The 70,295-nt window shown below is 34.0% G+C and overlaps 9 protein-coding genes and 1 pseudogene across 12 annotated transcripts in view; all 10 read right to left on the bottom strand.

Moving 5' to 3' along the window:
* LOC107008474 (ankyrin repeat domain-containing protein 50-like) overlaps nucleotides 1-4,844 on the bottom strand; it is a 6,902-nt gene extending 2,058 nt beyond the window's left edge. Inside the window, exons 1-6 of the mRNA XM_027916817.1 lie at nucleotides 4,549-4,844; nucleotides 4,407-4,469; nucleotides 4,155-4,328; nucleotides 3,218-3,346; nucleotides 1,574-1,713; nucleotides 649-735 (exon numbers count right to left, since the gene is read on the bottom strand). Coding sequence (XP_027772618.1) covers nucleotides 649-735; nucleotides 1,574-1,713; nucleotides 3,218-3,346; nucleotides 4,155-4,328; nucleotides 4,407-4,469; nucleotides 4,549-4,615 — 660 coding nt within the window. The 5' untranslated portion in view covers nucleotides 4,616-4,844. The remainder of the gene's footprint in view (nucleotides 1-648; nucleotides 736-1,573; nucleotides 1,714-3,217; nucleotides 3,347-4,154; nucleotides 4,329-4,406; nucleotides 4,470-4,548) is intronic.
* An 801-nt stretch (nucleotides 4,845-5,645) lies between these two features.
* Nucleotides 5,646-12,261, bottom strand: LOC114073919 (heat shock protein sti1 homolog). Its single transcript, XM_027916825.1, has 6 exons — nucleotides 9,120-12,261; nucleotides 8,828-8,954; nucleotides 6,408-6,509; nucleotides 6,121-6,285; nucleotides 5,958-6,037; nucleotides 5,646-5,863 (listed from the first exon to the last, which is right to left on the bottom strand). The coding sequence occupies exons 1-6, from the start codon at nucleotides 9,161-9,163 to the stop codon at nucleotides 5,815-5,817; spliced, it is 567 nt and encodes a 188-aa protein (XP_027772626.1). The 5' UTR covers nucleotides 9,164-12,261; the 3' UTR covers nucleotides 5,646-5,814.
* LOC107013204 lies at nucleotides 9,200-17,484 on the bottom strand (annotated as a pseudogene).
* Nucleotides 17,485-18,582: 1,098 nt separating this feature from the next.
* LOC107008320 (ankyrin-1-like) lies at nucleotides 18,583-31,378 on the bottom strand. The gene is made up of 13 exons (XM_015207305.2): nucleotides 31,255-31,378; nucleotides 31,092-31,154; nucleotides 30,851-31,021; nucleotides 30,316-30,447; nucleotides 28,088-28,227; nucleotides 26,277-26,369; nucleotides 22,871-22,996; nucleotides 20,652-20,804; nucleotides 20,424-20,495; nucleotides 19,581-19,682; nucleotides 19,207-19,377; nucleotides 19,047-19,126; nucleotides 18,583-18,949 (listed from the first exon to the last, which is right to left on the bottom strand). The coding sequence occupies exons 1-13, from the start codon at nucleotides 31,283-31,285 to the stop codon at nucleotides 18,889-18,891; spliced, it is 1,395 nt and encodes a 464-aa protein (XP_015062791.1). The 5' UTR covers nucleotides 31,286-31,378; the 3' UTR covers nucleotides 18,583-18,888.
* Nucleotides 31,379-33,435: 2,057 nt separating this feature from the next.
* On the bottom strand, nucleotides 33,436-34,736 carry LOC107008321. The gene is made up of 2 exons (XM_015207306.2): nucleotides 33,951-34,736; nucleotides 33,436-33,865 (listed from the first exon to the last, which is right to left on the bottom strand). The coding sequence occupies exons 1-2, from the start codon at nucleotides 34,486-34,488 to the stop codon at nucleotides 33,786-33,788; spliced, it is 618 nt and encodes a 205-aa protein (XP_015062792.1). The 5' UTR covers nucleotides 34,489-34,736; the 3' UTR covers nucleotides 33,436-33,785.
* Nucleotides 34,737-36,930: 2,194 nt separating this feature from the next.
* On the bottom strand, nucleotides 36,931-37,872 carry LOC107012958 (vitellogenin-like). Its single transcript, XM_015212938.2, has one exon. The coding sequence runs from the start codon at nucleotides 37,757-37,759 to the stop codon at nucleotides 37,256-37,258; it is 504 nt and encodes a 167-aa protein (XP_015068424.1). The 5' UTR covers nucleotides 37,760-37,872; the 3' UTR covers nucleotides 36,931-37,255.
* Nucleotides 37,873-43,315: 5,443 nt separating this feature from the next.
* Nucleotides 43,316-50,336, bottom strand: LOC107008209 (renalase). Its single transcript, XM_015207139.2, has 10 exons — nucleotides 49,892-50,336; nucleotides 49,149-49,418; nucleotides 48,789-48,915; nucleotides 46,941-47,002; nucleotides 46,599-46,826; nucleotides 45,771-45,892; nucleotides 44,473-44,611; nucleotides 43,963-44,148; nucleotides 43,725-43,847; nucleotides 43,316-43,639 (listed from the first exon to the last, which is right to left on the bottom strand). Exons 1-8 carry the CDS (start codon nucleotides 50,282-50,284, stop codon nucleotides 43,987-43,989), a joined length of 1,503 nt encoding a protein of 500 aa, XP_015062625.1. The 5' UTR covers nucleotides 50,285-50,336; the 3' UTR covers nucleotides 43,316-43,639; nucleotides 43,725-43,847; nucleotides 43,963-43,986.
* A 1,949-nt stretch (nucleotides 50,337-52,285) lies between these two features.
* LOC107007814 (dual specificity phosphatase Cdc25) lies at nucleotides 52,286-56,275 on the bottom strand. Its single transcript, XM_015206612.2, has 3 exons — nucleotides 56,110-56,275; nucleotides 55,871-56,009; nucleotides 52,286-52,719 (listed from the first exon to the last, which is right to left on the bottom strand). The coding sequence occupies exons 1-3, from the start codon at nucleotides 56,241-56,243 to the stop codon at nucleotides 52,543-52,545; spliced, it is 450 nt and encodes a 149-aa protein (XP_015062098.1). The 5' UTR covers nucleotides 56,244-56,275; the 3' UTR covers nucleotides 52,286-52,542.
* Nucleotides 56,276-60,160: 3,885 nt separating this feature from the next.
* Nucleotides 60,161-62,934, bottom strand: LOC107008534 (pentatricopeptide repeat-containing protein At3g62470, mitochondrial-like). Of its 4 annotated transcripts, none has more exons than XM_015207619.2 (2): nucleotides 61,302-62,934; nucleotides 60,161-61,136 (listed from the first exon to the last, which is right to left on the bottom strand). In XM_015207619.2, exons 1-2 carry the CDS (start codon nucleotides 62,792-62,794, stop codon nucleotides 60,554-60,556), a joined length of 2,076 nt encoding a protein of 691 aa, XP_015063105.1. In that variant the 5' UTR covers nucleotides 62,795-62,934; the 3' UTR covers nucleotides 60,161-60,553. The 4 variants fall into 4 exon arrangements, with proteins under 4 accessions (XP_015063105.1, XP_015063104.1, XP_015063103.1 ...); XM_015207618.2 differs by having other exon boundaries at nucleotides 60,161-61,150; nucleotides 61,316-62,934; XM_015207617.2 differs by having other exon boundaries at nucleotides 60,161-61,289; nucleotides 61,455-62,933.
* Nucleotides 62,935-64,052: 1,118 nt separating this feature from the next.
* LOC107008137 (protein WVD2-like 2) lies at nucleotides 64,053-69,303 on the bottom strand. The gene is made up of 7 exons (XM_015207060.2): nucleotides 69,074-69,303; nucleotides 66,688-67,152; nucleotides 65,935-66,005; nucleotides 65,737-65,830; nucleotides 65,534-65,605; nucleotides 65,289-65,399; nucleotides 64,053-64,800 (listed from the first exon to the last, which is right to left on the bottom strand). Exons 2-7 carry the CDS (start codon nucleotides 67,147-67,149, stop codon nucleotides 64,312-64,314), a joined length of 1,299 nt encoding a protein of 432 aa, XP_015062546.1. The 5' UTR covers nucleotides 67,150-67,152; nucleotides 69,074-69,303; the 3' UTR covers nucleotides 64,053-64,311.
* Nucleotides 69,304-70,295: the final 992 nt, after the last annotated feature.

Below are 70,295 nucleotides of genomic sequence, written 5' to 3'. Positions count from 1 at the left end.
AGAAACACAAAAAGAGAAAATTGAAAGATAATCAATGTAATATATGCAACATGGAGGATGACACTTGCAGAGAGCTCCAATCGAGTGGCCTCAGTAATTACAACGGGCTACTGCGCATGCTAGAGGAAGAAGCAGTTATACAGAAGTTTATAGTATGACACTTGCAGTTTGAAAGAAACTATAGGATCTTCCAGCAACAAAAGAAAGTAACTGGGAAGCTACTATAAGGAGCATAACGAAAGAGCAGACTAGTACAAAGATTCGAGCACCTAAACTTCTATCCACAGAGGATTTTTTTTGTTGGTATTATAGGCTAGTCAACAATAGCAAGTTTTTTGGTCTGGTAGCTGGTTGATACTATTGTTTATTACCAAAAAAATTAAATTGTGAGTTCCATTAAAGCTCTAACAGAATCAAGTTCATGTGGCTCCCGAATGATCAGAGCAGTTTCCTGTGTTTGATCTAGCACAAATTTTGCATGGTTCCAAAACATAGCAAAGGCATCAAACAACAGCACCATATGTTTTCTGCAACACAACTTCTTGGGGATGCTCAATTGGATTCAGCAATTTAAAGTACATACAGATAAAGAGTAGAACAATCTAATGCATATATACAGTTTTAAGGAGAAAATGGAATTTTATTAACCTTTACTAACAGTTCCACGCAAGGAAAAGAATCGACTGCCACAGCTGCTTGCAGAGGAGACATACCATCATCTCCTACTTGATTAAACTGCACAAAGTAACTTTTTTACACCCATATATAACAAATAAAAATAACACTTCCTAAAAGAGTATTTTCGCCCTGCCCCCACCTCCACCCCCTTCTGCAAACCCATCCTCAAAACAGTAGAGAAAAATGCATCAAAATGAGAAAAAAATACAACCCAGAAAAACTTGACTTTTTTCCACATATTATCAAAATGTGCCCTCTCTAACGAGTAAGAAATGCAAATCAGGTGCTGTAACCAATGAAAAGTTAATTTATATACTATATCTAAGCTAACTTCTTTTTCGCAAAACAAACACAAACAAACAACTATGTGAAACTGAAAAGCATTAAGAAAATGATGAAGTCAATACTTACCAAAAACAGTAAAAGTAAGAGGGAAGGGGGGTGGGGTGTGTGTGTATGAGAAAAGAAGCATGTACAGGCTGGGAGAGAGAACTCTGCACTGTTTGGCAAAGGGAAGAAATTACATAAACTAAGAGTCTGAATACATCAGCGCAACAAAAGTGTGTAAGGACTTGTTTGGTTGTGGAACCACTTCGTCTAAAAGGAAAAACCTTAAGTTGCTGAATAGGGGATACCTTTTTTTTTCTTTTTAGGGGAGGGGAGGGTAGGATGAATCTTTTTTTTAATAAGGATGATGGTGATGTTTGAAACAACGTCTCTCCCTGTTATGAAACAACGATTAACTGAGTAACCCACTAGGAAGCTTTAAGTTATTAGATAGGGAACACTTAAACCACACAACTGCTTTCCACTTTGTCTAGAGAGAATTGTTAAACGAGGACTGGTAATTTTGATTCGAGTTAAGAGGGGGTTTAATAGGTACCAAAGCACTCACATTGGCATGATGATCCAGCAAAACCTTAACAACATCTTTCTGTCTGTGACCTACAGCCCACATAAGTGGTGTGCCAACATCACTTTGCAAATCAATGTCTACACCTATCGACAGAAAGAATTCAACCAATTCAATATGTCCTGCAGACAAAGATAATGAATAATAAAATGTCATTCTATGTAAAGAAGGATGATAAATAGAAAAATGCATGTAGCCACACACATGTGTATGCAGGACACCACTATAAATAATAATATAGGAATAAAGCATGACATGTTGATTGATTTCTCTCATTGTTTTACCAATAAAGAATTAAAAGCCGACACTAAGATCTCAACTACTGATATCCATTAGAACATGATTAGATTCTCAATTCAGATTGAGTGGCAGCAAAGAAAAATAAACCTGCAAATATATTTTCATTTGTGGTGTTTCTTTCATGTGCTTATGTTCATTATACCCCATTCACATTCATATTACTTGTAAGAGTAAGGCACTGAGAATGAAGTAGCTATGGAAGTACTCTAATGAAAAAAATAATCTATGGGGCACTGCCCTGCTTTCCTTTCTTCCATATGGCCCACCAAATGCATGTTAGGTTGGTCTTCCACCATTCTTTCGTCATCGAGTTAACTTAGATGGATCTTCTTCATGTTCATGATACGATTTTATCAGTAGAGACAAACAAAAAAAGGAGACACAGAAATTTTGACTACATTCTAACTTGAATGAAAATCAGTCAGCTTTCTTACTACATTTTTATTGACATGATCATCCAATCCTGCTTAAATTACAATAGCAGAATACATATTTGCGTTACAGTTCTTTGAAGCTCTATTAATCTAGGGTCATTTCAAGTCATTGATTGAGGAAAAATAAGATGTAGCATCGTCACAAAGAAAGGAAAGAAAAGGCGAATAAAGCAAGAAAGACCAAATGTTCAGGGAATTCAAGTCTCTACAAATTTAGTTTACAATTTAGCATAACATTTCCAGCAAAACAGAAGCCAAAGTTAGGTTTTCAACAGCTGAAAGTAGAAAAGTCACCTGAAAACATGCAGCAAATAGAAAACAGACCCCATCCCACCCTATCCATCTCTGCTTCTTACTGCTAATTATAACATTATTTGGTTACCTTTTCTGCGTTTATTTGCTTAAGATAAGAACTTTGATCATTCATCATGGTTTTAGTTCTTACTCTCCAAAACTTGCTCAAATCACAAATTCCACAGATTCTAGTGGATTTCATGTTGTTTACCGACGAAAAACCATTTTGAAGTACACTTTTTGAAGAACTGTTGAAGAGAAACCAGTAAGAACCTTCTTTATAACACATTGCATAAATATAATATCCAAGTCTTGAAGCATTGCCTTTCCCGAGCTAATGTTGGTCTCTTCCTCCCTTGATTTGCTTAGGTTTTACAACTGCCCTCAGATAGTCTGCTGTAACTTTTGATCAGTTCTTCCATTTTCTCCTCACTATGGATGGCAAAAAGCCAGAGAGCTTAGCCCCAATATATATATGTTTTGTCCTAAACTGTACAAGAGCTAGGTTAAAGTAATTAAATGCATATGAACCCAGGACTCTTTCCCAGACACAATTAGAAGCTTCAATCACTTCTACTAAAGAAGAGGAAAAACCTACCATTTCTTGCAGCATTATGCAAAGCTGCCCCTGAGGTGCTGAGTATTGCAGGTTCTGCACCCTTATCTATGAGGTACTGGACAGTAGCAGTGTGTCCGTGCCTAGCAGCATTAAGAACAGGAGTCTCACCTACGAAGAAATAATATATATTAAGAGCAATATCACTTTCAGCTCATATCAATCAATCAACAAGAGCTTCAATCCCAAACAAGTTAGAATCTGTAATATGAATCCTCCATATATTCTGCTGTATTTGAGTCTACCATTCCTATATTGGCGAACAAATTGTCTTTCAAAGCAAATTAAAGGTTTTAAAGAACTTGAGGTTCCCAAAATTCATATGCTTGTCCTACCAAGACTTGATGTAAATATACAACTAAGCCTTGATCACCATGAATTAGTATCACCTATGTGTATCATTTGCATCTATTGTTTCGTATGCTAGCCAAGTCCGTGTTGATTCTTAAAGATTTAAGATCGATTTAGATAACCTCCCTCCCTTGTTATTTTAGCTTTACCTTGTCCCTTTTTTAGCACCTTCAATTATCATAATTGTCACACCTACATAGGTGCATTTGGAGGCCTGCATAGGACACAACCAAACCATAACCGAAGTCCTTCTCACATGTGTACTACTTGCATAATGTGATTATTTCTAATTTTTATAGAATCTTGTAGGATTGCACATTGATTTAACGTCGGCATTTTTAAAATATTCATTTTGTTGACAAGCCGAGCACATCATAAGTTCAACATTCATTCCCATATAATGTTGCTGGTCTCACAACTACTCCCTAGAACTTGCCTTCCAATTGTTACAATGTTGAAAAACTAAACTTAAATAAAAGTTAGTTTCCAATACAAAATATACACATTATTCAAAACTTCCAACTCACCCATCATTAGAAAACAATATACTAGAAGATAAAGTGAATACCTTCTTTATCTCTTTCATTGACATCCATCTTCAAATCATCTACCAAGTACTTGCACAAGTCAATTTTTCCTTCCCCAGCGGCAAAGTGCAATGACCCTCTTTTCTCAGCATCCTTTACACCCGCCACCGTAGCGGCCAACCCTTTCCCATCATGATCTAGTCCCTTTGCCAATTCTGTGTTTCACAATATAATCATCAAAATAATAATAAAAAAAAAACAGGAAAAATAGTGTTTTCAATTGAAAAACCTACTCTTGAAAAGCTCAACATCCCCTGCACAAGCAGACTCCAGAAACGCCAAAACCTGTTTTTGAGCTGCTCAAAACAATTTCACGATTCAATACCATTACAGTATTTGAAGAAAGGAAAAAGAAGTGGAAGAATGAATCGAAACCTTCAGTAAGAGGAGCAGGTAAGTGGAAGAATGAATCAAAACATACGATTTCGTATTCCATTTCCATAACTGAAGAATTTTTTGCAGAAACTAACCAACTCAAACACAGGGGAAAAAACGGACCGACGGTTTTGCAGTTTGTTTGTTACACTAAATGACAAAAACTCCAGCTTCGGAAAAGCATTACAATTCAAATTATAAGCGGGTCGTTTTGTGGCGTCTAAAAAAATAATGCTAAATAGAATGTATTAGTTATGATGCATTATTTGGTTTAGTGTATTAGTATGCATGGTATAAAAATATCCTTCATAATTACGGTGAAAAAGTGCTTTTTGGGGGTGCCTTTGCATTACTAATGCGTAGAAATCAATAATATTAGTAGTACACTCTTCGATAGATTTTAGAGTATAGCATAAAAAAGTTAATACATGCATTCTTTTTGCTAATCAAGGTGAAACAAATCAAAGTAGTACCGGGAAGGAAAAACAGCACTTTTAAAAATATGCAATGATTGTAACGTCACCAACAAAGTGTGATCACCTAAACATTGTACATAACATATATCAAAAGTCAAAGACTACATTAATAGCGTAATATTACAACAAACACGCTACTCTAGGCTATCACCAAACCAAACACTACATGAACAGGCTAATACTAGGACAAGACTCGATTAACTATCGATCTTCTAACCTTTTCAATGACCTTCACACCCTCTTAGATGAAGTCATATCCTCATTAAACTTGAAGATGAAACATATCTTGTCTAATTACTTCTCTTAAATACCCCTCACTGAGGCATTTGCCGTATCTCCTATTCACATGTTCCAAATCTAGAGACGGCAATTGAGCGGGCAGCTTTGAACATGTGCGTGTGCGCGGTGCGAGCAAACTAATTTTTTTGTTGTTGTTGAAAAAAACTCTGCAGGTGCGAATAAGTTCTCATTGTTGTTAATAAAACTACTTGCATGAGAAATTCATTTTGTTCTTATTTATTTTTTCTCTCATCCTTCCATTATATATCTATATATGATTTCTCCTTTTTTGCTTTTATAAATAAAATTAAGAAAATGCATAATCCCAAGCATGAAAACAAATAACAGAATGAAATAAATCATTAACGCAGAAGGAAAAAGTTGAGATTAACAAAAACAGTGAGTATAAATTGCTGAAGATGCAACAGAACAAATCACTAGAGGGCAGGCAAAACATCAAAATGATCCATCAAAATGTGTTCTTTCTACAGAATTTAATGTGCTTTCTAACTTATACTTGTTCCGTGCCACGAAATTCTCTACCAGCCTCAACAGCTTCCCTGCAATCATATTAGTACCTCACAACAATGAGAAAAACTTGGATACACAAACTCATTTGCTAAATGAAAGAGCTTCAAGTCTCAACATGCATACCTGAAAGCAGTTACGAGCTCCTTACTTTCAGGATCGATCTGTACGCCCTCATAAAAAGCATTGGCTGCCTCTTCAAACCTCTGAAAATGAAATACATTAGAATATCAGAAAATAATAGGTATACAAGTTTGCAAAATTTGTCTCCACGAGAAGAAGGGCATGCCTGCAATAGACGTAGAGCTGCACCATGCCGATAACAACCTTTTGCCCAATCTGGTCCAAGTTCTCTGCAGGCCTTGGCAACAAAGACTTCTATTGGAAAACAGAGTGCCATCAGTTGGATCAAAATTGATTGCATGCAGAGTACCAGCAAACACAAGTGAGCCCCCTAAGTGATGCATACACATTATTTATCAGTCTAATACATATGCTTGCATCAGGAAGAGGATAACTACTGGGGAAGGGGTAGAGCTGGACATTTAGGAGGAATCCAATAAGCCTAATAGGTACCTGTGTATAAGCATTTATAGCCCTAGGTAAATCATTCCTCTTAAATGCCTCGTCTCCCTTCGCCTTTGCGTCTGCAGCTTTTTTCTTTGCTTCAGGAGTCACCTACAAATCAATCAATTATGCCAATGCAAGATGTTTAGCACTAACTGGTAAACTGTTTTCTCCAACACAAGGTTCTGAGGTAATTCAAATGAAAGAGATCCATACACTAACGAAAAGCATAAAAACATATTGATACTCTGTGCAATTTGAAGGAAGCTGAAACAGGAGTCTGGAACCACATCGTTGGTATAATTTCACGACTATAAGATAAACTTTATGCATCTTGAAGCCCTATGATCACTGTGTCAGTACCGTAAGCAACAACCTTGTTCATTGGACTTCTTGAAGACATTAATTTCATGCCCCAGATGCAGTGTTTATTATGTTATTTACTACATATATTTGCACATGCAAATTCAATTGTCTTCTACATGTTTCACAAGATGTATTATCATATTCACAGGGAGAGATTTCCAATTTTTCGTCAAGAGTGCTTAACTAGAAAAAATGCAAGAACAGAAGTTAACATATACACAAGTAAAATATATACTCACTTTGTTCCATTTTCAGAAATGGTTTACTTTTGTGCCATAACTACCCTTTACTTAGAGGTGGCAAATTGGATATGGAGTTGAGCAAAAATGGACTGGATTGCAATCCATCCATATAAATATGGGTACAATATGGCTTGAATAAAGGCATAATACATAAATGTACCCTTTAATTTGGCTTTAAATCACATTTATGCCCTTCAACTTTGGATCTGCACAAATAGACACTTAAACTTGTATAAAGTTGAACAAATAGACACGCATGTCCTACATGTCGTCCTACATGTCATTTTTTGTCCTACGTGGTGTCCTACGTGTATTGCGCCATGTAGAACTCATGTGTTTATTTATTTAAAAGTTGGATAGTTAAAGTGTCTGTTTGTGCATTATGAAAGTTGGAGGTCAAAGTTAAAATTTGAAGTCAAGTTTAGGGTCTAATATATGTATTATGCCTTGAATAAAAGGGTTTCAACCCACTTTAATATCCTAAAGCCAATGTATAAATTTCATCGGTACAATGTAAAAAAAAATAAAAATTCATACCTTAAAGAATCTTGCAGATTTTTTCAACCCCAAAGAGCAAGAAATAATACAAAAGAGGTTTTAAAAAAGAAAAGAAAAATCCAAGATCCCCACCCCCACCCCACACCCCACACCCACACATACCAAAACCCAATAAGGAATTAAAAAGAGAAAAGAAAGCACACAAATGAAAAACACTATGCTCTGTCTTACAAGTTTTAACAATGGAGATAATCTTTCAGCAAACCAGACTTCACTGCCATTCTTCACAAATCTATACATATCTAAAAATAATGTTGAAATATATATATATATATATATATATATATATATATATATATACACATATTAAGTTTTGAACTTATATGTTATCGAAAAAAATAGAATCTTGAACTCATCCAATTAAAATTTTGAATCCGTCTCTGCTATGCTATTCTAAACTTCTTTCTTGTGGAGACTACAAAGATCCAAAACTATTCCATATATGTTGGTTTCCACCAAGCTTTAAAATTTAGCTGATTGTTAGCTATCAAATCATGCTGTTGTTGTTATTGGATACCTGCAGTTCAATCAAATTCCTTTTTCTTTTCTGAAAATAAAAATGCCTATCAAGTTGATATTAAAGCTTAACTATTTAGTCTTCCTACATAATAAAGGATTGATTCTGCATATTAACCAAACAAATGTTAGTAGATACATGCACGATAACCAACAACAACACAGCCTCCCCTTCCATATCATAATTTACATATCATTTTACTCAAGTATTTAAGATTTTAAAAAAAAAGGGAAGGAAAAAAAAAGACTTTTCTGCTTCTTCGTCTCATTATTTGTAATGAGACTTCTAGTATTATATTTTTTGCCTTTATTCACTCAAGCAGCAGCAACTATGCTTCTTGAGAAATGGTAACTTTTGGGAGAGGTACTGGTCTTTGGCGTGGTCTGGAGGCCGAGGGATCTGTTATTGTGTTATTGGATCTATATAGATACCCATTTTGTCCATATTTTTATGAAATTTTAAAAATAGGCCAAAACCCATATTTACCCAATTAAAGTATAAGTGATCCAACTCAATAAATCTGGGTTAAATGAATTGATCTCGTCAACATGGGCTGAAATTGCCAGCACTATCCTTACTATAGAAGCTTATTCATTTCTGTTAGATGATTACTATCACAAGGATAAAACTAGCAAAGCCTGTGATAATATTCCACTTTCTTGACATTATACAAAAAGGTAAATTAAAAAATACTACTCATGTACAATTTGATAACAAACTGAAAACAGTGATCACCAATTACAGACCTCAGGCAAATCTTTCTTTGGAATAACACGTTCTTGCTTCAAGCCCTTAAATTCATCCTCCAGCCTCGTAAGTAGACATCTTAGAATAGCGCCATAGTTTTCTTCCCCCAGCTTCTGTACTTTCCTGCTATTATCACATTTTAGACAATGAAAAGGATGCAGAAGTTTGCAGGAGAGAAGGAAAGGAAATAGTCGCTTACCTAGCCAGTACCAATATCTAAAACCAACTCTGAGTTCAGGCAGCAGACCAAAACCAGCAGCAATTTATCTTACAGAAAGACAGATTAAGTACCTGTTTTCTCCTATAATCAGATTGCATAAACTCAATGACTCCATCCACACTCCATTCAGGAACACTCTGAATCTGTAGTGTTACGGCCAATAAAGCTTCAACAGCTGCCCGATTGCCTCTTGTAGCTGCAACATGTATTGGCTTATTACCATCCTGTAGAGATAGCAGAAGTTAAATTTCAGTATGAATTACCAGTCTTCAGAAATTGCTAATTGATTTTTTATTTCCAGCGACTCTGCTCAGAAATTAACAAAGTTCATGATTGAAATTCTGAATACCAGGGAACCCATACAAATGTATGTTAAGTACAGACACTGGTCGCTTATTTAGATCAGAATGAATCAGATATTACTATATTAAAGATACAGTAGACCAGGACAAAAAGAAGACTCCCAGGTCCATCAAGTCATATCTGTAGAGGTATCACACATAATACACCAGCTCTTACATCTATAGATGTTGGTTCTCACTGGAATGCAGACGGCATGAGACAATTGAGCATAATACTTCAGCAAACAGTAATCTGTAAGATAGCTTCACAGACATATTACAGAATGCAGCAAAGCAAAGCACTATCTGCACTTTCTTCAGCTAAATTATCTGAACCCCAGATCGGACCAGCTGATCTGTCACAACCCCAAAGAAACAGGTCTCAGTTTACCTCTATACCTGTCTGAAATGTTATTTCAACCACGATAGAGAAAAGTATCACTTTAATTCAGCCCAGATATCTTAGTAAACCCTTTGGCAAAAATGAATCTGAAAGAGAAGCACTCTATTGGAAAACTCAGATCTCCCGGGAGAGGAAGTATCACTATTTTTCATGTTATTCATCTTTCCTTTTCAAATATTTCAGTCACGAAACTGAAATACATTACAAGATTACCATTGAGGAGAAAATTCTGTTGTTGTCTGTCAAAGTAATTCATAAAATGAATCTGACACAAAGAGAACACTGTTGGAAAACTCAGATCTGCCAAAAACAGTGCAACGATTGCCGGAAAGTGCTTGAAATCTGGTATAAAATATACAAATCATTTTGAAATCAAGAAAGGAGTAGACCCTTGAACAAGAAAGCCGCCAAAAAACTGGCCGGATCAGGCTTGCACACCGGTTATGGTTTGGTTGCAGGGAGACATTGTACCTCTTAGTGTTTGTTTCCGCACAACACTAATGAAAAGTATAACTACCATATGAGGAGTCACCAAAAGGACACAGAACTATGCAAGTTAGATCTGATGAGTCACCATAAGAGTCAAAGACATACGGTGCTACACCACTCAGATATGAGAAAGTAGTTAAAAGAAAGATGCACAACGCTAAGCGAAAATCAGATATGATAAATTAGTTAGCGGAAAGATGCATGGTGCTACACAAATCAGATATGAGAAAGTAGTCACCGAAAAGATGCACGATGCTATGCAATTTAGATATGAGAAAGTAGTCACTGAAAAAATGCACGGTGCTACACAAATCAAATCTAAGAAGCCACTGAGAAGAAGCACGGTGACTACTTTCTTTGTCTCGAATGCTTCTCAAGTTAGTCCTTCTCAGCATGATTTTTCTTCCTGCATATAGATTGACCCAACTTTTGCTATCATAATCATTGGCTAGACGGGCAACATGTATGGGTTATAGCTGCCCACCGGCAGCGAAAGCTTTTTTATTCTCAAAACCGTGTGAGATATATAGGAGAAAAATATTATTGAATTGCATCTCTATATCATTACACTCAGATCCTATTAATAGATACTATATTACAATTTTATCAAAGTCGGATTCTATATACTATTCATGTTCCTATTCATATTCTAACAAAAATGGTCAGGTTTACAATTTCTTATAGAAGGTAGTTAAGAAACCACAATTTGTAAAATATGTAGACCCTAATCTTGGTTTTATTTGTTTTCTGATTGACAACCCCGTTTCAACCAGATATTTCTTCTTTGTGCCAGATCTCTCATGCATACCTTCATAATGAGCTCCAATCTCTTGTTATACTACATGATGAAGGATCATAAGTTGTGGGTGAGACATCTTCTCATTACTCAAATTTGTATTAGTATCTGTTAGTTGATTTACATATGCAAGTATTGAAGTCAAATATTTTTCTCAACATAATTATTGACCAGTGACCCAAAGGGGTGGTTTGGTTTAAAGACAAATTATGTTGGGATTAGTTATGATGGGTAAAGTTATGCTGAGATTATTTTTTATTGGCTGTTTGGTTTGTCATATTCAAATTATATACATGGCATAATTTCTAAGAATAACCTATTTGTTACAAAAACGCCCTCCATTTTTATTTACTTTTTTATACTTTCTTTGCAAGCTTTACTTAATCACTCTTAAACAAAAAAAATTCATCGTATTTATCTTAAATATTTTTTGTGTGTGCATCTCATAATTATGCCATGTGTTCTTTAACATAAAACATCCATCTTATTTAGCTTAAAAATAAAACTTTCATCTTAAGTTTGTTAAAGTAAAAAAGATTTAATTGTTGATGTCACTTCATTTAAGCACATATCACTCATACATAGTAAAAATTATATTTATAGTGTAATTTTTTAATTAAAAAAATAATCATAAAAATAACAAGTAGCGAAGGTTGCATGTAAAAGTGATGTATAAATGAGGGTGTATATTTGGGGGGGGGGGGGGAGTTTTTGTTATTTTACATTTTTATCCCGGATAGGTTATCCTGAGATTAGTATTCCACCCACAAGTAGGGATAACTTATCTTAGTCATAATTATTAATCCTGGGATGAGTTATCTCCCACTTCATAACCAAACAAAGAATTAAGGGGTACTAAAAACTTATCCTGGGATTATTTTTCTTTGTCCATCACACCACGACCCCTTTGATTATTAGTTCTCACTCTAGGTCCAGGTTTAAGAACATATTCCCAAACCGAATATGCATGAGCATGTCAAATCTGAAAAGTGGGAAGTAGACTATAAAGTGACAGTAAGGAATACGATTCACATGTGCTTGCAGATAAACAAAACACACGAAAATAAAACTTAAAATTGCTTGGAATCATCTTCCAACAATAAAATGAAAAAGGATCCCTTGGAAATTTATTCCAAAATATATTGAAACAACATAGAATTTATATTTTGTTAGATTTTCTTGTCAATTACCTCATCAGCAGAATTAGGATCAGCTCCAGCTTGTAGTAAGCAGTTAATAATTTCTGCATTACCATTATTAGCAGCAATGAGCAAAGGAGTTGTTTCACCATACCTTGTTGCTTCACCAGTCTTAATATTGACATTAGCCCCTGCCTGGTAACACAAAAGACGTTCAGCCTTAAGTAGACAGATGCGGCGCTTAACCAAGCAACATTGCAAATACAAAGCAAAATGGAAAAATTGAAAAAGACGATTCTCATATGTGAAATAGGTGTTTGGCTACAAATCCTTTTTTTTTGTGAGCTTAACTGATCTATCCTTGTATAGCTTGCATCTTCTTGATGCCTTGAAATGAATCTACTTACTTCATCAAAAAAAAAAAGTGAAATGGGTGTTTGTGTTCCCGTAAACAACACTTCCAATTTGGTGTGGCATATGTAAAAATTGCTTGAGTAGATATAATTTTATGTTTTTACCAGTAAACCATCTTTGAATATGTAAAGCAATGTAAAGGATGCCTTACTTAATGGACCATCTTGGATTAAGTCTTCATTTCGACAAACCACGCTCAAAGAAGATATATAAGAACCAAACGTGCTACTGTGCAAGGTGTACTCTGTATTTACAATAGAGTTTAAAAGTAGAACATATAACTTGTGCCAAACAATAGGTAACCAACAGGCGAGACTCCACAGACTCCTCTCTTTGCAAGTACAACCCTACATACTTTGAATTCCATTCACTTCTCATTTCATGGAACATTTCTTTTGGGCTAATATCACTTTTAATCACTTCTTAAAGTCTGATTTTAGTCCAATGATATTTGATTACGCACATTTTTTAAGCAAAAATAAATAAGCAAATTAAACATTCATTTAGCTGAATTGTGCTAGTCAACAGTAGCAAGTTTGTAGTCTGATAGCTGGTAGTTAACATGTTGTAATGGGGGTCCATTTCAGCTTTTTTTTGATACTTGTACATAACTCACTCTTGGTTAATAAAATTGTGTTTTACTACCAAAAACAAATAAAATTGAGAGTTTCAGGAAAGGTGTATTAGAATCAAGTTTCACATGGCTCCTGTATGATCAAAGCAGTTTCTTGTGATTTGATCTAGCATAAATTTGCATGGTTCCAACACATAGCAAAGTGCAGAATGATAATGCATCAAACAACAGCACCACATGTTTTCTGCAACACAACTTCTTGGAGATGCTCTATTGGATTCAGCAATTTAAAGAACATATAGATAGACTAGAACGATCTAACGAATATATACAGTTTTAAGGAGAAACTAGAATTTTATTGACCTTTACTAACAGCTCCACGCAAGGCAATGAATTGGCTGCCACAGCTGATCCCAGAGGACACATATTATCATCTCCTGTTTGAGCATCAAACTGCACAAAGTAACTTTCTTTAGACCATACGAACAAATAGAAATAACATTTTCTAAAAGAGTATCCTCACCCCCACCCACTCCCCTTCCGCAAACCCATCCTCAACAGTAGAGAAGAATGCATCAAATGAAATCTAAGTTGCTCGGACTCTTCACTTTTGGTTCCGTGCCCGCGTCGACATGACATGGGTGTGGGATCCGTGTCCGATTTGGTCAACCGATTTTGGGCACTTTGACCAAAATCGATAGGAAATTCTGGACAGTTTTAATGATTTCTGTAATCTATACAAAAGCTAAGGTGAAACTGAAGAAAATTGAATACCTTTTATATAGAAATTTCTATGTCACTCTCTCTAACGAGTAAGAAATGCATAACAGGTTCTGTATGTGAAAGAAAAGTTTGTCTTAAGTTGAACACCAAAAAAAAGCTAATTTATATACTACATCTAAGCATTAAAACTTCTTTTTCGCAACACCAACACTAACAAACAACTAAGTGAAACTGAAAGGCATGAAGAAAATGGTGAAGTCAATACTTATCAAAAACAGAAAAAGAAAGAGGTGAGGGGGATGAGAAAAGAAGCCTAGGCAAGTTAGGAGTGGAAACTCTACACTGTTTAGCAAAGGGAAGAAAGTACATAAAACAAGAGAAGAAAGAAAGAATCAACATCTATTAATTGGTCACCTTTTGAATAGATCAGTGCAAGAGAAGTGTAAGGACTTGTTTGGTAGTGGAAACACTTCATCTAGAAGGCAAAAGCTTAAGTTGTTAGAGAGGGAATACTTTTATTATTTATCAAGACGCCTCCTCACATGTGGCTAGACTCTTTTTGCCTTTTGAAGGGAGGGAGGGGGGTGAAATTTGTTTGGATAAGGGTGGTGGTGATGTTTGAAAATAACCTCTCTCCCAGTTACAAAACAATTATGAACTGAGTAACCCACTTGAACCATACAACTGTTTTCCACTTTGTCTAGTGAGAATTGTTAAAACAATGGTAATTTTGATTTAAGAAAAAGAGGGGTTTAAAAAGGTAACAAAGTACTCACGTTAGCAAGGTGTTCAAGCAAAAACTTAACAGCATCTTCTTGGCCGAGACCTGCAGCCCACATAAGTGGTGTTCCAGCATCACTTTGCAAATCAACGTCTACACCCTTCGACAGTAACAATTTACCGATTCAATATGTCCTGCAAACAAAGACAATAAAAATAAAATGTCATTATATGTAAAGAAGGATAATAAATTGAAGAATGCATGTAGCTACACACATAACAGTATGCAGGACACCACTATAAATAACAATATAACAATTAGGCATGACATGCTAATTGATTTCTCTCATTGTTTTACCAATTAGGAGATTCAAAGGGTAGCAGGTTTTTTCAACACCATTGGGCAATTTAATGGACTGGAAAGGGGTCAAGACATTTTGTGGCGATTGGAGAAGCAGTTTTAAGGTGTTGTGCATACAACTTCCACACCAATCAGCTTCAAAGTCACCAGCCATGGAGAGGAATCTGGAAGTCAAAAATCCCACACAAAGTGACATGTTTTTTGTCTGGTTATTAGCCAAAGAAGTTGTACTAACTGAAGACAACTTAAAGAGCAGGGGAATACCATTAGGTTAACCATTTTTTCTCTACACTGCAAATCACTGCTAATTATGGAGATTGATAATTCCTGAATCTTAAGGATATGTCATGGACCATGCCTGCCAAGATTACAGAAGCAATCCAGAATTGGGAGGAACCAGGAAAGAAATCCAAGAACAAAGATTAGATAGAGCATTATCCAAGCTAGTATATGGTGGGGAATATGGAAGGAATATAACTCTAGAGCTTTTGATAGTATGTAGAATAGTTATGCAAAAATTCAGAGAATTGTCCCAGCTAGTATAAAGTGGGCAATATGGAAGAGAGCTTTTGATAGTATAAAGAACAGTATGCAAGAATTCAAACTAAATTGTCATATGCTACTATGATTTTGGTATAATAAGTTATACTCAAATGATATTACCTCCATAATTGATTTACTACACTCAATTTAGTAAAAGATAAAGAGGATTTGAAGTACAAGTTGTAAATATTGGCCATTGTCTTTTGAGGAATATACAAAGTTATCAGTTTCAAAAATAAAATAAAATTGTATATTCTATAATATGACATTTCTCAACACAGTTTTATCTTTTCATAGTCCTTAGTCCAAAACAACTTATGTCGGTCGAAAATCCCATCAATTAATATTAAACGATCAAAAATTCAAAAAATTTATTGACTTTTTTGTCTAAAAAGTTCAATGTACAAGAGCTACAAGGTTACAGCAATTAAATGCATATGAACCCAGGACTCTTTCCCTGACACATATAGAAGCTTCAACCACTTCTACTAACGGAGAGGAACAACCTACCATTTCCTGCAGCATTATGCAAAGCTGCCCCTGAGGTGCTGGGTGTTGCAGGATCCGCACCCTTTTCTATGAGATACAGGACAGTAGCAGCGTGTCCTTCCCTAGCAGCAAAGAACAGGAGTCTGACCTATGAAGAAATAATATATATTAAAAGCAATATCACTTTCAGCACATATCAATCAATCAGTCAACAAGAGCCTCAAATCTCACAAGTTGGAATCAGTAAATATAAATCCTACATATATTCCCGCTGTATTTGGGTTTACCATTCCTATATTGGCAAATATATCGTCTTTCAAAGCAAGTTAAGGGTTTTCAACGACTTGAGGTCCCCTAAGTTCATATGCTTGACATACCAAGATTTAATGTAAATATACAACTAAGCCTTGATCACAACAAACTAATCACCTATATGTATCATTTGCATCTATTGTTTTGTATTCTAGCCATGTCCGTGCTGATTCTTAGAGATTTTAGATCTTTTGAGATAACTTCCTACTCTTGTTATTTTAGTCAAAAGATCACTTCCCACTCCTGTTAGTTTAGTTTTACCCTGTCCCTTTTTAGCACCTTCAATTATCATAATGTCACACCTGCATAGGTTCACTTGGAGGCCTGCAAAGGACACAGTCAAACCATTACCAAAGTCCTTGTCACATGATCTAATTGAGGTGTTAATCTTGTGTGATTGCACATTGATTTGACATTGGCAGTTTTACTATACTCATTTTCTTGACAAGTTGAATGCATCAGAAGTTCAATAGTCATTCCCATACAATATCCTCTAGAACTTGCCTTCCCAATTGTTTCTAGTTAGGTGTCTTTTTTTTCTTTTGCATCAATTTTTTTGTATTCTAAACAAGAACACAATAGTAGAAAATACCTTCTTTATCTCTTTCATTGACATCAATCTTCAACTCCTCCACAAGTACTTGCACATCTTAAGTTGTCCTTCCGTAGCGGCAAAGATCAACCGCCCTCGTTCTTTACCATCCTTCACAGACGCCACGGTAGCAGCCAAACCTTTCCCAAGATCCAGTCCCTTTGCCAATTCTGTTTCACAACCATCAACCGAGACCCATAATAAAAAAGGAAAATAGTGTTTTCAATTCTTGAAATTTGAAAACTCACTCTTGAAAAGCTTAATATACCTGCACAAGCAGCCTCCATTAACTTGTTAACCTGTTGTTTAACTGTTCAAAACAATTTCAAGATTCATATATATGTTAAAATAACACAGTTGCATTATTTGAAAAAGAATTGGAAGAATCAAAACCTTTATCAAGATGAGCATTAAGAAGCCTCGAGAATCTCTGGTTTTCGTCTTCCATAACTGAAAACAGAGAGAAGAATTATGGGTTCTCGGTAGAAACTTGTGCCCAAAAAAAATGGAAGAAGGGTTTTGGAAAAAGAGAGGGAAAAAACAGAGCAAGGGTTTTGCAAGCAGTTTGTGATCTTTTATATACCAAAAAAATACATGCACTTAAAATTTGGCGGAACTACATGGTGGGGTTGTTATTAAATTACATCTTTACCCTCGTCACCTTGTTTGGATGACTGTTACTTAAATTATATTATATCGTATTGTTTAAATCAGTCAATTTGGTAAAGATGAAAAAACTTATTTTACGTAACATCAGATTTGGTGTGATCGCTTTATTATCTTGATACTTTTTTTTTCATTTTGTCTTTATTTATTACTAGATAAATTATTCTCGCTTCGCGCGGAAATTCAATATCACAAAATTTATAAAATAATACTTAAGACCTATCATTCATCAAAACTAAACAATTATAACAAGATTACGTAGTAACAAACATTAATTGTGTAACAGAAAATGAAAATTGTTACATTTACTATCATTTATCCTTAATAACATAAGCATTAATTAATGACAGTAAAAACACATACCAGAATCTATAACATAAATTATGAATTATATTATCTTATCTACAAGATTATGCAGTAACACATTAATTATGTAAAGGAAAATGAACATTGTTACATCTTATCATTTATCCTTAACAACATAAACATTAATTATTGACAGTAAAATATATATCATGAGTTGTAACATAAACAATGGTGTTTAAGCCACTCAACAAGAGTAAAGTACACAAATATTTCATTATAAAAAAGAAGAAGAGAGGTTTATATTATTCGTTATTTTAAAATAAGAAAAAATCCCTCTATTTATAGACTACAAAAGGTAGTGTGAACAAATATTTATTGTATCTTATTAGAAAGATTACAACTATTTGAAAAAATTGCATAACATTTCATAAAGAGAATTCTGATTTATGATGACATCACGTAAGCGGATCCAAGATTCTCTTTTATATGATCTATATTTTAATAACTATATTTCATCTATTACCCTATTTTTCATGGTAATACTACCATATACCATCCATTTCTTGTAGTCATTCAAATTGATGTATGTCATCATGCAATAACAAAGAACGATACAATAAACATTATACCCTATTAAAACAATACAATACGCAATAACCATCCAAATAAAGTGAGGTAAAATCATTGAACGTGCGTGAAATTAAAATAGCTTGATTGGAAAAACACGATATAAGCAAATGAATATGATGTTCATATTTTTTTTAAAAAAAAATTATCAAAATTTAATAATTTTTCAAATTATCGAATCTCTCTTTCTTCTTCTTCTTCTTCAACCCCATCTCCACCATTAAATAATCCTTTGGAACTATCCAAAAAAGGCATGCCCCATAATCAGCTTGCTCCAGCGAAAGTCTTGTCGCCCAGGAAAAAAGAAGCGGCCATTTGTTCTCTCTCATTTTGCGCTTTCTAACTCTAAGACGGCGAATCAACCTTGTTTGTGGCATGAACTTTTCTACCAGCCTCAACAGCTTCCCTGCAATCATATCAGTACCGCACGACAATGAGAAAAACTTGGATATAGTAACTACTGCATCTGCTAAATGAAGAGCTTTAAGTCTCAACATGCGCACCTGAAAGCAGTTACGAGCTCCATATTATCAGGGTTGATCTGTACACCCTCATAGAAAGCATTGGCTGCCTCTTCAAACCTCTGAAAATGAAATAATAGAATATCAGAAAATATAGGTATACAATTTGACAAAATTTGACTCCGGGAGAAGAAGGGCATGCCTGCAATAGACGTAGAGCTGCACCTTCCCGATAACAACCTTTTGCCCAATCTGGTCTAAGTTCTCTGCAGGCCCTGGCATCACTTAAGGCGCGTTCAGCTTGGCCCAGGCGGAGCCAACAAAGACTTCTATTGGAAAACAGAGTGCCATCAGTTGGATCAAAATCGATTGCCTGCAGATTATTAGCAAACACAAGTGAGCCTCGTAAGTGATGCATCCACACTCATAATTAGTCTATTCCATATACTTGCACCATGAAGAAGATAATTACTTCCTCTCATCATTATCTTCTTTCTTTTTCCCTTTTGCAAGTATTTTACTGAGGAAAGGGTAGAGCTGGGAATTCAGGAGGAATTCAATAAGACTAATAGGTACCTGTGTGTAAGTATCTATAGCTGTAGCAAAATCTTTCCTATTAAATGCCTCGTCTGCCCTCGCCTTTGCATCTGCAGCTTTCTTCTTTGCTTCAGGACTCACCTATAAACCAATTAATTATGCCCATGAAAGAAATTTAGCACTGTTCTTTAAACTGATACTCCCAACACAAGATGTTGACCATGCAGAGGTTCTTCAAATGAAAGAGAGACCAAGTAAAAACACAGTACAAAAAAATATTGATCCTCTGTGCAATTTGAAGCCAGCTGAAACGGAAGTCTAGAACCACGTCACTGGTATGACTTCACTGACTATAAGAGAAACTTTATGCATTTTGAAGCCCTTTGAAGTGTTCAACTGGGCCAGAACCACAAGCAAACATTGAACTGTTCCCACAACATTGTTCATTGGACTTATTGAAGACATTAATTTCATGCCCCCAAATGGTGTTTATCATGTTTTTTACTACATATACTTGCACAATCAAATTCCATTTGTTACCTAAATTGTATGTATTGTCATATTCACGATGAAAGTATTTTAAGTCTGTCTTCAAGAGTGCTTCACCAGAAGAAATCAAGATTCAAAGATAACATACACACAAGAAATATATATGCTCACTCTCTTCCATTCTCAGAAATGATTAACATACACACGAGAAATATATATGCTCACTTTCTTCCATTCTCAGAAATGGTTTACTTTGGTTCCCACTTATTGACATTATACAAAAAGGCAAAAAAAGGAAAAGGAGGTAGTTAATACTTTTCATGTAAAAATTGATAACGGAATGACCCAAAGCTCACACCTAAAAAAAGAAAATAGTGAACACTAATAACAGACCTCGGGTAAATCTTTCTTTGGAATAATAGGTTCTCTTGACTTGTTTGCTTTCCTCCCAGCTTCTGCTCTTTCCTGGTATCATCACAGTTCAGACAAATAAAAAAGAAGTCGAAATTTGCATGAGAAGGGAAGGAAATAATCACCGAGCTAATTCCAATATTTGCAAGCAACTCTGACCGAAGACCAAGATAAGCAGCAATTTATCTTAAAGAATCACAAATTAAGTACCTGTTCTCTCTTATATTCAGATTGCACAAACTCAATCACTCCATCCACACTCCATTCTGGAACACTCTGAATCCGTTCTGTGACAGGCAATAAAGCTTCAACAGCTTCCCTACTGCCGCTTGCAGCTGCAACTTGTATTGGCTTGGTACCATCCTGTAGAAATAGCAAAAGTAATACTTAAGTATCAATTAACAGTCCTTTGCTGAAATTGCTAATAGATCTTTTCTTCCAGCAACTTGTTCAGAAATTAACAAAGTTCATGATTGAAGTTCTGTGTTCACCCAGAAGAAAGTTCCGAATACCAGGAAGAATCCATACGAGTATATGTTAAGTACAGAACCTGGGTCGCTGAATTATATCAGAATGGATCACATATACTAAGTTAAAGATACAGTAGACAAGGACAAAAAGAAGACTCCCAGGCCACTTCAAGTCACATCTATAGTGGTATCACGCATAATACACCAACTCTTTCATGTAGAGATGTCGGTTTTCACCGTAAACAATGATAATCCAGAAGGAATGACACAATTGAGCATCAGCCTCCAGCAAACGGTAAGCTGAAAGAAAGTTACACAGACAAATTACATAATGCACTTATAGTACTAAATTTTAGTTCTGCTAACAGTCAATGCATGGTATCATGTCTGATCCAGCAAAGCTAAGCACTCCCCCTACACTTTCTTCACTTAAATGTTCTGAACCCCAGATTAGACCAGTTGATCTGTCAACCCAAAGGAAACAGGTCACAGTTTACCTGAAAACCTGTCAGAGCGGAGAATCCACCAGTAAGACCTGAAAACCCGTCGGATTGACTGTTATACAACAAAATGACCAGGTTTACAATTTCTTATAAAGGTCGTTAAGAAACCACAATTAGTAAAATACCTAAACCCTAATCTTGGTTTTATATGTTCTATGACTGACATTCCTCTTTTCAGCCAGGTATGTCTTATTTGTCCCAGATATCTCTCTCTAGAGCTTTTCATCTCCAAATGGTGAGAATCGCAGCAGTAGTCTTCATTAATGCTCAACAATGGAGCAGAAAGGATTTTCACCTTTAGAAGCAAGACAGACTACAGTCCGTATTATAAGATTCATGTCTTTTCTTTTCTCTCCTCTTTTTTTTTTTTGTGTGTGTGTGTGTGGATGTGAGCACACTGAGCCGGGTAACAAGCTTACACCATGGTAGATATAGGTTTTTTTGGTCGTAAAAAGAGAGGTTTCATTACTACGTAACAAAATGACAACAGGGAGCATGGTGTAACCTGGACACCCATTAGTACATAAGCACGGATGTCCAATACGGGTGCAGATCTAGAGGCCAGATCCTTCATGATCTAATTTTATATGGATCCATGTATGGATACGGGTGCGGCGATTCACCTAAAAATAATTAAAATATCTAAAAATAGAGATATAAAACCTAAATTATGAGATATTATGTAGAAAACTCAAGAAGAATCCTAGAAGGAGATTAAAGGAAACGACGGAGTGAAATAGAATTTTTTAAGGTATTCCATTTTCTTCAATTTCACCTTAACTTTTGTATTAATTATAGAAATCATTAAATAGTCCCGACTTTCCCCATCGATTTTGGTTAAAGTACCCAAAATCGGTTGACCAAATCGGATGTGGATCCCACACCCATGTCGTGCCGACACGGGTGCGGCACCAAAAGTGAACAGTCCAAGCAACTTAGATTTGATCCATATTCTATGAAAAGATACTACATTGGAGAATGTGAAAGTATTGTATTATAAGGATTGTTTTCTAATACAACAAATTTATGGTGTATATTTTTGAAAATTATTTATTTATGAAATATTCATAACAAAAAATTGTGATACGCTTATGAAGTCAAAATAGAATTATCTCTCAACAAAATCATGAACGACTGACCCATAACACTAAGATTTTAGGTTTCCACTCCAAATCCGGGTTCACAAACATATCTTCAACTTCAAAAAACCCCGAGGAAAGATGGCCAAGGTACATAGATTCTACAAGGGAATCTGAAAAGGAATAAGAGGTAGTAGACTCAAAGTGATAACAAGGAATATAATTGACACGTTCTTGACAAACAGAAGACACGAAAATAAAACTAAAATTATTTGGAATCAACTTTCCAACATTTATGAAGAGTCCTTGGATATTTTTTCCAAAATATGTGAAATAATAAAGAACACTATATTCCTTTATATTTTCTTTTCAATTACCTCCTCAGCCGCATTCGGATCAGCTCCAGCTTGTAGTAAGCAGTTAATGACTCCTGCACTACCATTATGAGCAGCAATGAGCAAAGGAGTTGCATCACCAGTCCTAACATTGACATCAGCCCCTGCCTGTATGGTAGCATAAAAGAAGTTAAGCCTTGAGTAGACAGGCGGCATGCTTAACCAAGCAACATAGCAAAATCCAAACCAAAGTGGAAAAATTGAAAAAGACAGTTTCAATAAGTGAAATAGATGGTCCCACATACAACAGTTCCAATCTGGAGTAGCATATGCACAAATTGCTTTTCAGGGAGGACATGAATTTTCTCTCTTTTTCCCTTTTTGGATAAGTAGATAGAAAAGATTGTTTTATACAATAAACCATCTTTGAATATGTAAGCAATGTTTTCTCCAGCATCTTGGATTAAGAACCAAACATGCCAGTTGTACTCTGTATCTTCAAGGGTCTAAAAGTAAAACATGCGCAACTTCAAATGGAATCATAGGATAAAAAAGGATGATCAAAGAAGAGCTTATAAACAGTAGTTCTTTGGGAACAACATGATCATATATTATCTATCTCCTATTTTTTTATGACAAGAGAAACCCGCAGCCGCCACCCTTGGGTGCACGCATAGTAAAACATCAGCTCCTATACAATAGCTCGCAAACCACAAACATGAGAGGCCCGCACTAGGCTAGCCTGGTTCGACGAGCTCGGCCCAGAAGCCAAACCACTTGCTTTTGCTAGCAAGGGGTTTCAAACTTGAGACCTCCAATGGAAGTCCCAAACCACTGGGCCACCTACCAGTTGAGACTCCACCGACTCCTCTTTCCAAGTAGAGCCAAACACTCAGACTTTCAATTCCATTAACTTCTCCAATTGATTGAATTGGTCAATTTTTAATCCCTTTGCTTGTGAATATTCACAAATTCAACATAATTATTGATTGTCTCACTGCCTAATTACTCATGTAATATGTTAAATTTGTATTGTTACTCCATACTTGATGGTAATGTAATTCTGTAATTAGTCAAATATAACATATTTTCACATGAAGGGGCCAAAAACACACATCTTGAATAATTGAAGGTTAAATATCCCGAGTCATATCACAAAGACCAAAAGCAAATTTTACCAATAACTTTGGGACCAAAAGTGTTGTTATTCCTTTTTATATAAAAGAATAAATTGTATTAACGATGGGAAAGAAAATATACATATACAAGAAGAATATCAAACAGTACAGAACCTTAAAAAAGATATGATTTCTATAAATGACAGCAAAGCTTCTATACCTATAGTGACCTCATGGGTGCACCAAAACACAGTAAGGGATAAGAGTCTACTCCATGAGCTTACAAAATTCTTCTCTATTCCATCAAAAGCTCTTATTTCTTTCTCTACGTACAGTCCACATAAGTGATAGGAAGCAACATCCAAAGTCGTGCTTCATCTATTTTGTCTTCGAAAGATCTACTAAACAATACTTCTCTAACCATGCCTGACAGCACCCGTTAAAGACCAAACCAACATAGTATTTCCCACCACAAGCAAGATTGATACATAATGTGAAGAAGATGATTCACATCTTCAGGAAAGCTTCTACACATGAAGCACCAGCTGACATATGTAATCCTCCTTCCCCAAATTCTCAACCGTCAAAGTAACGTTGTAGATAGCCACGTGAAATGGAACACCAAATATCTGGAGAAGTGTACTCTTCCATACCTAGAAAATTCTAATAGTAGCCTAATAGATGCCATTATTCTCACTCCCCACTTTTGTACATCACGCCTAGCTGGTGGGGAACTTTATCCTGAAGTGTCTTAACTAGACTGAAATTCCAAAACCTCACAATCTTGCAAGTTCCTCCTAAATCCTCAATTCCATATGAATTTCTTAACCTTGGACCCTTTGAGTTCGTTGAATTGACATCTCCTTTTGGCATGAAACTATATACATATTTGCACATGTACTTGTTCCCGGAGGTGTTGTATCTCTATAACGTATCCTACATCCATCACCTACCCTAAATGATACATACCCAAAGGACTCGTCCCACTCTTTCAAGATAGTATGATATTTTTAGCATCTCTTTTATAGTCAGAAAATCTCATTTCTACCCTCTCAATCATCGGAACCTATAACTCTTTGGTCCTTATAAGATGCTCCAAGTGATAGACCAAGATAAATAGTAGTAAGCACCCCCATCTTGCAATTACATTATTAACGAATTAATTACATTATTTTATTGGATCAAAACTAATTAAGCAATATTGAGCGTTTTTTATGTGTTTGTCTACTATCTAAACTCCCTCCGAATTGTATGCTTTCGCTTTATCAATTTAAATAAGGTGTGACTATGTTGACAAAGGTAGTTGGGTTCTTGCCTTGGCTTATGCCCCGACAAGTAAGGTGCACAAAATTCATAAACCGATGTGGTGAAGAAATTTTTTCTATATTGGGCTTAACCAGTCATAAAGCTCTTAAGCAAAGCCTCTCCTACATCTCAGAAACAAGAAGAGAGAACTAAAAGAAAATCATTGAAATAAATGCAACATTGATGTGAGCTATTAACAACAATTGTAGATTTAACAAGCAGAGGAGATCAAACTTTGCTCCTCAAGTACTTTAGGAACCCATTTCCGCAGAAAGGCAAAAGGTAAAGAAATGTTTGAATTACCTATTTAGATAAACTTGAAAGCTGAAGTCTAATTTAAGTTTAAGCTTTATATTGTAACATTGTGTTTCAAATGCCTTGTTTCGCCTGTAAAATTGAGGTTAAAATATGTTAATTTTGCTGGTAATAGTTTTTTCCTATAACCGAGAAATTTCGTATGACTAGTGGCGCAGATTCGAAACTCGGTGGATAATGAACCCACCCTTTTTACCCTTCACCACTTAATGCTGGTAATAAACTGAATGTACACAAATTGAATATTTTCCCCTTTTATCTTGTAGCAGTTTTACTTGTTTAATTTTCGAGGGGTATCTCTCAATTGTTCTATTCTTTTAAGCATGTTTAACCTTAACTTTCAAACAAATATTAAAAAAGATAAAAAAGCAGAATAGAAGTTAAGAGTTTCAGGTAAGAAAAACACAGATAAAAAAGCAGAATAGAAGTTAAGAGTTTCAGGAAAGAAAAACTCTAAGGGGTAATAGAGCCAAGTCTCACATAGCTCGTATGATCAAAGCAGTTTCTTGTGGTTTAATCTTAGCACAAATCTTGCATGGTTCCAACACATAGCAGACTGCAGAGTGAAAATACATCAAACAAAAGCACTATATGTTTTCTGCAACACAACTTCTTCAGGATGCTCAATTGGATTCAGCAATTTTTTAAAGTAGATAAAGTGAAGAAGTAGAACAATCTAATGAATATAGGAAAAATAGAATTTTATTGACCTTCACTAACAGCTCCACGCAAGGCAATGAATCGGTTGCTACAGCTGATACCAAAGGACAGACATTATTTTCATCTTCTGTTTGAGCATGAACCTGCACAAAGTAACTTTTTAGGCCAAATGAACAAATAGAGATACTCCCCCTGTTCTAATTTATAGGACTCACTTTCCTAGTTTCCTTTTTAGTTGGTCCCAAAAAGAAAGACATGTTTCTATTTTTAATAAAAATTTAACTTTAAAATGTCCATTATATCTTAATAAAATGATTTATAGTAACAAACATCTATGACTTATTTTGGACCACAAATTTCAAAAGCCATTTTTTCTTTTCTTAAATTTCGTGTCAAGTAAAACTACATCACATAAACTACAGAGGGAGTGCATCAAAATTGGAGGGGGGAGGGGGAGGACTTGGGTTTTCCAAATATTATCAACACATGTCCTCTCTAACAAGTAAAAAATGCAAAACAGGAGCTGTATGCAATATAGAAATGCAATATAGAATTGATCTAATTGAACTTATGAAAGAAAAATTTATCTTTAGTTGAATCAACTAATCAAGAACTGTTGTTTACAGTATATACTATATCTAAGCTAACTCTTTTTTCTTTGGGACGGGTGACTTCATATATTTCTCACAAACAGTACATAAGTATGTACTGAAAACCATATTTACAAAATTTTACTTCAAAATCCTGCTAACTCCTACCTAAATTGTCAATTATGGAGATAATATCATTTGAATAGATTTGATTACACCAAAAACATAGTAGCAAAAGGTAGTTTATCTTAACCTTTTGCATACTATTCTCTATGCTATCAAAACATCGATAGCATTCCCTTTTTTTTGAGAATTAAACATCTATAGCATTCCTCTCCTTGCAAGTTGTCCAACAGATACAAACAGGAACAGTTCTCCATATATCTAAGGTAACTTCTTTTTTCGCAACACAAACATTAAAAAACAACTAAGGGTGTGTATGATAGTAAGGAAATGTTCTCTCCGAAAATCTTTTCTAGGAAAATAAATGGGTTTCTTATTTATTTTCTTGTGTTCGGTATATAGGCAAAAATACTATCCTAAAATTATTTATATATAATCTAAACAAATACTATGAGAGATGAAAGTTGGATGGTGAGGGTGGGGTTGGATGGTGAGGGTGGGGCTACAATGGTGAGGGGGTGAAGTTGAGGTGTGTTGAACGGTGGAGAGGAAAGTGGAAGTGGAGATGGGGCTACAGAGGTGTGGGAGTGAAGATGAGGTGTATTGAAGGGTGTAGAGGGAAGTGGAATGCCAGGGGTAGAACTAGTTTTTCTTACTTTCATTAAGAAAGTCATTTTCCTCATTTTTAAACAACTTATTTTTCTAAAGAAAATATTTTCTAAAAATTTTGACCATCTAAACATGAACAAATTGGAAAACATTTTCCCAAAAATATGTTCCTCCATACTGAACACGCCCTAAGTGGAACTTAAAAGCATGAAAGAAGATAGTCAAGTCGAGCCAAATTTTTTTATTATTATTTTTATCAAATACAGAAAAAAGAAAAGAGGGGAGTGGGGTGAGAGAAAAAGAGTGGGCAGGTTGGGAGTGGAAACTCTACACTGTATTAGGCTGCGATGGCGGTTTAGAAAACACACCACCTTGGCTAGCCGTTAAACATGTGTTAGATGAAAAAAGAGAAGGGATGGTTTTTTTTAAAGGTTGATGAATTTTTTATGGCTTTATTGTATTGACAAGAGAACAGTTAAACAATGGCTGGTATTGTTAAATTGAGAAAGAGGGGTTCAAATAGGTAACAAAGCACTCACATTAGCATGATGTTCCAGCAAAACCTTGACAACCTTTTCCTGGCCGAAACCTGCAGCCCACATAAGCGGTGTTCCAGCCTCACTTTGTAAATCAACATCTACACCCTTTGACAGTAACAATTTAACCAATTCAACATGTCCTGCAAACAGAGACAATGCACAATGAAGTGTCCCTCTGTGTAAAGAAGTACAAATAAATTGAAGAGTGCATGTTATCTACACACATCAACACCACAATAAATAACAATAAAGCAATACGGAATGACATGTTGATTGATTTCTCTCATTGTTTTACCAATAGAGAAGTTAAAGCTGACACCAAGACCTCAACTACTGATATCCATCAGAACGATCTGAACTACTGATATCCATCAGAACGATCTTGACTACTGATATCCATCAGAACATGATTAGATCCCTGATTCAGACTATGTGCCAACAAGGTGGATAAGGTAAAAGAGTTTCATTCATAAACATGGCCAAGTTGGACGTATACAAGGGATAAACGAAAAAGGTACAGAATCTACAAAATATGGTTCTCTACAAAATTCTGCAAATATATTTCAGGAGAATTTGTGGAATTTCCTTTCAAGTGTTTCTGTTCTTGACACCCCACTCCATTCACATTCATACTACTTAGAAGAGAAGGAAAAAAAGAAAATGTTAGGATTAAGTGAAAAGAATGTGGCAGAACAAATAGGCTTATGATGATTAAAAAATTGCAGCAGAGATCCCCACAGGCTATCATCAGTCTGCCTCTTTGTGAATTATGTAATAGTGAGTACTCAATTGCATGCAGTTAATCATGTTCTCCAGTCAAGCATAGTTTCTACTCGTGGACCTCCTTTCTAAAGTCTTCTATAATATTCATGCATCATTTATAAATAACCCCAAAAATTCAAATCAAGCCAAAAAATACACTTCTCTGAGATTCATATATCAGATAACGAAATCCAAGTATTAGCCCATCAAACTTCCGTCACTTAGCGTAAAGAAACAGCTCTCTTCAATTGTCTTCTTATTCATCATGTCAAGTAAAACGGATGAATTCAAAGTAAAAATGGAGGGAGCAGCTTATAATAGCAACAGAGCTATACTATACAATGAACACGGTTGCTGAAATAGTAGATCCACTTTCTCAGATTCCGGCCATTTAGAGTTTTTCTTTAGAAACAAGAGTTTTATCCAGGAAAAATATAACTGCACATGCATCCTTTGATATAATGGGGAGGAGAAGATGGACTTTTTCCAGCCAGCAAAGCTACTCTTGCTTGTCTTCAAGCTTCAACAGCTCGGGGAAAAAAAATCTTCCTATCAATTATGATATATAGAGATGAAGACGTCTCATAACGTGTTTGTTACGAACACAGCAAAGGCTACTTATATGACCAACAATCCAAATTTTATGTTCCTCGTAGGGTTAACTTAGACTGATCTTCTTAGTAATACACTTTCATCAGTAGATAAGAACAAACAAATGAGACACGGAAGTATAGACAGCTTCATTACTACATCTTCAGTTATATAGTGATTTAATCCTCATAATAACAATATCAGCTAACGTTTTTGAGTTATGTCGGCTCTTTAAAGCTCTAGAAATCTAGGGTTATTTCAAGTCATCAATTGAGAACAAATGATGTAGCATTGACATAGGAAAAGAAAAGATGATGAAGCAAGAAATGTCAAATGTTCCAACAAAATAGAGGATAAAGTTTGGTTTTCAACAGCTGAAAGTATAAACATGACCTGAAAGGCTGAAAAGTGTGAAGCAAATAGAAAACATAGCATACCCCACCCTATCCATCTCTGCTTCTTACTGCTGATCCTAGCCTTATTTCCTTGCCTTATCTTATAAGCTTATGATAAGAACTTTGACCAGTTCATTGAAGGGATTTAGTTCTTAATTTTTACTCCCAAAACATGACTAACTATACTATTATTAGGTGATTCAATAATGATGTCAACTTTGCTAAAAAGGAAATTTGCACGTTATATAATATAATATATATATATATGTGTGTGTGTGTGTGTGTGTGCGCGCGTGTGTTTGCGCGCATTGACATGTTTGTCAAACATTTTTATTTAAAAATGAGGAACTCCTTAAATAGAAGAGTTCAGTGTACAAGAGCAAAAAGTTACAGCAATTAAATGCATATGAACCCAGGAATCTTTCACTGGCAAAAACAGAAGCTTCAATCACTTCTATTAACAAAAGAGGATGAACCTACCATTTCCTGCAGCATGATGCAAAGCTGTTGCCCCCGAGGCGCTGGGTATTGCAGGATCTGCACCCTGTTCCAAGAGGTACTGGACAGTAGCAGTGTGCCCTTGCCTAGCAGCATGAAGAAGAGGAGTCTCACCTATGATGAACAACATATCCAAATCAGTATACAGAAATATCACTTTCAGAGCATATTAATCAACCAATAAATAAGAGCCTCAAAATCAAATAAATTGGGAGCAATAATGTGAATCCTCCATATATTCCGCTGTATTTGAGTCCACCATTCCTATATTGAAGAATAATTTTTCTTTCAAAGCAAATTCAGGGTTTTCAAAAATTAGATAGCCCCTAAATCATATGATTGACCACACTGAATTAGTGTTACTTATAGGTATTATTTGCATCTATTGTTTTGTATTCCCAAGTTCGCATTGATTCTTTGATATTTTAGGTCATCTGAGATAACTTAAGTTTTACCTTGTCCCCTTTTAGCACTTCAATCATCATACTTTCACACCTACATATAGTTCAGAGAATACCTTCATCATCTTTTTCATTGACATCAACCTTCAACTCTTCCACCAAATACTTGCACAACTCAATCTTGCCTTCCCTGGCGGCAAAAATCAATGCCCCTCTTTTATTACCATCCTTCACATCCGCCACTGTACCAGCCAACCCTTTTCCATCATCCAGTTGCTTTGCCAACTCTGTTTCACAATCATCAACACTAAATAACATCGCATAAACTGAAACCCTTAAAGGAAATTGTTAACTTACTCTTGAAAAGCTCAATATCCCCTGAACAAGCCGCCTTCAAAAACTTATTAACTTTTTCTCTAACTGCTCAAAAAATTTCAACATACACATATACATGAAAAACAACAACAAGGTTTACAGTAAACTTCAAGAAAGGAAAAAGAAGTTAAAAAAAGATCAAAACCTGCAAGAGCATCAGTAGCATCAGGAGCCATAACTGAGAGACGATAGTACTAGTATTTTTCTTCTACTTTAGGCTTCGCTAGAAACTTCTGGTATTTATACAATGAGACCTAACAAGGGTATTGCCCAAAAAAAAGGGTTTTTGCAAGTTTGACTTTGAGTCAACTCAAATGTCGAATAAGCTAGTTGTTCACTTTTTTTATTTTTTTAAGTTGTGTCTAATTATTTATCAATTATCGATTTAGATAAATTAAAAAAATATATATAAAATAAAATATCTAATAAATTTATGATGACAATAATTATTTTCTTAATATTTATGTCAATTCAGTAGACAAGTAATTAAAAATAATATTCAATTTAATTTTATTTATATTTTCTTGATGATCAATATATTTGATCTCCAAGAAAGATGGACCATTCCACTACTACGGTTTAAAAATTGGAAAAAATACTTAGATTGATACCTTTTAATAAATAATTATTGATTTTAGTAATATTTTTATTTATTATTATTTATAAAAATATTATGTTAAATTTGCAGAATGAATTAAAATTGAATTATGCATGCAATAAATATGTATTAATATTATTTCTAAAAATATATTATGCTTCTTTTGTAAGAAATTAACATATTGTAAGTATATTAAAATGTGTGAAAAATGTATTAATCATTAATAAAAATTGTATTATATGTGAATAATAAATTATTCTTTATAATATGGATTAAAACCGTATTATAAATTTATCAAAATTAATCAAATGAAAAAAAATGTTATTCTTAATATAATATATTTATGTAAATTTACCTTAAATATTTTCATTTGATAATGTATTATTAAAAGAAGAAAAAATCAAATATGAATTATACTTTTGTTATGAGCTAGTCTAAAACTCATTATTGTTCAGAGGATGAACATGAATTAAATTTCCATGACTAAATATAATAAGTTAATAACTTGGTCCAGATTAAAGTAGTGTTCCAAGTAAAAGATCTTAGTCTATTAATTTTTTTTCATCAAACGTTTGATGATATAATTTCAATATAAAGATTTTTTAATATTATCAAATCATATTAGCCATGATAACATAGAAATTTATATTCGATTTGACTTGCTCGTTTGCCATTTTTAGTCACGATTAATATGATTTGATAATATAAAAAATTCTTATATTGTAATTATATCATCAACATTTGATGAAAAAAAATTAATGGACTAATATCTTTTACTTGGAAGTCCGTGACATTGATTATTGTTGGATTTAAAAGGTGTGAATGAAAAATGAAGAGTTGTGATTTTTATGAAAGGTTGCGACTTTTATGAAAAGTTATGACTATTATGAAAAGTTATGACTTTTATGAAAAATTATGACTTTTATGAAAAGTTACATTATTATGAAAAGTTGCGACTTTTATGAGACATTTCCAAAAGATTGTGACCTTTCCGATAAGGCACAATAAGAACATTTTCGCACTATTCTTTGTTTTCTATAAATTGAGGGATTTCCTCCCATTTTAAGAAAGAGATTTTTCTGGATTTTTTCTTCTATTACTAAATCTAATATTCTAAGTGAATTTTAATGCCGTTGAGTGGCTCGCTGACACCAGCGTTTTAGGTATCAATACACTGGTGATTGGAGATCATTCTATCCTGAGAGGACATATTTTAAATCAAATCTCCGATAATTTCCTTAAGGGGACACTATGCATTCAGTGAGCTTGATCTTCTTTCTGTTATTCCAGATTTTTATGTGTTACAAATTTTAGATTTATGACTTATTTTCTGTTCTTCTATTCTTTTGTTCTTCACTGGTTCATTACACCTTGGTAACTTTGTGTTTCTGCAACGTTTGTTGGAATCAGTAAGATTCTTTAGACATATATTAACAACAATTCTTCTTTAAGAAAAATATTTCGTATATTTTTCCTAATCTGTTTATGATTCTAGTTTCGCTACTAGTTTTAATTTTCAAGTTGTGAAAATGTTCTTAAACTTTGTTATCTTACAAAGTTCTTCAAAATTTTGTTCTAAGTATGTTAGGAATACATGACGAATAACAATTATCGGTTAGCAAACTTGTGACAGTGGAAATGAACTATAAGGAAAATAAGCTCTTCTTTACATTATCAAATCAAATAAAAAGACAATAACAAACAATTTTTTATCTATATAAACAACAATTGAAAATAATTTTTTTTAAAAAAAAAGAAGAAGCAATCATCAATAAAGGTCAAAATACACCAACAACGAATAAAATTATTTACATATCAATACCATATGTAACTTAAATCCTTTGTTGCCTCAATTAACTAAATTGAGAATCAACATAACTAGTGGTGAAATTGACCGCCTACAACTATGTGGCTCTGTTTGATCATTTGGCGCATGAGTCTCAGTCCATCCTCAAAAGTCATGACTATATTTCTATCAGAGACGGACACGAGGTCTGAATCGATCGATACGATGAAGATGAAATTAATTTCTTTATAGTCAAAACATGGTGTTTAATTTCATCACTACCCTTTCAACTTCAATAAGACTGCTTGACAGAACAAGCCACTGCCTGCGCCCAATGCCTCAACTTTGTCTTTACTTGTTGAGGATCATCACCTACACAACATTTATATAAATATTAAAAAAAAATAAAAAAAATCGTTTATTTTTTAAGATGAAATAGTCGTACAATTTAATATACCCGGGCTATAAATCTTCCATGCATCGACATGATCACTCCGAGGGCTTCCAAAAGAGGATGACCTTCCTCCTAGAGAATTCAATGAACCCGGAGATGACATTGATCCTTTATTGCTACCCGGTGAAGAGACAGGGCTAGTTAAATACTGACGATTCACCGCGAAATAAAGATCAAGAGCGGGCAAGGTGTTACATAACCTTTGCCCTTCTTCTTCATTAAATCCAAATCCTAAATCTATGCAACCTTTAAGTTCATTCAAATCTTCATCAGTTATATATGCATCCACGTCTTGAGTACTTCCAGTAATATTCTTTTTCCTCTCTTGATGAAGAAATTGACGACGTCGTTTTTCCCAAGCAATGTCACGTGGAATCTCACACATGGAAAGTTGCTTTGATAACTTTTTATTAGGGTTCCTCCAAAAAGGTGGTGCATCTTCTAAACGTTGTAATTCGTCGCATTGATCTGATAATTCACTAGACGATGATGAAGATATATGTTTTTCATGATTTGGACGAGGAACCTTAATATCTCCCATCTCAGATATTCAGATCAAGAATTAATTGTTTTTTTTAACAACAATAACAACAACAACAACAAATAGCGTAAAATTTTCACAACAATGATTATACAAATTACGTTATAATCAGATTTCTGGTGAAGGTTGATGGACGTTAGAATAGGCTGCCATGGCGGTTTAGAAAATTCACCGCCTTGGCTAGCCGTTAAAAATGTGTTAGATGAAAAAAAAAAAAAGAGAGAGGGATGATTTTTTTATTTTTTTTTTAAGGTTGATGAAATTTTTATGGCTTTATTGTATTGTAAGAGAGGGAAATGGGATGCAGGTTTAGGAAGAGTTTAATGGGGGATTACTAAAGGATAACCATTATTTGCGGTTCTTCCATTAATTTGTAACAGTTATAATAACCAAAGAAAAAAAATTGCAGTTTATAATAAGAAAAATGATGACTTGTTGGTTATGAAAAGAAAAAAAAGATTCTTGTCAATTGTCATGATTGTTATATATAGTAATTACTCTTTTTATGTTGGATTGAAGAATATATATATATTTTTCTGGGACTAATTAAAGTTCAGTAGACCACTTTCTAAATGGTTAATTTAACTAAACAGCGGGCCTCTTATATTTAAGCGTCATTTAAATGGATTGATTTTTAATTTTTGTCTTTTAACGAACCAACTATTGAAAGTTGCATCAATGACGAGATGAAGGTTCAATATAATTCCCAGCGAGACAGAAAAATGTCTTCAATATAGAGTCAGTTACCCGGCATCTGTAGTAGGTCGTGGACTAGTTGAGCTCCGCACAAGCTGGCCCAAACACGGCCATTATATGAAAAACATGTTCTATCTTAAGCTCCTTCCAACATATTTGAAAAGATAGAAGCTGATATACCCTTTATATTGAGCAAAAAAACCGATGTTTCATTGCCAGAAACTCGGAATGTAAAAGCTTTAGAAATCAAGATACCAGTCATAATGCTAAGCTTATTCACTAGATTAACTATTAGAAACAACATTCTGCCATTATCAAGCTTCATCATCAAAGATCAATGGAGGAAACAGTAAGCAGTTCATAATTTGTAAGCAGTTCAAACTGCCACTGCCAACTTTCCAGAAATGAACAATGGTGCCAACAGTCCACCATATCTGCTTTAACTCTTTAGGAACCACCTGCTACTGCCAACTTCCCTTTAACTCCTTTACATAACAAGGCGTGAATCACCAACGTAATACGTTTAAAAGGGTGCTCAACTGATTCCTGATTTTTTAGACACAGATAACATCTGGTGCATACGACTAAACCTAGCTTCTGCTATTTATTCTGAGTTAAACATGTTCCCCGAGTTGCTATCCATCCAAAGCAAGCTACCATAACAGGAGCTTGACGTCTTCCATATCATCTTCCAGTGCCAACAAGCTTCCCACAGTCCTGGCTGCTTTAATAACAGTCCATAGGCTAAAGCAATTCTTAACTGAAAACTTTTATAGGGTTTTTCACTTCTACAAGGGCTTGCCAAAAGGAAACAGAAGAACGAAAGAAGACAAGTGCTTACAATTGACCATTCCCAGAGAAGGTGGCCTAGTAGTCATTGAAGCGGGATCAATAATCATGGGAGACCACTACAAGAGTTCAATTCCCAGTAAGTACCAAAAAATGTCTTACATCTTGGTATATAGAGTAAGTTAGCTGGTACCTGTAGGAGGTAGCAGGTGGTAGACTAGTCGAGTAGCACCCAAACTGGCCCAAACACCACCGTCATATGAAAAACACGTGCTAGTAATAGAGCGAGGATTATATTTGCCATGACCAGCTGCTTCAGCTCATGACTCAGACTCACTCCTCAAACCTGTTCTATCTTAAGCTCCTTCAACATATTTGAAAATATAGAAATGGCATACACTTTATATAAAGCAAAAAGCAGAAACTCAAATATTAGAGCTTTGAAAATCCAAATCTGAGAGTCTAATGGGAATTCAGCCTCAGCTTGGACTTTACCAACTCACACGTGAGTAATTTGAAAGAACCATAATGCTGAACCAAGTCACTAGCTTACAACAACAACAACAGTAACAACATGCCCAGTATAAAACCACAAAGTGGTATGGGGAAGGGTAGAATGTACAAAACTCACTAGCTTACCTATCAGATTAACATCTGCCAATATCAAGCTTCATCATCCGAGATCAATGGAGGCAAAACAGTAAACTAGCAAGCCATAAATAAGTGACAAGCTGCATCACCCTAAATCCATCCAAATTAATCAGCATCTCTACAAGTTGTGAAATTCAAGAGTAGAAATCCAGAATTCGACCATAGACGCATGAGCTCAGAAAGTTTTGAACTTGCTCACTATTGATAAGATCAACATCTCCAACACAGAAGATACAAGTCAATTGTGAACTTTTTGAGCAATGAATTAGAAAGTTCATTAAAACCATAGACCAACACTCAAGAAAATCTTTCAAAATTTCATCTTGGGATACTAACCAATTTCATAAATCTAAAATCTAGTAGAATACAAATATTGAGTAGCTACTATGAAATCCAAAAGATTCACAAGTCAGATCAGAATCTGATACCCCAAAATTTTCAATTTTCACCATATCTTCATTGATCGAAAATTCACTATAACATACTCCATTACAAATTGAAAACAGAAAAATTACCCATCCACCAAAAAAAAAAAAAGCAAAAATACTATATATCAAATTGATACCTCTAAGAGAACAAGATCATCTAAGATCTCGGAAAAAGAGAAGAATCAAAATAGAGAAAAACAGTTTCACGACCCCAATTCCTCACAAATCTTAGCAGATCTCTGAAGTCTCCGGCTTTTGGGTTTCGGCTTCGATGACTGAATCATCGCTGAATCTTGATACTTAGTCGGAACAGTCTTCAATCTCTTCCTTTGCTGTCTTTTAGGCAACGACCCATCTTTGCACTTCACCCCATCATCCTGTTTCTCAAAACACTCTGCTATAAAAAACCTTTCAAAGCTCAAAACTCTTCTCCTCCTCCTCGTGATGACCCTTTTCTGAATGTAAGGAACACCCACAACAGAACCATCAGTAACCTGATGAATGGCCTTGACTAGCAGATCAAGGCCTTGACATCTAGCAGTGGTGATAGAGGAAGAAGTTGAAGTTGAGGAAGATGAATCTATGGATGAAGCAAAGGAGTTATCTGTTAGGGAAGAGAACGTGTACAAGGAAGATGAAGAAGATGAAGATGACGACGATGATGAAGACGAAGATGGTGAATTGGGTATGGGTTTTCGAATCCTCATTTTTCTTGAATTTTTGGATCAACAAGTGAAAATGGAGAAATTTGAGATTTTTTTTTCTCTTTGGAAGAAGAAGAAGAAGAAGGTGAAGGGAAATGGGGGGTGTGAATAATGTCCCAAGAAGGAGGGGGGGTTTTATATTGAGATTTGAGTTTATTAAAAAAAATAAAAAATTACAGCCTGATTTGGTACTATTTTAAAGTCTATTTAAAAAACTGAAATGGTTAAATATTAATGCTAAAAATTATTTATTTTTGAAAGTATTTCTTAAAATAAATATTTTTAAAAATATATTTAAAAAAGGGGATAATTGTATTGAATAGCAAATTAATAATGCAAAATAAATACAATAGCTATTGTTTGATTTACTTGTGTTCCTTAGCAAACAGTTTATTTATTTGTGTTCCTTAGCAAGCTGTTTGTCAGTGTCGCTTGCCTCTCTCGCTTTATACAATATAATTGTATAAATTGTGTTTATGTTTATAAAACGAGAGAAAATTGTATATACACATGCAAATACGTATATCTCCGTCTTATATACTTATAATTATGCAATACAAATATTTCTCTGCTCAAGTCTCTTTTGCGTTTTCTTTCTCGTTTTATACAATTCGATTATAATTTATCTCTTTCTCGTTTCATACAATTCGATTCAATTGTATATTCCCGCGCAAGTCTCTTTTGCCTTTCTCTCTTTCTCTTTTTATACATATTCAAATTGTATATAATTATTCTCTTCCTCGTTTTATACAATTTGATTCAATTGTATACAAATCTGAAGATGAACAAACGAATTATACAATTACTTCTTTGTATATATGTATAGCGAAATGGGCATAGCTTTCAGTTGTATGTATAGCGAATTATACATTTATATATTTGCTATGGAGCACAATCATGCAAATTTTGCTATAGCATACAAATTTGAATTTTGTGTTTGCTATATGCAAAAGTTACCCTTAAAAAAAATTATTTGCGTTCGAATTAATTAGTTTGAAATTGTATTTGACAAGTACATTATGTTTGACTAATTCTTTTTTAAAAAATATTTGAAAGTTAAATTACGAAAAAAGAAAATGAACGATACATTTCTATTGATATTATTTTTAAATATAACTCATATAAAAATTTTAATTAATTTTTAATTTTATTAATTAAAATAGTGATATTCATCAATATTATATTTATTTTTAAAAAAGTTGAATATTGATGTAATATTAACGTGATGACATACAGAGAATTAAATATCAAGGAAAATAAATTTAATCAAACTTCTGAGATATGCTATACAATTAATAAGAGTTATATATATATATATATATTGGTCTTGAAAAAGTAATTTTTTATTTTTGCTTCTAAAAGTTTTTACGTCTTCCCAATAATAAAAAGCTTTTTTGACTCGTCAAACACCTTAATTTAAAGAAAATGTTTTGACCTTCCAACAATAATGTCAAACAGGTTATTAAATACAAAAAGTTTTACTTAGTAAGCATTTGGTCATGTGATACCATATCACGATATGAAATTGTGAAATAAAATCAGCATTTGGACATGCGATTTTACGTTAATTCCATCTCATGATTTCATATCATAAGATGTGATTTCATATTTTTCAAAAATCATGATATGAGAATTTCATATCATGATTTGGGATGTTTTACTATAAAAATTGATCCACAAGTTTATATTTTGTTAAAATAATCCACATTTATATTTACTAATAATTTATTTCATACGTAAATAAAATTTATATTCACATAATTACTTTGTAAAATTTATTATTCTCATAGACATAAATTTTATTATCCTCACCAACATATGGTCACTTTAACTCAAGCTAACCGACTGTTGAGTAATAAATTTGTTCTCTTCATTTACTCCAACACCTAATTTATTACTTCTATCATTTTGTATTTATTACAACTTATATTTATTTCTACCTGAACAACATATCAATTCAAATTGATATGAGCATATCAAGTAGTGGTAGTGAGTCTGATATCGACATTGAGGATGTTAATTTCTATGTTGCAGCAGTTGAATATATCGAACAAGTCATACGATAACATAGGTTGTTATGTACATAACAACATACTTCTAGGCCTGGTATGGTATGGTATGCAAATTGTCATAGATTATGCAGTGTTACATAATTATTTGTGAGAATACTAAAGGACTGATAAAATATTTATAGTCTATGAGCATGAAAATATAGTTGCAGATGATATTGACCAATAAATGACTCAAAGCAACAATGTTGGTTCGTTTTCTCTGTCACATGATCTAGAAATGCAAGTTTAACGTGAGGAAGTTGTTCGTACTATGTGGGAGGATTATATTAAAAACTAGAACACTACAATTCATGTTCAAAGTTTTTTTTTTATTGAATTAAAGTTAGATGAAGCAATTACTTAAGTGGAGAATAAATAACTTTGTAATAAATTATTATGTGATTTTATAAATTTTTGTATATTTGGTAAGATTGAGTAAAAAATTAAGACTAATTTAATAGTTTTATAATTTATGAGATTCTTATGTTTATGAAAAAATATGCAAACACAAAAATTTTATATTGCATATCCAAACAAAACTTCAATTTCATTTTATGATAATATACTCATTTCATGATAATTTATCGCATAACTAAACAAACCCTTAATACAAGTGTTCTAAGTGTATTAGATAAATTTTCAATAGGGTAAAAATATAATACTTAGCTCAATAACGCTGCATATTTTATTTTCTCTGAATCATATGAATTTACTTGAATAACATCAATTATCATTTATCATCTTTAAGCAATATTTGAATATATATTAATTAGCCATATTTAATTGATTACAAAATTTGTTTTTGAGATCAATTGGTGACACAAGTTAATATAAAGAGAAAATACACAAAAAATCTCTGAGCTTGGTTGGACAATTTACTTTAGTACTTAAATTACACGGGCGTTTAAATATCCTTTTAATATTTTTGAAGTGATTTTTTTCTCATCATGAGACTGTAACACCACTCTCACCTGCCACATCATAGTCACGTAAGTGCCACATCATAACCATGCAGGCACCATGTCATTAATTGTTTATTTCTTTTTTACTAATTCATCATTATTTTTTCTTAAACACTTTTTAAAATTAATTATATCAATTGATTAATTTATAAATGTATACCTCCACCCTCTTTTTTTTCTTCCTTGTTGTTTACCATTATTTCAATCTTCAATTTTTTATTTTTTCTTTTTCATCACTATTCAACAATATTTTAAGTCACTTTAAAGAAGAAAATTTACATTATCCTCTTCGAACCCTCCAAAAGAATTTACCCTTTTGAAAAATGAAATATTTTGAAAGTCAATTTTTTCTTGACAACTCAAATAAAAAATGAAAATTGCATAAGAAAGTTGATCCAAAAAATATAAGTTTTATGAGAAATGTTTGAATGATCTAGAAATCAAAAATGGATCACCCAAAAATTAAGAAAGTTTACATTTGTGAAATCGACACCAATAATAGAGTNTCTTGAAAAATGAAATATTTTGAAAGTCAATTTTTTCTTGACAACTCAAATAAAAAATGAAAATTGCATAAGAAAGTTGATCCAAAAAATATAAGTTTTATGAGAAATGTTTGAATGATCTAGAAATAAAAAATGGATCACCCAAAAATTAAGAAAGTTTACATTTGTGAAATCGACACCAATAATAGAGTGAAATCGTCGTCAATAGAATGACATTGATATTGAATTTTATGAATTAGTAAAAGACAAGTGAAATCAAAATAGTGTATAGTGGTGAAGATGAAGATGGAGGATGATATGTTTCAATCGAAAAATATGTATATTGAGAAAGACAACAAAGTGAATTTTTTTAAAAAAATTAAAAAGGAGACCCACTAATTTCATTTACCTCTTAATAAGAAATTTTTTCCATTTTTTATCGACTTATGATGTTCAGTTATCGAGTGAGAAAGATCTCCTCTTATTGCTATTGCGAGATCAATCAATATTTTTTTGAACAAATCCAACTAATTTCAATCGCGTTTATAACTGATTATGTGCTATGATCTATGACTAATGTTGATCGGACTTTTTCTTTTATGAAAGTTAAATGATTTGAAGAATACCAATTTGATGGAATCAAGCATTAATACAATACAATTTCTTCTTTGTTCATAGTTTCATCCTCTACTTTATTAAATGTCGAGGGCAAATGATGAATATCACTCAAACTAATAAATAAAAAATAGATATATAATATTGATACTTATCGAAATCGCAGGGAAAGAAAATATACTTCATACCAAAAAATACAAATTTTATAAAATCATCATTATGAAAAAATAAAGAAGAAATGGTTCGTATAAATACTTGATTGTAATACTTATGGGTTATCTGCTGCAATAGATAAAGAAAACTACTCTCAAAATAAATTTTTAATATTTCTCAATTCTTTGTTTGGTTATAAAGTATGGAATAATTTACCTCATAATTTATATAATTATGACTGATATAAGTTATTCCTACTTGTGCGGGGAATACTCATCCCGAAATAACTTATTTCGGGATAAAAATGTAAAATATCAAAAGTACCTCCTTACCTTTTTTATTAGCAAACAAATTAGAGCTCGTTTGAATTGGCTTAAAAGTCGATCAAACCTATTTTTAAGTTAGTTTTGAAATCTAAAAGTGTTTGACAAATATAAAAAATAACTTGAAATAAGTCAAAAATGACATAAAATAAATGAAGAAATGTTTGACAAGGTAAAAAATGACTTAAAATAAGTAAAAAAAAGATTTAAAATAAGTCAGAATCCAAAAGTAGGTCTCGGTCCTACTTTTTGTTTTTTGATTTAAAAGTCATTTCAGTTTGACTTTTTATTTTTGACTTAAAAGCTATTGTTTTTAAGTCAATCCAAACATGCTCTTATTCTTACATGTATTTTTAATGAGTATTTTTCTAAACAACCAACCCATTCTCAGAAATATGTCTTGCATATTTGAAAACCAAACAACCAATAAAAAAAATCTCAACATAAGTAATCCAATTATAACTTATTCCATCATAATCCAACATAACTTGTCTCAAACCAAACGATCCCTTAATAGTATCCAAAGAAAAAAAATCTATTTAAGCAACGAAAGACGCAAGTTAGTCAATCATCATGTTTTTGAAGTCCTACCAAACCATCTATACGTACTTAGGGGTTGACAAATGGTTGGATTGCATCGAATTTGGATGGGTCGAATATAGATTGAGAAAAAATGATTTGAATTACAATCCATTCAAATATAATATGGACAAATATTGATTTGGTGAAATATGATTTGGGCAAAATGGTTCCAACCCATTTAAATAAATTAATTTTTCAAAAACAAATTTACCCCTCCCTACAGGCATCCGCACCCTCCGACCTTCCACCAACCTATTCCTAAATTTTTTTTCAAACAAAAAAATCTGTTTCATTTCTCACTTGTATGGGGCTGAATATGGATTCTAATATTAACCCATTTTGTCCATATTTGTATGAGCTTAAATAGGTTGAAGACCATATTAACCCATTTAAGAAGATGAAATAAAATACGAGTGTTCCATTTAGTTTAACATGGGCAAAATGGTTTTGTTTCACTTATATAGGCTGAAATTGCCACCCCTATATGTACTGATAGTTCTTATACATCTACAGTTGCATATTCAAACTACAAAGTTTTTCTTTCTGAAATTGTAGAATTCGTCACTCAAGGTTTTATAAGACTTGCTCACCATCTGAGATTCTAATGAAATCGAGGCTCGATTTCTGACTTTTGAGTACTTTTCTCTCCAACCCAAAGATGAAGGTTCGAGAAATCCAACTTGAGTTTCGATTATCAGATATTTAGCTGAACCTGAAAGCAGAATAAGATTATCATCAACTTGAAAAATTCCGAAGTTATCATTCTAAAGGATGCCAGTATGCAGAAGATCTGATACCTTCGCATGAGCTGCTAGCAAAGTGATTCAAGCTCGAGTATACGTCTATAACCAGTATTGCAAACTGCTTGTTCCGATAGTGTGTCTTAATTTGTTTTCACTTGCTTTAACCAACAAATCATCCTTCGTAGAAAACACGCAAGAGCATCAAATGTAGGAAGAAAAGAAGAATGCATCTTCATTAAGAGAAGGAACTAACATGAATTACATTACAGATTATAAATGCTTAAGAACTTACAGAAGACTTCGTCACAGGATCAGTTCATGTAGCGAGTGTCAAAGCTGGGACATTTGTAATTTGATCAACAGTATCCAGTCCTGGAAACTGCCCTATATCATGTCCTTCAAGTGGCTTATATTCATCGTGCAAACCAACAGCAAACTCATCTGAGCAACGACCACCTTGTTCGAAGTAATCTGCTATCTGTAGGGAATTTCCTATTATAAGCTTGGGAATAACATTCAGTTTAAACGTCAGAGTAAATTCAATAAAATGAGTACTCCATTAAAGACACTGTGAGGAGTCCCAAATCGGCCCTTTAAGGGTTGGGTGGTCTCATTAATATGGCTTGGACAATTCTCACCTCTTGAGCTTGCTTAGCTTTAGAGGTTGAATTAGGGCCAAGATCCATTTCTTTATGGACACAAACATGAACAAATATTACTCTGGCTTAAGTTTAGACATTTTATCATAATTAGCAGTGAGCCAATAATAAGGAGACAGAAAAATGAAATTCAGGGGGATTACTTGATCAGCAAGAGCTATGCCACTTAAAGCTGCAGCTTCTAAACTTGATCCAAGTAGCCAATCACCACATATACCAGCCCTTCCACGAGGATCAAAGATGCATGGAATTCCAGGAGTGTTGGTTGGAAGAGCTGCACCCCTGCAATGTAGTAAAATAAACCATATGATTACAATTGGATAGCAGGGAACATTTTCTTCTTCAATAAATTTAGTAAAAAGATAAGCAGAAAACTCCTAAAAAGGAAAACGGGCAAGTGGCATTAATAGGACCGGCTCATTCAATTTTTACAACAAAGCAACACACCATACTGCAGAACCATGCAGTACATGGGGAAGAAACACGAGGACATTTGAAGACAAGAGTAGGCAGTAGCTAAAGAAGTTGCTTATACATGTAATATTAGAGCTCCTATAGGTATCAGGGCAAAGATTCAACAGCTCCAGTTTTCATTTGCTTTAGTTTTACTTTGCTGCTTGTAACTGAGTCTCAAGTAGATAGCAAACTGTGATAGTTTTGCTATGGTTTTGCCCTGCTTATCCTTTGGTGATCAATAAATTGTTAGTTAGCCCCCACCTCCATCCACCCACCCCCAAAAAAAGCAACACACATTTCTTAGAATACATAGCTTTCTCAGCATAGCACCAAGTCATGTTCTCGGACAATAACTGTAACCGAGACTCCAAATTCAACTGTTCAAATCCACCCTAACTTAGGAGCATCTACTTGATAAAACACCCTCAGCGTTACCCAGAACCAGTTTCCCTTTGTGAGAACAGCTTCAACTCCAAGATATTTGACATGCTGAAGGAACTACAGTTCAGTAACAAGAAACACGACCATTGCTATAAAATTAGCAGCTTCAGAAGAGAAGATCCTACAAAAAGCACTCCACTCCCAACTAACAAAATTGTTCAACTGTTTACTGCCTTCAATTGAAATTGGAAAGATGTGAGCTTGAAGGATCAATTGCCTCGATAAATTATATTAGAAAATCTATGATCAATAACAATGAAGAGAAGTCTCCGTCACCCAAAATTATAGACAAAACATGTAGGAGAAGAGGTAGTCTTTGCCATCTCAGAGAAGGTAATATAATTGAAGTGTCGGTCCATGTCATGCAGAAAATTCATTTCAGTTGATCCAGAGTAGAAGAAATTTGTATAGGTAGTGGTGCAGCATCTCTATGCCATAGTAACAAATACTCTGTGTGATAGTTCTCCGTTCAGTTTCTCATTATGTATTAAGTGTGTGCGACAATTAGCATATATTGACTAGATTGTTCAACATAACTTCATACCATAGTTGTAATTTTGTATAAAATGGCTTTTGGAGTGAGCTTTTTGATAGTCCTAGAGCCTTCTCAACACCCTCAAGCATAGCTTCCTTCACTTTCTCTCCTGTAGCATTTGGAATACTTTCCTGTTAAAGAAAAATTGATCATTCATGAGTATGTCCAATGCCGTCAGTATATGTATACGTGCACAAACACACACATCCCACAAATAATATACATACATTCTTCACCTGAAAAGTTCTCACAGCAATCATACTGTCCATGTATGTTCTATGTGGCTGCTGATATAGCAACTTACGATAAATCACAAAAATATAACCATCCCCTAAAACTTGGCTCAGAACTGCTCAGAACCTCCTATTTAACAAATTTAAAGATTGGAAACACTTCAAATATAATATTAAGCTAATACAGCTGCCAAGGGCCAAATAAATAAAACATGAATGATTGGCCTGCCTATCACTCACTTTTTAGATAGTTTAGGAGGAGCATAGGTGATAGATCTCTTTGTTTTGCTTACTGTATACTCCTGATGTAATTACTAAATAAAATTCAACAATGGAGTATTTTTGTCTATAAAATGTTTAACTTTATCAACAAAAAAAAAGTAGAGTAGAGTTTCTCCCAGTTGTGGAGTAGTCTCCGTTCCCTCATTTTGTTTTGGTGTAAGCAGAAAATTCCTTGTTGTATAGATGCTTGGGCGGAGTTTGTAGAGAATCATATTTTGGTACACCCCTTGTATTGGACAGTTCGTCCATGTTTATGAAGGAAATACATTTACTTAGTCAAAAAATAAATAGTTGAGCTCAAAGCATTGTCACAGAAAGAGACCTGGGGGACTTTGTTCTGCTTTCCAAAGGTTGCAGTGCTGAAAAATGTCCAACATTGTGGACCACTATCGGAAGCTAAGAGTTTTTTAGTGTTGTTTGCCATCCATGAGACAGATTCAACCCCTTTTACAAAAGCCCCTTCAAAGGGAAGGGACGCTGCATTTAGTGCAGTTGGCAGAGGATCCTCAAATGCAGCAAGAAGAGCCCATATAGAACTAAGTTCAAGTCTCTGTGAAAGATAATGAAAAACAAAATCATGAATTGAAACAATAAATAGGAAAGAAAAAAAGAATCAAGATACATATGCATCGATGAGAGAAGACCAGCTAATATTTGCCAATACCTTCATTTGTTTTGCAATGAGGGGTAAGCCTGATGCTGCAAGCAATCTATTTGCACATTTACCTGGCGACATGTAAAACAAAATATGAGCGTAACAAAGGAGAAATCACAATTATGCAGAAGGTGTAAGTATCTGTGCTTTCTTTAGTACACTGAATGCATAAAGTCATGTCAACATAAGCAAGCAACAATAAACTTACACATAAAAACTATGAAATCATCAAAAGATGCAAGAATAAAGTTCCTGTCCAAAACTGCTATTGGTCTAGTCCTGCATCTCTTTTTATATTTTTTTCGTTATCAAAAAATATAAAAAAAAATGCAGGACTAGACCAATAGCAGGATGGATTGGCTGTTGGCAAAGGTCATGTGGCCTACAGTTTCATAAATACTAGACTAGATACGTGTCTCCATGGCTTTTCTTCCATCGGACTGAGAATTGGCCTGCTACCAAGGCAGAATCAAACATCAAAACTCATCATCTATTTGTTCATATACCATAGAATTGTTAAAAATAAAAAAACCAGAAGTGGATAGGTGGTTTTTTCAGTTTTGCCTTCGGGTCTACTTTTGAGTGCTAGATTGATTATTATTTAATTGATTAATCATTTTGGTCTGTCTAGTAACTTCTTAATGGTCCATGATCATCGTCTTTTCCACGTCAATATTTTTCTTATCTCAAGTCAATTCTAGGAGTTTCATAAAGCTTTGTTCTTTCTTAGGCTTTTGCTTCTTCTATTCTAATTAAATACTAATTGGGTCAGTGCAACTTTTTAACATTTAAAACCTTCGTCTTCAAAAGCCTAATAATTATTTCATAATAAATACGCATTTTCAAGATTTCTATGTAGGCCAACTTCTCTTCTTCAAACAAGCATAAAACGTTATTCACGTATGTTTTCTTTATCAGTGCACTTATTCTCTAACTTGAAAAAGTTCTCCTCTTTTTCTTAACTAAAATCTCCTCGAGACCAAACCCAAACAAAATGATTTTTTGGGCATTTTGTCTATGTGAAGATCTTGACATTACCAGTTGCATACTCCTGAAATCGCATGGCCAAAATGTTGCAAGATCTTGACATTACCAGTTGCATCTACGTTTTTTTTAACAAGGTAAGGTGGTTTTATTAATCACCATATATCTCATTACAGACTTTTTATTTATCCATAACCCTACTGTTTGTTGGTGAGAATGGGAACGATCTAAGAATGCTTTTAGTTCCCATAGATCAGAGGACGATTCAAACCTTGAAAAAAATTGAAAACCGAGAAATTTCCGAGGTTAGAGGAGCATGATTTGAAACTCGGTGGACATGCACTTGTACACCACAATTCGTTTTTGTCTGCAGCAGGGTTCAAAAACCCACGATCTGCACCTAATCTACACATTACGGTCACTCTTATCACTAGACCAAAACCTTGGGGGCTGAAAAACTCAAATGATTTATTCTTCAATGAAACATGGAGATAAAATTACTTGATCAAAAGAAGAAAAGAAGGCAGACGGAGATAAACTATGGAAAATAGAGGTTTTTCTACTGCATATAAGTTGAATAGCCAAAAATAAACATAGTTATAAGAAAAATATGACAAAATAAAAGATAACAATTATTAGTTTACTTCAATAACTCCCACCTATAGCTATGAGGAGAAAAGGCTCTTTGAAGTGAAATATAGGCCAAAAAAATATGAGCATCTTCTCTTTGACCACCACTAACTTTTGTCCTCTTTGACAGATTGAAGAGATAAACTCAATCAAGGTTTGCTTTAGCACATTAAAATTTTGCTAATTTTTGCGAAGAAAAGACTATCTGAAGACAAAACTACAATATGAATTGAAAATAGTTACCATTATGTGCAATGATAATTGCATCAAACTGCCCACAAGGCTTCCCCTTCTCACTCAAGTGCCACGTCCCATTAAATGGTTCAAGTGCGCTTACCCAACAAGGTCGTACCACATTGACCAAAGAAGTCTGTCCAACATATCAAACTTTTATAAAATTGAGGGGAAAAAGCAAACAAAGAAAATGATGCGACCAAAACATAAAGGACAGTGAAAAAGTGAAATTTCATAAACTTACAAACACCAACAATAAAAATTCTACTAAGCATACATTCTCAACAAACAAATTTGAAGGGAGTTGTTAAGTTGAATAGAGGCATTATGAGGAGAATAGTGTTAAGTATTACACAAAAGGTTATGCACCTGAGATAGTAATGAATCCGCAAGTGGGCGCATACCATTGACCCCTATATATTTAGGAGGTGAAGAAGGAAATGGGACAAAATTCCCACCAACTTCAAGCTCACCAATTGTACCCTTCCATTCACGAACCAGACCTCTCTTCAACCAGTCATCAACTAGCTCAGCGAACTTGGGGTTTGTCACTGTGAAGAACTGAGCTGCATGGTCAAATATCAAAGGCTGATGATCAATCACTCTTGTTCCCATTCTTCCTCCCAACCCATGTATTCCCTAAAGCAATCAAATATGATAAGAAGATACACCATAGCATTCTTCTACTTTGCATCATCATAAAACTCTACCAATAACTGTCAAGCAATTATAACAAACCAGACAACACAGATAGTAATTGTTTTAATGAATGTTTAGACAGCATAAAATGTAAAACTTTGCCATACATATTTAGAAGAAGAAACAAATGGCATAGATAGTAATTGTTTTAGAGAAGCTAACTTTATACTAGTTTTGGTTTCAAATCATTTAAACACTAATAAATACTTGGACTACTACATTCATGGCCATGTCAAAACAGATTTGTGTATTTAAATCTTGTGATCTTAAACTTGAAAGTAAGATGTTGTAATTGAAAAACTTACTAAAAGTATTGAAAGACACACTCAAGTAAACATTATCACAAACGGACTAAAACAATGCAATGTGAAATAGATTCAAGAACGAAAAAAAAGGGGAAAAGAATAACCAACCGTGTCGAAAACGGTTGAACGAATGCCTCTTTTCTCCAAATAAAGAGCACAAGTAAGGCCAGACATTCCACCACCAACAATCCCAACCACAGGGTCATCAGGAATGGGTTTAGTAAAATTAACTTGTTCTTGACTAAGACTTTTCTTGATAGTTGATCTTCTTGAAGTTCCATATCTGGGTTTGAATTTTCTTGGACTTGTGCTTCTTCCCTTTGTGGGATTCCTGGACTCCATAGATCCCTTAATGGTTGTTTTTATGGGAATACAGCGATTTGGGGTAATGGGGTTTGAAATAATGGGGAAGAAAATGGATACATTTGGGAATCTTGAAGATTTGAGAGGTTGGTGAAGGAAGGAAGAAGAGAGAAGGGGGTTATTGCAAGCGCTGTTCATGGAGGGAAAAACGAAGGGCTGAGATATTATTGAAGAAGATAACGCTATTATTATTGTTGTGTTATTTATTTATATACGACCAATATCTTAATGACACTTAACGCTACTGTTATTTAACTTATCAATATAGCTGTCAAAATGAGCTGACTCGGTTTAAACCAATCCAATCCTAATGAGTTAGAGAGTTAAATGCATTGGGACAATTTGACCCTTTTAATTAAAGTGTCAATAAAATAGCGGTTCAATTCAGTCCTAAGCGAGGCAATCTGGCCCTTTTAATTAAAGGATCAATAAAATAGCGGTCCACGAGTTGGGACGTGTTAACCCTTCATCCAAAAAATGAACAATATTACTCTTTTAGAAAGAATATAGAATATTGACGTCTATGAACACGACATCAATTCATACAAAAATTCATTTATAAATCACACTTTGGTAGATATTTACAAAAATACATTTACGAATCACACACTTTGGTGAATATTTATAAAAATACATAATAGCCAACGTAAGATTTAGAGGATAAATGTTGATCATTCCATAATTTCTCTCACAAAAAACTAGCTGGTTTAAAAGATTTATAGCAACACAAGGCAGCGTAAATACTTAACAAATCTGAATTTCTAAATATTACATGACTCATTAATTAATGTTTTACAACTCCACTTCTACTTTCACCGTCAATCACATTTGAATCAATATGTGGTATTATTTCCTTAAGAAGTTCATCTTTATCTATAGTTCACCATGCAAGATGATATTGCAAAATACTTGATTTTTTGTTTTTCAAAATATTTATTCATAAAATCTTTACAAATAGAACACTATTAAAAATATATATATAAATATTTTTAAAAATTACTAGCCCACAGGCTGGCCTCTGAGGCTTGCGGGTTAGGCCTACGAGGCCAACGGGCTAAAAAGCCTTGTTCGTAAATTGGCCAAAAATATTAAGCCCAATCCCACTTATTTCAAGGGTTGGGTTGGATCGGCCTTGCGAGCCAAGTCCATTTTAACGGCTCTACTTACCAAAAAACATGGTGAATTATATATTAAAAGAATTAAAATATTTAGAAAATTTTATATCTAAATTTTTGTAACCTTTTAAAAGTAATTTTGAGTTGACCGATATTGGTAATTTTGAGTTGATCGATATTGAACAGTTGTGTATATTTATGTACAGTTTGTACTTATAATTAAGTTGTATTCCATTTTTTGGAGTGTATCATAATATATAGTTAGTGTATAGTTTATGTATATATAAGCTTTATTTATAGGCCGTGTATATTTTCTACGACTTTGACAAATTATATTATATCGTTAGTGTGTGTTTCTGTAACTTTGGCAAAACTATATTGTATAGTCATTATATATTTTTTTAAATGATTTTTGGCTATTTTATATAAATAAAACATTTCTATATTTATGGTAAATGAATGACTTTATTGTGTATATTTAAAATTAGACAAAAATGAGATCCTAATTTAGAAATATTATCCAAAATGTCATTCTAAATTAGAAGTTTAATTCTAAATTAGAAGTTTACTCTTAAAGAATCTCATTTAAAATTAGACAAAAATGAGATCCTAATTTAGAAATATTATCCAAAATGTCATTCTAAATTAGAAGTTTACTCTAAAAGAATCTCACTTTCCGAAGTGAAGTAAATATAGGAGTTTGTGTTAGCATGGTTTCAATATAAGTCATTTTATATCTCAATTTATGTTGTACAAATGAAATTCAGAAAGAACAAATTTTTATATATTTTTTGAAATATTAAACATTGTTAATTATTGTGATTTATAATCTACCAGTTCAATATAAATGATTTCTTTTATGGCAAAACAACTCCCAGAAAAACAAAAATAAGATCACGACCTTACGCGTACAAATCACACAAATTTAGGCAGAATATAACAAAGATGGCATACGACACAAGGGAGCAAGAAATAACACACCCAGTAAAATCTCACAAGTGAGATTTCCGAGGAGCAAGAAATATGAACAAAGGAAATTCAAAATTATGTCAACATAGTAATTTAAAAGATAGCATAAAAATTGAAAAATAACATGGTTTGGTTTCTTTTCAAAATGATGAGCAATACATGTATGAGCAGCCAAACAGCCACTTGTGCCTCTCAGATCATAACTCCATAGAATCCTTTTATAGGACAATATTACAATCAATCGAACTATATATCAGGGTACAATATATCCCCTCTTCTTTAGCATGGTTTATCTGCCTTTTTATTATACAGCTATGCTGGTTCAGTGTGACCCTTGCAGTAGACCTCAGCGCAACGACAAACTGGTCTACCAGAGGACTCCCATCCATTAAAACCACGTTCTAATACCATAATGTTTTTTATTCCCACATCATCTTTCGATTCAGCTAGATATTCTGCAAGCCTCCTTGCACATTTTGGTCCTCGAACCTAGAAAATAGTCATTCACAACTCAATAAGTTAATTCATACGTGAAAACAAGAGACGTGGATAGGAGGTAGTATTCTCCTCTTGTACGACACAATTCAACACGTTAAATGAATAGTTTTTGAAGATGATGTAATATCAAGTTACCATTCTCAAAAAAAGAGATGATGTAATATTCAGTTTCCATTAACATACCACTCTTGCATTTTTATTTTTTTTTGAGAATTGGTAAACAACATACCACTCTTGCATTTTATTTTTTTTGAGAATTGATAAACCACATACCACTCTTGCATTATGAAAGAACTTTTGTAGAGAAAAAGTTGTTGAAGAGAAAAGTAACTATTTGTAATTATTAGCTTAATATCAATTAAAGCCGAAAGGAAGTGCTACTATTTGCACTATGAGGGAAAATCAAGTATGAGAAATATTCATAACTACTACAAAAGTTAGAATTTGAGTTAAATAAGTTATAACATAATCATTCCATACCTCTAGACAACATTAGATATTTTTGCTCGTTCGAACTTTGAAAAAATCCTTATCTGACATGTATTATCATTTTATTGATAACAAGGGAAACCCGCAACCGCTACCCTTTAGGTGCGCACAGGGTAAAACCCCCGCTCCTATACAATAGTTCACAAACCAACACAGGAGAGGTAAATCTGTAATGTATTATTAAACTTGCAATGTACAGTATTATACCTTAAGGAAATTAGAAGATAAGAGATCTTGGAGAAAATTTTCTGTGTCTATTTCTATCCACTGTAGCTGTTTTATACAAGTTCTATACATAAAAATAAATGAGAAATGGAAATACAGTATTTACACACGTCCATTCTTTATTTGTCTATGTACTAGCAAAATAACTAATTAGATTCTTGAGTGTGCATAGGACATGCTCCTTCACAGCGGTATTTGTGTGTGTGTACATATGAGATTATGTCCAGCTGATGTGAGATAAATGGTCCTTCGGGGTGGCCCAGTGGTTTGAGCTTGGGACTTCCATGTTGGAGGTCTCAAGTTTGAAACCCCTTGCCAGCGAAAGCAAGGGGTTTGCCTTCTGGGTCGAGCTCGTCGTGCCAAGCTTGCCTAGTGCGGGTTACCTCTCCTATGTGGTTTACGAGCTATTGCATAGGAGCAGGGTTTTACCCTGTACGCACCCAAAAGGGTAACGGCTGCGGGTTTCCCTTGTCGTCAAAAAAAAATTGATTTGTTTCTCTCGTCTTCTCCATTCTCTGTTTAATTACTAGACCATGCTGTACACCAATATACCTTTAACGTAGTCTACGAGTACTCTCTCTCTCAGTTAGCACTTCCTGTGCACTACACTTAGAATAGGGTCACAAGTGCAATTTCAAAAACCAAAAGCAAGAATTAACATAACATGACCCTTTGGGGTTTAAACTTTTGCTATTTCTCACAGTTTTGAGAAAGGAAAGCCTTATTTTAAAACTTTACCTCCTATTTCTAGACTTATTGGTTGTAATTACAAGTTGATACCATCAGCTATCAGTTGTCTCATTTCCAGGTTTACTCCAGACTAGCAGCTCTTTAAATTACAACTTCATGCTTCTGATAATCACAATCTAGGATATTACTTTGCCTTTCTCTATCTCTCTAGTCTAACGGTCTACCCTAATCTTTCTATATACTTTATTCATTGAACTTTTAGTCGTTGCTTCATCCACGAGATTGACATATATAGCAAACTTATGATACAAATGACATATCCACCAATGCTAGCACAAAAAGTTCGAGATGCTTCATCTTCTCCTTTATCGAAATGGATATACATTCCAAAGAGACCACTAAATAAAGTTTAATCAACTTTTTTATCATAGCTTTACACATGACCCAACAATGTCCCCCACACAATCCTTCTGAATTTCGAATGATCCTCCAGATCGGATTGAGGAATACAGAATGTTATTGGAAGGAAAAAAAAAACCGCCAACACGTTTTAGTTAATGGTTAATTGGTAAAGGACAGAGCTATATATCTTATCGGAAGTTGTACCCACCAAATGAAATTAAAACATTGTGCAGCAGAAGTATCTCTCAAGCTTTTACAAAGAGAAAAATGCTGCAATTTGTTCCTGAAGATTCCAAACATGCGGAAATATGTATAATATAATGACTGTCTAGTGAACATCCGAAGTTGGATGACAATATATCCTTAATTTGCTATTAACCAAAGAGTAAAAGCTTTTGGTGGTAGGTAAAACTCATGGACGGAAACTGTAAACCTATGCCAAACATGTAAGTTGATTAATCTGAACAGTCAAAGATTGGATTGAGAAGGTAACTTCAGGAACCAAAATTTTGAATCCCATCAAAGCCGATAGCCCTAATACCACCATTTGGTGTTTAGGGGGAAAAAGTTGTGATATTTGTGACTTGTGAAGACTCAAAGCTTGTTACTCCAGAGCAACTCCAGAACAAAACCAAGCTTTGAAGGTTTATACTAAGGCATAATGTGCTTTCAGCAAAGAGAAAAAGATACCAGTGGCTTGATTACTTTTAGTCTAAGAATTCACTAAGGGAGTCCAGAAATTTCTGGCATATTACATGTTAACCGAACCTCGGATCTCCTCCAAGCACTATAACTAATTTCAGGACTACAAACACTGTCTAATATTTCAGAGAAGCAGTTGAAATCGTACAAAATCTTCACTCCCATAGCTTTGACTAATTCAAAATTCAAAAGCCTAACTCAACCCAAAAGCTAGCTCAAGTGGGGAGGATCACCAGTACATTATCCAACTAACGTGGGACGCTAACTTACTCTAACAACCCCCTACCAAACTCATACAAGGATGGACTTGACCCTGATATCATGTAAAGATATGACACTCTAACCCAATCTCAAAATATAGCTCAAGAGGGAAGGATTGTCAAATCCATATAAACAGATCACTAGTCCATTTACACCCTAATGTGGGACTCTAACCCACTCCAACAGATTAGGAAACAAGATTAGTCCAGGGCAGCTTCACAAAGAAATGCATTAACAGCAGATAAACAAAACACTCTGTGCAGCAAACTATAGAATCTTTAACCAAAAACAGAAATACCCAATTAAGGAAATAGAAAATAGATATACAAACATCAAAAAGTGAGTAAAAAGAAGTACTAAACAAGATTCAAACCTGGCTAAGAGCACAATGGAAAACAAGGGTATCTTTGCCATTTGCAGCTTGAATAAGACTGGGTATTTTATCAAGAAAAGTATCACTGGCAAAGTGAAGCGACCCAGCTATGTGCCCATCGTAGCTCCTCTCATCATCCCTGCAAATTCGAAGCAAGAAAATCAATATGGGGTTTTGCAGAAATATACAACAGAGAGATCTGGAAAATTATGTAAGTGAAAATTGAGCTTTGTAATGACCTGACGTCAACGATGGCGATATTTGGACGGCGTTTGAGAGAGAGAAGCTGAGAGCCTGTGATGTATGAGATGCTCCTAGCCATGGGTTCCTCCTGTCTTTGGCTTGTCAAGTTTCTCCAAAAACAAGAAAACATGGACAAAGACTTTGAAATATAATGGAAGATAATTTTCCTTTAATATGTAACTAAGTAAATATTATCATAATATATACCCACAAACATTAGTTTATTAAATATGAGAAAATTTCAAAAATAACTAAGACTTTGAAATATAATTAGGCTTTTTTTAGTTATAGTTGGTTTTAACTTTTATTATCATTCATAGCTATGTATTTAACGGAGGAGGAAGACGAACGAGATTTGGGAGAGAGAGAGGAGAGAGACATAATTGATTTGTACATCTAATCGATAATTGTATCACTGCTATAATTGATTTGTATTTTTTAAAAAAAACTAGTTATGAGAAAGGTTAGGGGGCTGAGAAGCTCTTGCTCCCTCACTGCATTCCAAGGCAAGCTCCTACTAGATCCTACTATTCCTGATATTCCTACTGGATTTGAGCAACTCGAGTATGAACACTGTATCGCTATGCCCCTCGCTTAGCTCCGCTCTTTGGAATCCTGGGTCGCGAACAGTGATTCGATTGAGGCGTTCGATCGACGGAATCAATCGTACTTTCACTGCTGAAGGAGGGAGACGAGCGATATTGAAAAAGGGAGGAGAAATACAAATGAGATTTGGGAGAAAGAGGAATGAGGCGGGATAGATACAAATGATTTGTATATTTGATTGATAATTGTATATCTAGCTGATAATTGTACCACGAATATAATTGATTTGAAATTTGTGAATACAATTGTGTCAAGATTATTGTGTGCAATTGATGCAAATCAATTTTGTCAAGCATATTAATGAATATAATTTGTATCAACGAATACAATTGTATCAACGAATACAATTGAATTATAGTTGTGATTCGTAACAAATGGTAGTTGTATTCATGTGAATTTGTATTCATCTTTAGTCTTGTGTATTGTATTTATGTGTACTTACCATTTATATTCATGTCATTGATTATTACCATTTTTATTAATATTGTAAAGAGGCAAGTGAGAGAAGGCAGAGATAGAGAGAGGAGAGAGACGGGTGATACTAAGGAAGGAGAATTAAAAGAGGATGGGACTCTGATCGTTTTGATTTGAAATAATTAATCAAATGAAAAAATATATATTATGATTCCTTTTTTAAGTTTTGTATGAGCATATGTTTATATATAAAAGCCGTAATAATTTTAATTTTTTTTTGACAAATATTTTTCTATCCTACCACGATACTGAAAACAACAATATACTTAACTTACCATGAATAGTGAATTTTTATTTATCTCTTTTATTAGCGTTATTTATTTAAAACTCAAATTCAAAATAAATTGAGTTTTGCCTAACCCTTTAGTTTTTTCTTTTTACTTCATATACTCCTTAATTTGTGTAATTGTCACTTATATCGTAAAACATATTGTAATACTAAACGACTAACCAATTTGAACAGCAAAATTAAATTGAAACCAAATACATTTTAATTAATTAAAGAGTAAATAAGATTGAAATAAGTATATTATACAACTAAAAATTGTCTCATGTTGGGCGAAATATACACACTTTTCATTATCATCAAAACTAACTGTCCTTTTGATACTTGCAATAGCGATTCGCGCCACTTCCCTATCTCTTTCCCTCTTCAATTTTTTTTCATCAAACGTTTTTCCAAGAACTTGTTTTTGAGATTTCATAATCACATTAGCGTATTACTTCTTTAATATCGCGGCTCTAAGAATCTTGTTGTACTTCTCTAGCGTCTCAATATCACGGAATCATCATAACTAGATAGTTAATTACCTCTAAAGATCGAACAATATCGTAAAAATGAACAAATAACCCTAGCTTATTGTAACGTAGATGAAAAGGTAGTTACGGTAAAGTATAATATGTATACATACATATAGTTATCCATTTTTTGTATCGGAAAAGATTACCAAAGTTTCCTAAAATTTAATTAGCAAAAAATAACAAATATGGAAAATTATCAAACATGTAATTTTATTTTATTTTGTTCCACAGCTCAAATTTTTTATTTCAATTATTTTTTTTTATTCCATTGCTCAATTAAAACTAGCATCTTTCATGTTTTATCTTCTGAAATCCTTTTTTCTCAATTCAACGATAATTTTATTCTAATCTTGAATCCAGCCCCTACCATTTTATTTTTCTTTATCTTATATTCTTAAAAAAATAGTTTTAAAAATGTTTATTGACCTACTAACTTATAAAGATTTTGTATAATTATAATTTAAATTTTTTGTAAGTATTCTTCATTGATTTAAAATAGTTAGTAACATAGTACTTTTAGATTTATTTTTTTTAAAAAAATAGTATTACAAAAAAATTGAGTTTATCTAATTTTTTAATAATATTTTAAACTTTTTAAAAGTTATAGAATTAATTTTCAATTTCTAATTTGAAAGTTATAAAAATTGTAAGTTTAGTAAATTTTAAACAACAAAAAAAAGTGAACATTAAGAAATTTATGAATTTAAGCTAAGCTAATTAAGAAATATAAATTCAATTTTATAGTTGACCAATGTTAAAGAGTTAAAATTGAAATTATAAAATAGTATGCATTAAAGAGAAGACTATTTTTTAAAAAACTAATCAAAGGTGAATAGCATGTATATTTATTCATATAAATAAAATAATGCATGTATTACAAATATCATAAGATCATCTAATAGACACAACCACCACCTTTTAGGAAGGGTTCTATTTTGAACTAGGTCCTTATTATCGTATTAATATTTAAAAATTTTGAAATATTATTTTCGTAAATAATACATGTTCCTTTTAATATGAAACTACACTAAATTTGTAAGTACTTGTTCAAGCAACTATAAAGAAAATAGTCAAAAGCCCCCTTAACCTATTAGACAGTTTTCAACTACACACTTATTCTTTATGGGGATTCTGTTACCGCCTGAACTATTCAAATATAGAATAATAATCTCCCTAAAAAGTCATAACTAGTTTTATGTCAAAGTTGTGCAGCACACGTGATGAACAACTGTATATTCATTTTTAAAATTCTTTTTTTTTCTTGTAAATTTTACGCATAATCCTCTGTAAAATTACGTAAAGTATTCATTTTTATCAAACCTAGAAATTAAAATTTACAAAAAATGCGTTCAAATAGAGATTGTTTTTCCAAAATCCTAATGATTTATTTAGAGAATAATAAGAGAAAATGAGGAAACAATCGCAACACCAAATTAAAGAAAAAGAACAACTCTATAGCTAGTCTACATAAACTTTCAATTTGAAATCGAATCGAAAAACAAAAATCAACAAATAAGTATTCACAAATGTGGGAGTGAAAATCAAATTTGATAAGAATGAAATGAGAAAGTGAAATTTCAAATATATAATTGTTGGTTCATTGTGGTTTGACCTTTTTTATTTTGTTGAAATTACGAGGGGTTTAAGAAAAAACTTGAACTCCATTTTTGAGCTTTATATATTAAAGTTTCTTATGAGTTGGGTAACTGTTGTTACTAAAAACGGTTAATGTATGATTTAACTAAGCATAAATCAGTAGCTACAAATTGATTAGGAGCTAGTTAGAAGATCACCATTGAAGGACTTTGAGAAAAACTTGAAGAAATCATGAAATGAGTATAACAATTTTGTGATATAAGAAAAGGGAAAGAATTAAAGAAAATGAATTAATTATATAATCTCCAATGAGAGATTGTCACATGGACTATTTTATTCAATTTTAGACATTTTATCTCGTTTTGTTGGAATTAATACGCGCCTACAAGAGGTGTATTTACCTTCTTGGACAGGTCGGTATTTAAGGGTCACAAAATATCAAAAATAAAAAATTCAAGGGATAATAGGATCCCGTAAAGTATAAGTGTGTAGCTGAGAATTGAGTACTAGCTTAGGGGCATTTGGCTATTTTCTCAGCAACTAAACATATATGGCTGCAATGTGAGATCCTGAAAGAACAAAAGTATAGCTTTGAGTCTTTTTTTTGCCAACAGATATGATTTCAGTGTTCTGTTGTTCCAGTAAGTACAGTGAAACATACTACAGCCACAAGAATATAAACACGCTTTGAATCACCAAGAAGCCTAATGAATGCAGAAGAACAGATGATGAACTAGGTAAACGTAAAACGTATGAAAAACAAGATGTTCTGTGACAAGAGGAATTTACAGCAGGAATAAGAATGAATTTTCGTATTCAGACCTTGTATGGTATGGCTGAGATCAAAAACTGACATTCCGTTGTCACTGATTGTCTCTTTACTGGTTGGTTAGTGATCCTCTCATCTGCATTATCGAGAACATAAAATTCAACTGCCAGGACAGAATTTGTTTGCATTGCTCATCAGCTGGGATCCCTACGCTTTACTCTACTTTTCATCATTTCAGCCCATCTAGCAAAGAGACTTGAGACCTCAAACTTTCCAGAGAACTTCATCCGCTTAGCCAACTCCTCCAGTATATCAGGCTTACCACCCCGAGAAAAATCAGCAGCGAATTTGTTGTAGTCAAGTTGAGGTGCTTTCATGCCTTTGTCTATCATTTCCTCCAAGTATTTACAAGCCTCCATAGATCGCCCCTGCCCTATAAGCCCTCCAATGAAGACGGTGTAAGAATTTTCGTCTGGACAGCAACCCCTCAGGCTCATTTCCTCCCAAGTTGCATGAGCCATGTCATAGTTCTTTGTCATGAAGAATGATTTCATCAACATATTGTAAGTGTGAATAGTAGGTTGAATTCCATTTCGGATCATCTTTTTATACAAAGTAACTGCATCAACTGGCATTCGTCGATTTATTAGTAATTTGATCAGTGCATTATACAGCCTTGCATCAGGTGGGCATCCTTTTTCTTTCATCTCCGTCAGCAAGGCAAAGACTTTATCCATCCTCTTTTTGTTTCCAAAGCCTGTTACCAAACAGGTAAACGTTGCAGCATCTGCCTCACATCCAGAGCTAAGCATTTCCTCAAAACCGGCAACTGCTTCATCCATCTTACCCTGCTTACACAAATCCCGGATCAAGATTGTATAACTTCTTGTATTAGGTGATGGACCCTTTGCTTTCATAACCTCAAACAGCCTGATCGCANATGTTGCAGCATCTGCCTCACATCCAGAGCTAAGCATTTCCTCAAAACCGGCAACTGCTTCATCCATCTTACCCTGCTTACACAAATCCCGGATCAAGATCGTATAACTTCTTGTATTAGGTGATGGACCCTTTGCTTTCATAACCTCAAACAGCCTGATCGCATCAGACCTTTTTTTACACTTTAACAGCCCTTCCAACATTGTGTTATGGGCGACAATATCAGGCTTAAAACCCTTATCAATCATCTCATTCCACACTTTACCAGCATCCATCAGATTCTTTACCCTACACCAACCATTGAGCAAAACCGTATATGTTTGTAAATTTGGTGTGAATCTATGCTCCAATTTCTCAAACAATAATTGTGCTTCTTTCCCAAGCTTTGCCCTTCCCAGGGCATCAAGTAAACAATTGATTGTCTCCACCCCAACTTTAAACTTATACTTCTTCATCAACTCAAACATCCCAATAGCTTTCTTCCGCTCTTTTGCTGCAGCAAATGCTTTCATGGAGATCAAAAATGCCTCCATTGTAAGCAAACCTTTCTCCCCCATTTCTTCAAGAACTGAAACCATAGTCTCAAACTGCCTCGTCTTTCCAAGTATTGCCATCATTACATTATACGTTCTTGAATCATGAGCATACCCTGGCCTCATAGCCGCCCAACAAAAGAACCTGAATGCTGGTTTTCTAGCATGCTTGAACCTCTCCAACACATCTACTACCAAATCATGGCTTAAGTTGATCCCACATTCATCCAAAACAGCCTCCATATTCCGATCTAACGAAAACAACTCATCAATAACCTTACACACCCGTTCCACCTCTTTAGGATCCGCCTTCGACTCCACCACCCTCTCATCACTCTCAGTTTCAACATCATTATCACTTTCTAACTCACCATCATTATCTACACAGCTACAAATTCCCCTACAACTCAACCTCAAATTCGAATTAATACCAGTAAAATAAAAATACCCTTTTGACGAAAAAGGCGAAATCTTTCTGGAATTACTAAATAACAACTTCCCTTGAGAATTACAGATTGAAGTTTGTACAGTGCTAAATTTCTTAGTATTCAACTCCAAGAACTTCACATCTGGGTGACTATTGGTAACATAAAAACACCCTTTTGGCAAAAGAGGCCAAATTCTTCTGGGATTACTCAATGACAACTTTTCTTGAAAAAAACAGAGTGAAGTGGGGTGTGGCAAAAGAGATGAAACTTGACAATGAGAAAAATGGATACTACAATGAGCAAGAGAATGAAACAAACGAGACAAGGGCAGAGAGCTACCAAAAAGACAGAAGGCTTGCTCTCTTCTTCTAAATCTTCCTCGTAGGCTTGCCTCTTGTTGGTCATCATCGACAGAGGATAACTGGGTGGCGGCGCTGTTGAGGAGTTGGTAGCCCTTGAAGTTGAGCAGTGGAATTGTGTGCTCAGAAGGCTTAAAGATTGCAACTTTTTCAAGATTCCTCATGGAAATAGCCATTGACAGTCCATTGGAAGTGGAAAAAATTGCCACCAATTTGGGATTTTTGAGCTAGTTTTGCAAGATCGCAGCAGCGAGATTTGGGCCTATTGGAAATTTTTGGCTATTAAGATTATGCTTTTGTTTAGAGTTGTACAGTGTGCATAGCAACTTGTACATTATCTTGTTCTACTAAAAAAAAGTTCCCTTTTTTAATGAAAACACTTACAAAGTGTTCCAATTAAATATTCCGAATATTTTTTGTATGTGTTATCCATTATTAATAAGTTGTTAAATTAATCACATAAAATATGTCATTTTCTTTTCGTTTTTAAATAAACACTCCGTTCCAATGAGATAGTTAGAATTTTTCTGATAGTTCTTTCTACAATTATGATGTTGTGTTAATCATATAAAATATTTCAATCTTCTTTAATCATACGCATTCGCCTTAGTAGTCATAAGACCTCAAGTATTTTCTACTTAAGATTGAATGATTGATGTGTTTATAATTAAAAGAATGTTATGTTTTATATGATTAACTTAACTGCTTTTTTCAAATTTTTATGAGAAATTGATTTGTTTATTTAAGTAGAATAATCAAACTTATTAGACATAGTATATTCCAGAAGAAAAAAGTGATTATAAGCTTTATCTTACATCAATAACAACTAGAATGCTTAAATTTTAAGTTAACTAAAATCGATTACATGAATCATCACTAATCATGTCGCAACATATTTCCATGGTAGCTTTTACTGAAACACTAATTTGATTGTACCCTTTAGCGCCCACCACTGGACTCTTGCTGCTTCTTCACTCTACAGTCTACTGTTTCACATATTATTTTTGTAATGAGTGACTGATAACAGCATGTCAAAACAAGAATCATTTCACCTGAGCAAATTATGCCACAAAAGTACCCTACAAAGCAACAACCTTTATGATTATATCCTTATGAAATGATGATTTTTTTCTTTCTAAATTGTACCAAATAGGCAAAAAGTATATCATTTTATAGAAGAAAGTAACTGATTGCTATCTGTTCCTACCAAGTTTGTAGTACAGACCAAACAATAGTATTATATTAATCATGAAGTGATAAATGTTTGATAAAACACATATCATGCATTTTTTCGTTTAATATGAATCCCTTTGAACAGAAGAGGAAGATGGGAACATAGCAATTCACTAACCGAGTGTCGTTGAGCACAAACTGTCCAGCCATCTTTTGGAGATATATAGAGTACTAGTCACTCAGTAGATGGGCAAGGAAACAGCAAGACAACCCAGCCAAACTGTTCTTAAAGTTATGTTTATAAACAAAATGTTCAACAGGAGTCTCTTTCTATGTAACATATGTACCAAATGAAAATTACATATAATATACAACACAGTTTCAAAGCATCACTTCAACAAGTCATTGCCGAGAAGAAAGGACAAAGGCCAATTTGACCTTGCCTGGAACATCTCGATTCGATGATAAACTACAAAGAAAAAGAAAAAGGAAATGAAAAAGAAGACTAATAGCTCAATGCTCATGATTGAGCAGCAGTTTCTTCAGACACTTGCTCTGCCATTGTATCAGAAGCCTCCTTCGTCTCTAAGACGGGAATTTCCTTTATCTCCTTGACAGAAGCTATGTTTGTCACCTTAACCAGAGCTTCATCTGTCTCTTTCATTGGAGTTCCATTTGACTCTGCTATTGGAGTTTCCTTTATTATCTCCTTAATTGGAGTTTCCTTTATCTCCTTAATTGGTGTTTCCTTCATCTCCTTCAAAGGGGATTCCTTTTTTGCTTTCACCAACTTTGTAGGTTCTTTGACTCTAGGAGTTCCATTACTGATTCGACCACTCACACGATCTTTGCTTTTGGGGGTGGGTGGGGTAGGACTGCCTTGTTTGTAAACACCAATGCTGTGACGACCCCTTGCAGAAGCTTTCTTTTCTTCAGGAGATGCTCCGACTGCGTCACTACAGCTCTTTCTACGGGTTAGATTTGGTGATTTCGCACGAGTGACTGGCAGCTGCATGCAAAGCAGGAACATTTTTATTTGCTTACAAGGATACAAACTCAATCTAGTACATCAGAAAAAAACAGAATTCAAGATTGTTGCATGATTGTTTGATCAATTACTTAGGGAGTAGAAGACACATTTAGGTCTAAATTACATTCAAAATATGCCATTTATAGAGTCAAGTTGCTTCAGTTATGTCTAATACCATCGCTTTCGAACATAGACTAAACATGCACATAGAACACATGCATTCCACAATTGATTGCACTAACTAGCATCATCATGTTTTATCTTCTGAAATCCTTTTTGAGGCATCAACATTTGTAACTGTGATTTATCACATGGCATTGAAGTTAGAAAATTGGTCATTCATATTTTATGCTAGCCAAAGCCTTGCCTTCATTGGACAAGTTTCTTATACAGGATAGAAGGAAAAATATTAGCAATAGGAACCAACTTCCAACTATAAACAAAGTATATATATACGTGAAGAGTACCTTCTTAAGTTCAGCCTTTGGAGGTGGCCCTTCACGGTAAAAATTAGGAACTGGATTTGCTCTGTAGGACATGGCCTTTCTAAGCTGTTTAATTGCTGCCTCTTCCTCTTCCTAGAATTGTAGAGAATAAGTTAGGGGTCAATTATCTTACTTCACAACATGTCATTTTTGTCCCCACCAGGCCTAAAAGTTGGGGCAATCAAAATGTTGTGAGAAACAAATCCATGCATGCTACAACATAATACCTTTGTTCTGGCTGCATATTCTTGTTTCTCCGCCTCCAGAGCTTTGTGCTTTTCCTCTAGCTTTGTGTAATACTAGATAATAAAATGAGAAAGATTGAGATAGCAATGTTTGTTGAGAAAACAAAGCACAATTACAAGTTAATTATGAACGGGGAGAGGAGCTTAGGTTGAACAAGAATTTCATTCAAGTTTCAGGAAAATACCTCTTTACGTCTCGCTGAGCGTTCAGAACATTTAAATGTTGGAGCTACAGGAACAGTAACCTTGGACCTAACTGTCCGCACAGAAGCTGCAGTTCTATGAAAGATAAGGAAGATTTCCCAGAAGAACAAGGAAAAAAACAGATATTTTTGATAGTGAAGTCTGCAAAAAGAGGAATTAGAAGTTCAATAAAAGGATACGAGGAAGCCAAAGACCAATTATCATCTTCATCCTGCATCCGCAACTTCCTTGTCATCATGGGAGAATTTTGCTGCAACAAGATAAAGGATTCTCAAGGTCAGTGGTCTGATCATAAGGGCACAAGAATTACATGACATCAGAGGAGATACAAGTATTATATAGAGTTATGAAGGGTGTGAAATAATGAAAACCAAAAGACTGAAATACGAGTAGTATGGAAGCCTGATAAATTCAAACAATATACTGAATATGCATTCGGTACAGATTGCAGTAAATTATCGTTCTGCTTGCTGCAGCCGACTTNACCAAAAGACTGAAATACGAGTAGTATGGAAGCCTGATAAATTCAAACAAGATACTGAATATGCATTCGGTACAGATTGCAGTAAATTATCGTTCTGCTTGCTGCAGCCGACTTCTTTTTGTCGTTCTTCATTCAGTGACTAACTCACTTAAGTTGCAATCCAAAATCATTCTATCTATTTTTTGGCAAAACCTGAGTCATGATTTGCTGAAGATACCCAGTTAATGCTACTGTGATATCAACATCAAAATTTAAGCCTATTTTGTTTACGTGGTGATGAGTTTGGAGTTTCCCACTAAGCATCCAGATAGCATCATAGAATTTAAATCTTGACATATTTATAGAGGAGTGAGAAGTTATGCATTAAGCATCAACTCATTTCAGGCAGCTATAAGGACTGCAGCATATTCCAGATTGTTCGTATCAATTTAAAGCAACAAAATCTTACATGCAATTTTTGTGAAGTCATAGGAGACTGCAGATCGATGGACTTTGATGAACAATTCGAGCCAGCATCAACAGTCTGAGTGTTTTCATGATTTTCAGATTCATTCCCTGATGAATTCATAACTGGGGGGGCTGGACTTTCAGTTGCTGCAGTAGAATCAGATGAAGGTTTCATTGGTGAGCCCAACTTCTTGTCACTGGACTTCACAGCCTCAGTCTTCGTAATTTTTCCCTCAATCGGGTCAGGTTCACAGTTGGTGCTTTTCACAGATAGTACATCCTGCTTCTCATGGGATTCCTCCACATGTGTGCCATTTGCAGTGTGATCCTCTGCCTCAAACTCCTTTGCTTCAACCCTTTCCTTGGCAATTCTGGGGGCAACATGGACTGCACCATGGGTGACACCATTTGGCTTAACAGTAGGTTTCTTATCAGAACGTAAACCTGTAACGTCTCTCCCCATCACCTGCAAGAAGAAATATACAGAATAAAAGCTTAAAAATGCAATCCCTCAAGGGTAGATACACTTATAACTTGTGATCACAGATGAAAGGACTACAGGACATGCAGAAATAAAGTCATTACACACTTCATTGTTTGATCACAAACCCAAAAAGATAAACAAATAACTAAATAAAGCGTAACACATACATTGCTAACCCCAAAAGGAAGAAGAAAGAACGAAGTCCCCAGAAATATTCTAGAAGTCAAGAAATGCAACTGTATCAAGAATTCAGACAAATATTATTCCAATGATTCCCAAAATGATGTCCCCGTCGACAACATTTGGCACATTATGGAGTCAAATAAACCATGTTGCAGATCTATAAGCAAATAAATGCATCTTCTATCTAATAGCTTAAGCTTTAGGTGAGGAGATCAATCCATTCAACAAACCAAGTGATAATGTTACAAGCTCAGACCTTAGTCCAGAGAAAAACATATTTAGTTTTCTGAGGACAGAAAATGTTCAGCTGATCAGGCAAAATATTTCCATCAATATAGTAATCACAGTTAGGACTCGGAAGCATTAAGGTAAAGGTGCAAGCAAAAAATAACGAAACAACAGGAGTCTCCAGCGACCTGCTTTTAGATCCCAATAGTTCATTTATTTCGTTTCAGTAAAGCAGTCCGAAGAATTAGCATCTACCTAGCAAATCAAGAATATATTTCTGAATCGAAAGAGAAGTTCTTCAAAATTCAAGAAAGTACTTCTTCCCTCATATCAGGAATTAGCATTTATATAGCGACCAACTTTACATATGAAAGAATCTAATCCCCCTACGAAAATGACATGGCCCGACAAACAAAGTCTTTGAGGTAGAGATAATCTAACCCTATATGTTACCTCTCAAACTCTAAAATTGGAGAGCAAACCACAATGTTACAAGGCCCCAAAAATATCTTAGAATTGGAAAATTTACAGAACTAAAAGGGGAAAGAACTTGCAAGAAAGAGAGAGATCAGGAGAATATCCTAACCACCTCAGAATGCAAAGTGCCACAATATTTTTCTAGGGAGGCCACACTTAAAGAAAGAAGACTCCCAAATGTCTAATTCCAATCATGAAAAAGCTCATGACATGAAAAAGAAACTAATCTCTGAATCTGAATATTGCATAAGGAAAAAAGCCTCACAATTCACAAAACTCTGGGTGCACAAAAGAAAGATAATAGAAGGAATAAATGTATCTATCCAAATTTGCAGAACCAAATGCTCAAATCCATCAGAAATGTGAAAACTCTGGAGCAAAAGAAAAGGAAGTAATAATCTTCTAACCAACAGAAACACAGCCTAAACAACCCCTTCAGTAAACACATAAAAACATAGCCCACCCTTGAAAACCAGAAGAAAATGAAGGAGAAATTTTTTAACAAAAAAAGAAAAAAGGGATCAACCCAATCTCGTACCCTCAATGCCTCCAACATATGCACCAAATTGCTCAAATACATAACAACAAAACAAACTTCAAACTCTTATGCAAAACAAAAAAGGAAGAAAAAAAAAGCCATAAACATGAAGGCAAAATTCCCACAGCTCAAACACCCACAAAAATAAAAATAAAAATGAACCAAACTCTCAACCCCATAAACAGAATTAGCTCAGAAAGAAAGAAAAACACCCTAAAATCCCTCATGTTCAAACCCCACTTCCATTTTCCAAGATTTCAACCATAAAAATTCAATCTTTACCACAAAACTCAAACACCCACATAATAAAATGTGTCCATACACAAAGAAAAATGAACAACAACCAAAATTACCAAAAAGCTAAAGTCTTTCAGCTTAAGAACCTAACCTGAAACAACCCCACCAAAGAAAAAAACAAAAAGAAAAGAATGGGGGATTTCAAAACATGCAGATCAGAAAGAAAAAATAAATCCTTACGAGGTTATCTTTTATGACCCTTTAAGCTTCTGATCTGAAAGAGATCTCTTCAAACACAGCAAAAACACAAAACCCCACAAACGTGAAACCAACTCTTCTTCTTCTTCTTCTTCCTCCTCCTCCTCCTCTGTTTTTTGTTTTCTCTCTGTAAAACTATACAAAAAAATGTTTTGTGTTTACTTTTTTTTTTTTTATGTATAATTGTTATGATTATTGGTTCTCTCTTCTGTCTGTCCTTTTCTTTCTCCTTCTCTCTCTCTTTTATCTTTTTTATTTTTTTAAATAAATTATGCTTCTTTTTTCAGCTCCATTTTTATCTTTTTTCTTGGTCAATCTCGAGTCTCAACACCGTTAATGTCGGGCAGTTGCCTGTACAGTAGATCTATAGTCATATCAATTACCATAAATATTTTTTCTTTTTTTCCTTCTTAAATATCAATTTTGTAATTTATTGGAGGGAAATGAAAATTTATATTTTTATCTTTTCTTTTTTTTTTTTTTGGTGGTTGACTGCATTTTAGGGAGTATATATAAGATTTTTATATTTATTTGAAANCCTTTTTTTCTTTTTTTCCTTCTAAATATCAATTTTGTAATTTATTGGAGGGAAATGAAAATTTATATTTTTATCTTTTCTTTTCTTTTTTTTTGGTGGTTGACTGCATTTTAGGGAGTATATATAAGATTTTTATATTTATTTGAAAAGTGGGGCTAGCAAATATTTTATTTTATTATTTTGGAAGTTTCAAATTTAAAATAGTAATCCCTCCTTTTTCCATCTCTTTCTTAAGTTTTCAACCAAAGAAGGGGGAGGAATTCAATAAAGCTACCCATGTTGAATCAAATACTCAAAGTTAGTTGAATTAAAAAAAAATTATTTCTTTTTGATATTTTTCGAGTCTAATAGTGAATCTTAATCTAAAATATTAATATAAATAACAATTAGTAGTAAATATATTATATAAATAATAACATGGTTAAGTTGTATTTGTCGATTTAGGATTTCCTTCTCATAGGATTCGAAATAGAGATTTATAAAAGTGAATGGATTTCAATCATCTCAAATTGATATCTTTCTACTCTTGATAGTTGAGACAAAGCACCACATCTTGTTTATTCTTTTCCCGTTATCTCGAGCTCTCACACTTCACAACTCAAGTTGATAGCTATTAAATTCTCAGTAAATGAAAGAACTAAAGATTTAAACTAAAACTTTTTTTTT

Source organism: Solanum pennellii, chromosome 1 (genome assembly GCF_001406875.1).
Source record: "Solanum pennellii chromosome 1, SPENNV200".
Lineage (NCBI taxonomy): Eukaryota > Viridiplantae > Streptophyta > Magnoliopsida > Solanales > Solanaceae > Solanum > Solanum pennellii.
Note: the sequence above shows the minus strand (reverse complement) of the source record. Positions and strands in the feature narration are given on the sequence as shown.

Bases quoted from the DNA above. Each gene is read 5' to 3' on its own strand.
- LOC107012958 (XM_015212938.2), bottom strand. From the start codon at position 37,759: ATGAGGATTCGAAAACCCATACCCAATTCACCATCTTCGTCTTCATCA.
- LOC107008320 (XM_015207305.2), bottom strand. From the start codon at position 31,285: ATGGCTCCTGATGCTACTGATGCTCTTGCAG. The intron at 19,683-20,423 runs GTCTGTTATTAG...ATTGGTTTATAG, and splicing joins CAAAGAAAGATTTACCCGAG to GTGAGTCCTGAAGCAAAGAA. The intron at 18,950-19,046 runs GTGCGCATGTTG...ATATGATTGCAG, and splicing joins GAGCTCGTAACTGCTTTCAG to GGAAGCTGTTGAGGCTGGTA.
- LOC107008321 (XM_015207306.2), bottom strand. From the start codon at position 34,488: ATGGGAGATATTAAGGTTCCTCGTCCAAATCATGAAAAACATATATCT. The intron at 33,866-33,950 runs GTATATTAAATT...AATGTTGTGTAG, and splicing joins ATGGAAGATTTATAGCCCGG to GTGATGATCCTCAACAAGTA.
- LOC107008534 (XM_015207619.2), bottom strand. From the start codon at position 62,794: ATGGCTATTTCCATGAGGAATCTTGAAAAAGTTGCAATCTTTAAGCCT.
- LOC107008137 (XM_015207060.2), bottom strand. From the start codon at position 67,149: ATGGGGAGAGACGTTACAGGTTTACGTTCTGATAAGAAACCTACTGTT. The intron at 65,606-65,736 runs GTATTTTCCTGA...TTTATTATCTAG, and splicing joins GCTCAGCGAGACGTAAAGAG to TATTACACAAAGCTAGAGGA. The intron at 64,801-65,288 runs GTACTCTTCACG...CTTTGCATGCAG, and splicing joins CAAAGGCTGAACTTAAGAAG to CTGCCAGTCACTCGTGCGAA.
- LOC107007814 (XM_015206612.2), bottom strand. From the start codon at position 56,243: ATGTTTTCTTGTTTTTGGAGAAACTTGACAAGCCAAAGACAGGAGGAA. The intron at 56,010-56,109 runs GTCATTACAAAG...TCGAATTTGCAG, and splicing joins ATCGCCATCGTTGACGTCAG to GGATGATGAGAGGAGCTACG. The intron at 52,720-55,870 runs GTTTGAATCTTG...ACTATTTTCTAG, and splicing joins TCCATTGTGCTCTTAGCCAG to GTTCGAGGACCAAAATGTGC.
- LOC107008209 (XM_015207139.2), bottom strand. From the start codon at position 50,284: ATGAACAGCGCTTGCAATAACCCCCTTCTCTCTTCTTCCTTCCTTCAC. The intron at 47,003-48,788 runs GTAACTATTTTC...ACATGTCGCCAG, and splicing joins AATTATCATTGCACATAATG to GTAAATGTGCAAATAGATTG. The intron at 45,893-46,598 runs GTCTCTTTCTGT...TTTCTTTAACAG, and splicing joins AGCAGAACAAAGTCCCCCAG to GAAAGTATTCCAAATGCTAC.
- LOC114073919 (XM_027916825.1), bottom strand. From the start codon at position 9,163: ATGGAGTCATTGAGTTTATGCAATCTGATTATAGGAGAAAACAG. The intron at 6,510-8,827 runs GTCTGTAATTGG...ATTGATTTGTAG, and splicing joins CAAAGAAAGATTTGCCTGAG to GTGACTCCTGAAGCAAAGAA. The intron at 6,286-6,407 runs GTACCTATTAGG...TGCATCACTTAG, and splicing joins CTATAAATGCTTATACACAG to GGGGCTCACTTGTGTTTGCT.